The sequence below is a fragment of the Lissotriton vulgaris genome, chromosome 1_1 (assembly GCF_964263255.1).
Source record: "Lissotriton vulgaris chromosome 1_1, aLisVul1.2, whole genome shotgun sequence".
Taxonomy (NCBI): domain Eukaryota; kingdom Metazoa; phylum Chordata; class Amphibia; order Caudata; family Salamandridae; genus Lissotriton; species Lissotriton vulgaris.
Genome location: NC_141685.1, coordinates 247510191 through 247582279, shown reverse-complemented (window position 1 = coordinate 247582279; position 72089 = coordinate 247510191). Strand labels below are relative to the sequence as shown.

At 43.7% G+C, this 72089-nt stretch overlaps 1 long non-coding RNA gene and 4 other non-coding genes across 5 annotated transcripts; 2 read left to right on the top strand and 3 right to left on the bottom strand.

Moving 5' to 3' along the window:
• Window positions 1-19871: 19871 nt before the first annotated feature.
• Window positions 19872-19943, bottom strand: TRNAQ-CUG (transfer RNA glutamine (anticodon CUG)). The gene has a single exon. It is a non-coding gene; the product is annotated as a tRNA-Gln (tRNA).
• A 740-nt stretch (window positions 19944-20683) lies between these two features.
• On the bottom strand, window positions 20684-20755 carry TRNAE-UUC (transfer RNA glutamic acid (anticodon UUC)). The gene has a single exon. It is a non-coding gene; the product is annotated as a tRNA-Glu (tRNA).
• Window positions 20756-29305: 8550 nt separating this feature from the next.
• LOC147746484 (uncharacterized) lies at window positions 29306-45502 on the bottom strand. Its single transcript, XR_015307491.1, has 4 exons — window positions 45178-45502; window positions 43510-43580; window positions 37919-37985; window positions 29306-29674 (listed from the first exon to the last, which is right to left on the bottom strand). It is a non-coding gene; the product is annotated as an uncharacterized LOC147746484 (long non-coding RNA).
• A 23872-nt stretch (window positions 45503-69374) lies between these two features.
• TRNAP-AGG (transfer RNA proline (anticodon AGG)) lies at window positions 69375-69446 on the top strand. The gene has a single exon. It is a non-coding gene; the product is annotated as a tRNA-Pro (tRNA).
• Window positions 69447-70365: 919 nt separating this feature from the next.
• TRNAF-GAA (transfer RNA phenylalanine (anticodon GAA)) lies at window positions 70366-70438 on the top strand. The gene has a single exon. It is a non-coding gene; the product is annotated as a tRNA-Phe (tRNA).
• The last annotated feature ends 1651 nt before the right edge of the window (window positions 70439-72089 follow it).

Sequence of the window (72089 nt, the reverse complement as noted above, 5' to 3'; positions counted from 1 at the left end):
TCACTTGTCTTTCTATGTGGGCATCCATGCCTGGCCACCAATACATCTGCTTGACTCGTGCTTTGGTCTTTACAATGCCCAAATGTCCTTCATGCAGTTGCTTCAACAACTTGGGTATCAGTGTTTCTGGGGGCACAACCCTTTCACCTCTGTACAAGAAAATTCCCGAATCACTTAGAGACAGTTCCTCTCTCATCTCATAGAACCTCCGCACTCCTTCTGTGAGCTTCTTTTTATCCGGCCAGCCCGATGTGAGGTGTCTTTTTACCTCCACCTTTTCCACATCCAGTTCATAGGCGGCCGCCCATTCCTGACAACTAATCGTCATCTCATGGTCCTCCATGCTGGCCACCATCTCCTCCCTGTCCGGGGCCTCCTCCGGCGCATCCTCCATAGCTGCAGCCCGGCTGAGGTAGTCCGCCACCTTGTTTTGCGTTCCCGGAAGATACTCCACGTCATAGGTGTAATCTAGTAGTTTTAAAGTCATTTTTGCGATTCTTGGGGTCGCGGTATCATGGCCCGAAGACGTCAAGACTTTTATAAGTGGCTTGTGATCTGTTTGAAGCTTGAATCTTGTCCCCCAAATAAACTGCCGAAACTTGTTCATGGCCCAAGTGACCGCCAGCATCTCCTTTTCAATGACGCTGTACCTTTGTTCCGTCTGGGATAGCGCTCGTGACGCAAAGCTGATCGTTTCCGTGGATCCGTCTTCCCTTTCCTGTGCCAAGACCGCCCCTAAGCCCTTGTCGCTCGCATCCGTTGTCACAATGGTCTTGCCATTGGGGACGTACCCTTGTAGTGGGACAGCTTGGCTGATGCAATCCTTTATCGTGTCAAATTCAGATTGTGCTTCTGCGTCCCAATCAAACTTTGCCTTGTCTCTGATCAGTTGCCTCATTCTGTATGTTCTGGTGGCAAAGTGTCTCACAAACTTGCTATAATACTCGGCCATTCCGAGGAATGACCGCACTTCCTCCTTAGTACATGGAGCTTTGGCATTCCTGATTGCTTTCACATTCTGTTCCTTCGGTGAGATGCCATGTGTCCCAATTTCGTGCCCTAAGTATGTCACTGAATGAGTTCCAATTCTACATTTGCTCCATTCTGCCGTTAAACCCTTGCCTTGCAGCACTCCTAGGACTCTATGCAGCTTCTTGTCGTGATCTTCCTTGCTGGAGCCCATCACCAGGATGTCGTCTTGGAAGTACTGCACCCCTGAAATGTCCTTGAACAGCCTATGCATCAGCTTCTGAAATACGGCCGCAGCGGATGCCAAACCAAAGGGCATCCTCCGGAATTGGTAGCACCCAAAGGGCGTAATGAAGGATGTGTACTTCCTACTCGACGTATGCAACTCTATTTGGTGGTACGCTGACGTGAGATCTATGGTGGAGAAGTGGGTGACTCCTTTTGTTCTCGCCAGCATCTCCTCGATTCTGGGAAGTGGAAATCTCTCCACAATGAGGTTTTTGTTGAGCTCACGAAGGTCCACACAGAGACGGACTTTACCATTGGGTTTCTTGACCACCACCAAGGGCGATAGCCACTCCGCACTGTCCACCGGCTCTATGATGCCTTGCTCCGCCAGCCTCAGTAGTTCCTGTTGTACTGCTCCGCTTGTAGATATGGGTATGTTCCGGACCTTATGCACTACTGGTACTGCTCCCTCCTTGAGGACCATTTTGTGTACAAACTTGTCCAGTTTGCCAACTGTGCCTTCAAAGACTTTGGGGTATGCCGATCTCCAGTCTTCGTCTTTAGTGAGGGGCCACTCGTCCGTTAATAATATTTGTTCTTTCCCTCCTGGGTTGAGTATGATACCGAGATCCCCGGCGTCTCTCCATCCCAGAACCGATGGGCCCTTCTCCGCCACATACAGGGTGCACACGGCCGACCTCCCTCTGAATTCGAACGCAAGGTCTCGGCACCCCACCAGGGGGATGGCATTCTCGGTATACGAGATGGGTTTGATGTCCGGAGGCATTAGGTCTGGCCCCACCACTGGTGCGAAGTCTTCTTCCCATATGGATCTTTGTACGATGGTCCAGGGAGATCCTGAATCGACAGCCACGTGTACCTTCACTCCCCCTATGAGCATGTCCGTGCGGGGCTTGTCTCTTCGCTTCCCTGCCACCTCCAGCACCTGGTCCTCAATGCACAGCACCCAATCGCCCGCGTCTAGATCTTCCTCTTCACTCAAGTCCGCGGTGGCTGATTCGACGCACTTGACGGTGGACTTTGTCCCTTTCTTCCGACACACCTTTTCAAAATGGCCGGTCAGGCCACAGAACGAGCACCTGGCTCGGAACGCGGGACATCGTTTGTCCTGAGCCGCATGCGCCGTGCTGCCACACCTGTAACATGCAAACTTACTGCCAGGGCTGGGGCGGACCGTTTGTTTTCCCGTCCATCTTGTGTCTTTCCTCTGGTCTCCATACATGCTTTTGGGCTTACTGGACTGTGGTGCCTCATCAATCTTGTTGATCATTTACCTCGGCATGCTTTCCCTTTTTGCTGCGTCGGCGCCTTGTTTAGACATTTCTGCCTTCTTGACCATCGCCACCACTTCCTTGAGGGACGTCTCGTTCAGCGCCCATAGTTTGTCCTGGACGGCTCTGCTGGTGGTATGCATCACGATCTGGTCTTTTATGTATTCATCTTGGAGAACACCATACTGACACGTGATGGCCAGGCGTCGGAGAGCCGCCACATAGTCGTCAATGGATTCACCCGCCTCTTGTTTTCTCTGCTGAAAATTGTAGCGGTCTATGGAGACGCAAACTGCTGGGCGGTAATGGCTGTCCAAGTCGTCCAGTGCATTCTTGAAGACATCTGTCTCCGTTGCACCCCTCTCCTTGGGTACTAGGTTCTTGAACACCCTCACCCCTTCCGGGCCTAAATTGTGGAGCAACAGTCTCTTTCGTCTTGCCGGGGTGTATTCCCCTTCACTCTCATCTTCAAGAGCCTCAATGTAATTCAGAAAGTATTCTTTCCAGTCCTCCCATTTTAACTGCGGCTCTCCCGGTCTGGGCAGGAATGGAACGGGTGCCATCAGGGCTGAAGCTTGATTTGCCATTCTGACTTCACCTCTGGGTTCTCCCTCCTGGGCTCTATGTTGGGCAGGCTCACCGGATGCTCCTGCACTCCATGCCGTGTCGCCTTGGCCCCTGGGACTACCTGGGGTATTGTCCCTCGCACCCTGCGTGGGTTGATCTGTCTGCCCCCCTTCCTCTAGCTTGGGGGTGGTGCCCTTGGTTGCCAGGTTGCTGGCTGTAGGCTCCTTGTTCCTTGGGCAGCACTAACCTGGATTGTAAGGTTGGTGTTCTGGCTGATTCTGTGCTGCTGCGCTGCTGCCACGCCCTTTGCTCTTTCTTATTGCTGTCCTGCCTTGCTGGCTGGTGTGGAGCTGTAGGAGGTTGCTTGCTCCTGTCCTCTATGCCTGGTGGTGTTCGTGGTGCCAGCCTCGTCGCCAATGTAATGTCTGTTCTTTCCCCCACACTCACACACTGAGCCAGAGTAGGTGCAATAATGATTTATTGTACTTATTTCAAAGTATGCAGAGCTAGGGCGCCGAGCGTCTAACTATCTCAAGCTCCGGTCGCCAACTGCCGTTTTCCCCCGTTCGCGCCTTCTCCTTTTGCCTTGCTGCGCATGCGCGCGCCTGCCGCTCCAGTCTATGGCGTGACGCGTCATCGCGTACACGCTCATAGACTAGAGCGCTCACCACACTTTTGATGCATAGAGCCGTGTGTAACCTGCAGGTCAAATGTTAACATCTTTGTAATGTAGCTCAGTGAGTTATGAACCTGCAGCAAGGACCTGCCTGCAAACAAGAAGGCACATATTTAGAACCTTGCTGTTTTTTCCTCAATTTTTCTTATTTTAAGGATGCTAAAAAAGGCTTTTTTGGGTAGTAATAAACACTTATTACTAAGTGTCATTTATATAGTTATTAGTGAGATAAATAATAGACATACATATCCGACTTTCTAACATATGCATGCAGATTTAGTGCATACAACCATGGCAAAGTCAAAAAGCTAACCCCGCCCCTTTTTGCACCGTAGCACCTCCCTAAACTCCGCCCACTGCTCCTTTTGGTGAGTACCTGCACTTATTTTTTTCCATTTAAAGCACTGGGCACAACAGAGTCGGTTTGATTAATGCCAAACTCCTATGACGTAACTGGTGCATGGGGCTGGTGTCTACATTGAAACCATTTACGATCACACGCCATGCACGAGCACACGCCATGCACGAGCACACGACATGCACGAGCTGCGTCAGACGCTTCAATGGCAACAGATTGAGCAACTGGGAATCACAGAGCAAACCTCTGTCTAGAGGCTAATTTTAGGAAAGAAAATGTGGTTGAAGATGAAAATGAACAGGCGTGGAGAAGCGCATATCAATGCCGCTACCCATCGTACACTATCAGGAAGGGGAATTAGCTAAGATGGTAGAGCGCTCGCTTAGCATGCGAGAGGTAGCGGGATCGATGCCCGCATTCTCCAGCGTTATGCCTTTTACTCATTTAATTGCATTTATTGATTTTTCAGAGAGTGTTATGTGATTAAGTGCTCATTTAGTTGCTATTATTAAAATATAAAGCTTCGTGTCATTTTATAAGTTACATTTCCTAAACCAAGCGTCGGTGTTTGGAAAATGGTTCATTTGGTCATGTTAAACGTAGTGTGTAAAGAGGAGAAAAGTTTATGGGGACTGGTATGGGCTTCGCATGGAGTCAAAGCCGGAGGTTGCGGGGCCTGTGCTGTCACCAACTGAGTTATCTTCCAAATAATCAGAAGGTGCCGCAGCGAGGACACTGGACACTGCCAGAGGTTAGAGCTGGACCACTGTGGGCCCTGCAAGCTGATGGATTGCATGAACCCACAGTAAGGGCAGTTCCTGCAGGCCCCTGGCCCCCAGGGACTGCAGCTGCTGCCCACCTCTGTTAAATGATGGGGGACAAGACGTCTCCTCCCGAACCCCCGAGACACCTGCTCCCCTGGTGTGTGTATGGAGGTGAGTGGAGACACCTGCTCCCCTGGTGTGTGCATGGAGGTGAGTGGAGACACCTGCTCCCCTGTTGTGTTTATGGAGGTGAGTGGACACACCTGCTCCCCTGGTGTGTGTATGGAGGAGAGTGGAGACACCTGCTCCTCTGTTGTGTGTATGGAGGTGAGTGGAGACACCTGCTCTCCTGGTGAGTGACCCTTGACCCTTGGGTAGGTCACTTCTCCACCGCCCCAGCTCCGCCTGGCTGATTGCTGTATCCCGCCAGTTCAGGGCGTCTCCCGACTGTGCGCTTCGCCGACCGGGCTCTGTGCCCCGTGTGCGCCCGCCGCCCCCCTTCTCGTTCTCTAACCCCAATCTGACAGCGTGAGTGTGCCTGCCCGGCCCCCCTTTCTTTTTGTACCCTGTATGAACGAGTGACTTTGGCATCACGACCAGTTCTGACGATAACCTCGCAACCACCAAACACCTTCACTTCCAGATCCACACCTACCCCAAGACCACACTCAGAGGCACCCTCATCTACAGACCACCTGGACCCCGCACACAATTCAGCGAAGACATCACTGACTTCATCAGCCCACACGCCCTCCCCTCCGAGGACTACATTCTACTGGGAGACCTCAACTTCCACCTGGAAAAGAACAACGACAGCAACACCAACACCCTTCTGGACAACCTCGCCAATCTCGGCCTCAAACAACTTGTTGACACCCCCACCATCTATGCCCGGCACACGCTCGACCCAATCTTCACCTCCAGCAAGCACATCTCCTTCAACCACACCACAGCTCTCCATTGGACGGACCACAGCTGCGTTCACTTCTACTACAAAAAGACGACGACACACAACCACCCACAACCAATCCCCTGCAGAAACTGGAACAAAATCACCACCGACCAGCTCCTCACATCACTTCACCAAAACCCTCCTGCCAAATCATCGGACCCAAACCTAGCAGCCACCGATCTCACACAATGGATCACCCACAGCGCTGACGAATTTGCACCCTTGAAAAACCGTCAAATCAAGCAAAGCAGCAAAAAAGCCCCCTGGTTCAATGATGACCTTAAGAAATCCAAGAAGATGTGTTGCACCCTCGGGAAAACCTGGCGAATGTCTGACATAATATCGACAGACAAAATATCGACATGCAAAAATATCGGAGCAAAAATATCGACAGCAAAAATATCGGAATCCTATCTTCATTAAGATAAGTACAAAAATATCGAAAAAATAATATCGTAATACAAAAATATCGGAATCAAAAATATCGTTTTTTTAAATGTATTAATAATAATGTAAAAATAACTTTAAAATACATATCATTTTACAAATATTAAATAAAAATATTAAAACAAAATTAAAACTAATACATATAAATTTAAAATAAATAAAACACTTAATAATTGAATGTAATTTTAATTTTTTTCATGTAATTTATTTGATTTAATGTAATATTTTTTTGTTTTTACCCTGTACGCCTGTACCCCAAAAACCCAAAACTGACCCTGAACCCTAAAAATATCCCTGTACCCCAAAAAACCAAAACTTACCCTGAAACCTAAAAATACCCCTTTACCCAAAAACTGAAAACTGACCCTTATCCCTAAAAATACCCCTTTACCCAAAAACTGAAAACTGACCATGAACCCTAAAAATACCCCTTTACCCAAAAACTGAAAACTGACCCTAAACCCTAAAAATACCCCTTTACCCAAAAACTGAAAACTGACCCTGAACCCTAAAAATACCCCTTTACCCATGAACTGAAAACTGACCCAGAACCCTAAAAATACCCCTTTACCCAAAAACTGAAAACTGACCCTAAACCCTAAAAATACCCCTTTACCCAAAAACTGAAAACTGACCCTGAACCCTAAAAATACCCCTTTACCCATGAACTGAAAACTGACCCAGAACCCTAAAAATACCCCTTTACCCAAAACCTGAAAACTGGCCCTGAACCCTAAAAATACCCCTTTACCCATGAACTGAAAACTGACCCTGAACCCTAAAAATACTCCTTTACCCAAAAACTGAAAACTGACCCTGAACCCTAAAAATACTCCTTTACCCAAAATTAATTAATATTATTTAATTACCAATTAATTATTAATTAACAATAACAATAAAGTAAATATATTAGCACATTTGCTGTAATTAATTTAATTTAATAATTAATATTATTTTTCCCAATTAATTAAGAATAACAATAAATTATATATAGAAAAATTTACTATAATTAATGTAAATAATTAATATTAATTAATTAACTAATTATTAGAAATTATTTACCAATTAATTATTAATTAAAATATGTACAAACATATATCAATTAATTAATTATTATTAAATTACTTCCCACCCTATTCCCCTATAAACCCATAACCCGCTGCAGAACATATTTATCAATTAATAAATTAATTAAAAATAATTAAAAATTATTTCTCAATTAATTAATTAATAATTCCTACTAATTAATAATTAATTTAACATAATTAAATTACTTCCCACCCTATTCCCCTATAAACCCACAACCCGCTACAGTAGTAAAAGACAATATTTAATTAAATTACATTAAAAATAAATAATAAAACATAATAAATACAATATAATATACACTAAATTTATTTAAAAATTGATATTAGTAACATCGAAGTTATTAGTTTCGATATTATTGACATCGATATTTACAACTTCGATATTACTGATATCATACTAATATCGATATTAAGACTGTCGATATTACTTACCTTCGATATTTTGTCCCATCGATATTTAAACTTCGATATTTTTGTATATCGATATTTAAAAATCGATATTTTGTCTGTGTACCGGCGAAAATACCCAACTACTGACAACCTAGCTACCTTCAAGGACGCCACCCGCAAACACCACCAACTGATCCGATCCACCAACAAATTAGCAATTAAGGATCGACTCGACAACAACGCCCACAACAACAAGGAACTATTCAACATCGTCAAAGAGTTCACCAACCCCACCGCCGGCACCAACGACATCACTCCCTCCCAAGACCTCCGCGACTCTCTAGCTTCGTTCTTCCACAACAAAATCGCCAACATACATAACAGCTTTGGTGACCTATCCACCCCATCCTCCTCCGAACCAAAAACCCCCTCTAACAACCTTTGCGCCTGGAACCCAATCACCACTGAAGACACCATCTGCTTGATGAACTCCATCCACTCCGGATCGCCGACCGACTCATGCCCCCACCACATTTTCAACAAAGCAGACTCCATTATCGCACCCCACCTCTGAGACATCATCAACTGCTCCCTCAACTCCGCTACCTTCCCGGAAAGCTGGAACAAATGCCAAACTCAACGCCCTCCTGAAGAAACCCACAGCAGACCCCTCTGAACTTAAGAACTACCGCCCCATTTCGCTCCTCCCATTCCCTGCCAAAGTCAATGAGAAAGCCGTCAACAGTCAGCTCGCCGCCTTCCTCAAATCCAACAAATCCCTCGACCCCTCACAGTCCGGCTTCCGAGCCAAACACAGCACCGAGACCGCCCTCATCGCAGCAACTGATGACATTCAAACTCTACTGGACAACGGAGAAACAGCTGCTCTCATCCTACTTGACCTCTCCGCAGCCTTTGACACAGTCTGTCATAGCACCCTCATACCACGCCTTAGCAACGTCCGAATACAAGGAAAAGCATTGGACTGGATCATCTCGTTCCTCGACGGAAGAACCCAGAGAGTCCGCCTCCCCCCTTTCAAATCAGAGGCCACTGAAGTCATCTGCGGGTACCACAAGGATCATCACTCAGTCCCACCCTCTTCAACGTATACATGAGTCCCCTCGCTTCCATTTCGCGCCAACACAACCTCAACATCATCTCCTACGCAGACGACACCCAGCTGATCCTCTCCCTCACCAAAGACCCAAACACCGCCAAAAACAACCTACACAAAGGGATGAAAGAAGTAGCCGAATGGATGAAAAAGAGCCGCCTTGAACTGAACTCAGACAAAACAGAAGTCCTCATCTTAGGATCATCCCCCTCCGCATGGGACGACTCATGGTGGCCACCGGCCCTGGGAAACGCACCCATACCAACGGATCACACACGTAACCTGGGCTTCATCCTGGACTCCTCCCTCTCTATGACCAGACAAGTCAACGCCGTCTCATCATCATCCTTCAACATCCTACGTATACTCAAAAAAATCTTTAGTTGGATCCCCACCGAAACAAGAAAGATGGTCACCCATGCACTGGTCACAAGCCGACTGGACTACGGAAACACCCTTTACGCCGGAACCACAGCCAAAACACAGTAAAACCTCCAACACATCCAAAACGCATCAGCCAGACTCATCCTAGACATCCCCCGCCAAGCTCACATTTCCGGTCACCTGAAAGAATTCCACTGGCTCCCCGTCAACAAGAGAATAACGTTCCGTCTCCTCACCCACGCACACAAAGCCCTCTACGACCTAGTACCCGAATACCTCAACACGCGTGTGTCCTTTTACACCTCTACCCGCCAACTACGATCGTACAATCAAGCTCTCGCCGCAATACCCCGCATCCAAAGATCCACCATGGGGGGAAGATCCTTCTCATACTTAGCGGCCAAGACCTGGAATTCTCTCCCCATCCACCTCCGCCTTACACAGAACCACCTCTCCTTCAGAAAACAACTAAAAACTTGGATGTTCGATAAGTAAAGTACCTCCCCTCCCTCAAGCGCCTTGAGACCCTCTGGGTGAGTAGTGCGCTATACAAATTTTTAACTTGAACTTGAACTTGACTAAGTGACTGCTTCTTTCTTCTCTCTCCCGTCTTTCCCGCCGCTGCCTCCCGTGCGGCCCCACCCCCCTGCTCCCATTGGCTCATACCCTCCCGCCTCCCAGCTGACCCCTCCTCCCCTCTTAAGGCAACCGCTGCCCGGCCGCGTGCAGCGGGCGTGCCGCTGGCGCGCCAAAGGCTAGCCCATCTACGCCCGTCCACGCCTGGACCGCACCCAGCGCCAAGACCCCTGGCCCCCGAAGATGCCAGCCCACACGACGGACTTACGACGCCGGCACCCTCAACGCACTCAAACCCAACAGTAACCCCGCCTGCTACCGAGCCCCCCCGAAACGCACCCACGGACCCTTCACCTGCCAAGCCTGCAAGTTCACCTGCCTCCGGACCTGCACCGCACCCGCCAAGCCAGACACCAGCAACAACCACCTCAAGTGCATCCTGCTCAACACCCGCTCCGTCCACAGACACGCCCTCGAACTCTGGAACCTGCTCGACACAACATCACCAGACGTCGCCTTCCTCACAGAAACATAGATAAACGCCACCTCAGCCCCCGACATCACCATACCCATCCCGGAAGGCTGCAAGATCACCCGGAGGGATCGCGTCAACCAGACCGGAGAAGGCATTGCCATCGTCCACAGGAACACCATCCGCATCACGACCAACTCCGACGACACCTTCACCGCCGCCGAACACCTCCAATTCCAGATACACACCGACCCCAAGACCACCCTCAGAGACACTCTCATCTACAGACCCCTGTAACCACGTACAAAATTCAGCAAAGACATCGCAGACTTCATCAGCCCGCACGCCCTCCCCTCCGCTGAATACATCTTCCTAGGGGACCTCAACTTCCACCTGGAGAACAACAACGACAGCAACACCACCACCCTCCTGGGCAACCTCGCCACCCTCGGACACAAGCAACTTGTGACCACCCCCACCCACTACGCCGGCCACACGCTTGACCCTGTCTTCTCCTCCAGTAAGCACATCTCCTTCAGCCACTCCACCGGACTACACTGGACTGATCACAGCTGCGTCCACTTCAGCTTCAGAAGAACCACGACCCACCACCACCACCCACATCAGGCCCGCCGAAGGAGCTGGAGCAAGATCACCGCCGACCAGCTCACCACATCCCTCAGCCAGAACCCTCCCACCAGCACAACGGACCCCAACGAAGCAGCCAGCATCTTCACACAGTGGCTCACCAACTGCGCAGATGACCTCGCACCACTGAAGACCCGGCAGCAAGAAAGCCTCCTGGTTCACCGACGAACTCAAAAACTCAAGGAGAACTGCCGCACCCTCGAGAAAGCCTGTCGCCACGACCAGACCACAGAAAACATGACTGCCCTCAAGAACGCCACCCGCAAACACCACCAGCTGATCCGCACCACCAAAAGAACAACACTCAAAGAACGACTGGACAACAACACACACAACAGCAAGGAACTCTTCAGCATCGTCTAAGAGTTCTCCAACCCCAGCGCTGGAGACAACAACATCACCCCCTCGCAAGACCTCTGCGACTCACTCGCCTCCTTCTTCCACCGCAAGATCGCCGACATACACAACAGCTTCGGTGCACCTACCACGCACCCAAATACCAAAACAGCGCCCCCCACCACCACCCTCTACGCTTGGACCCCGGTCAGCACCGAAGACACCACCCGCACGATGAACACCATCCACTCCGGATCCCCAACCGACCCCTGCCCAACCACGTCTTCAACAAGGCCGGCTCCATCATCGCACCCCAACTCCGGGACATCATCAATATCTTCTTCAACACCGCCACCTTCCCGGAAAGCTGGAAGCATGCCGAGCTCAGCGCCCTCCTGAAGAAACCGACAGCGGACCCCACCGACCTCAAGAACTTCTGCCCCATTTCCTACCAAAGTCATTGAGAAGACCGTCAACAGACAGCTCGCCGCCTTCCTCAAGATGAACGGATCCCTCGACCCCTCGCAGTCCAGTTTCCGAGCCAACCACAGCACCGAGACCGCCCTGATCGCAGCCACCGATGACATCAGATCCCTGCTCGACAACAGGGAAACAGCGGCCCACATTCTCCTGGACCTCTCTGCAGCGTTCGACACTGTCTGCCACCGGACCCTAGTACAGCGCCTCAGCGACATCGGAATCCAAGAGAAGGCACTGGAGTGGATCATCTCGTTCCTCGCCGGAAGAACCCAGAGAGTCCGTCTCCCCCCGTTCAGATCCAAGGCCGCCGAAGTCATCTGTGACGTACCACAAGGATCATCACTCAGCCCAACCCTCTTCAATGTCTACATGAGCCCTCAGGCAGCCATCGCACGCCAACACAACCTCAACATCATCTCCTCCGCCGACAACACCCAGCTGATCCTCTCCCTCACCAACGACCCCGCCACCGCCAGAGCCAGCCTACACGAAGGGATGAAAGACGTCGCCGAGTGGATGAAGAACAGCCGCCTGAAACTGAACTCAGACAAGACGGAAGTCCTCATCCTGGGATCATCGCCCACCGCCTGGGACGACTCCTGGTGGCCCCCTGCCCTGGGCACCACTCCCAAGCCAACGGACCACGCACATAACCTGGGCTTCATCCTGGACTCCTCCCTCTCGATGACCAGACAAGTCAATGCCATTTCATAATCATGCTTCAACACCCTGCGCATTCTCCGCAAGATCTTCCGATGGATCCCCACCGAAACCAGGAAGACGGTCACCCAGGTACTCGTCACCAGCCGTCTGGACTACGGGAACACCCTCTACACGGGAACCACAGCCAAACTACAGAAAAGACTCCTGCGCATACAGAACGCCTCCGCACGACTCCTCCTGGACATCCCCGGACACAACCACATCTCCGTCCACCTGAGAGACCTGCACTGGCTCCCTGTCAGCAAGAGGATCACGTTCAGACTCCTCACCCACGCACAAAAGGCTCTCCACGACCTGGGCCCCAAGTACCTCAACAACCGCCTGACTTTCTACACGCCCACCCGCCAGCTAAGGTCTACCAGCCTCGCCCTTGCCGCCGTACCACGCATTCGCAGAGCCACTGCCGGAGGAAGATCCTTCTCCTACCTGGCGGCCAAGACATGGAACTTCCTCCCCATCCACCTACGGCTGACCCGGGACCATCTCTCCTTCAGGAAGCAACTCAAGACCTGGCTCTTCGAGCAGTGACGGACACCTCCCCCCCAGAGCCTTGAGACCACTCCCCCCCAGCGCCTTGAGACCCATCCAGGTGAGCAGTGGGCTATACAAATTATGTGATTGATTGATTGATTGATTGTATGGAGGTGAGTCGAGACACATGCTCCCCTGTTGTGTGTATGGATGTGAGTCGAGACACTACTCCCATGTTGTGTTTATGGAGGTGAGTGGAGACACGCGCTACCCTGTTGTGTTTATGGAGGTGAGTGTAGACAAGTGTGCCCCTGTTGTGTTTATGGAGGTGAGTGGAGACATGCGCTACCCTGTTGTGTGTATGGAGGTGAGTGTAGGCCAGTGCGCCCGTGTTGTGTGTATGGAGGTGAGTGGAGACACCTGCTCTCCTGGTGTGTGTATGGAGGTGAGTCGAGACAGGTGCTCCCCTGTTGTGTGTATGGATGTGAGTGGAGACACGTGCTCCCCTGTTGTGTGTATGGTGGTGAGTGTAGACACCTGTGCCCCTGTTGTGTGTATGGAGGTGAGTGGAGACACCTGCTCCCCTGGTGTGTGTATGGAGGTGAGTGGAGACACGTGCGCCCCTGTTGTGTGTATGGAGGTGAGTGGAGACACCTGCTCTCCTGGTGTGTGTATTGAGGTGAGTCGAGACAGGTGCTCCCCTGTTGTGTGTATGGATGTGAGTGGAGACACGTGCTCCCCTGTTGTGTGCATGGAGGTGAGTGTAGACACGTGTGCCCCTGTTGTGTGTATGGAGGTGAGTGGAGACACCTGCTCCCCTGCTGTGTGTATGGAGGTGAGTGGAGACACCTGCTCTCCTGGTGTGTGTATGGAGGTGAGTCGAGACAGGTGCTCCCCTGTTGTGTGTATGGATGTGAGTGGAGACACCTGCTCCCCTGTTGTGTGTATGGAGGTGAGTGGAGACACCTGCTCCCCTGGTGTGTGTATGGAGGTGAGTGGCCCGTGTCCTGTCATGGGGAGAGCAGGCGCTGGGTGCCTTTAACAGGTGCATGGGTCTCAAGTCACGGTGCCTCACCACGACTTCAATCTACAGGTACTGTAAGGGCACAAGTCTTATACAAGCGTTGGCATAGCCAATAGGTCTCGCTTTTGGGACCTTATAAGTATTTAGTTATGCAACACAATATCCTTGGTGACTTATAAGGTCCCAATGGCGAGATCTATTGACTATGCAAATGCTTGTTTTGTTTTTGCTGTTAGTGTAAACTCGGCCCACTGCTATTAGAGCACTTTACGCGACGAACAGATTATATTTCACATTTTTGCCCAACAGTTTTGGTGGAATTGTCATCACCCTTCATAAAGTGCAGAAATAAAACAAAAAGCATTTCTTATTTGTATCCGTTCACGCTTTATTTAAGCCTTTCATTTACACCCTGCCGTCCCGTCTGTGTGTCTCTTTGTAAATTATCCGGTGTGAAGGGCGCTGGAGTCAGATCCACACTGTGCATGTGACTGTTGTGCAGCTACAGGAGAAAGGTGTCCACACAGGCACAGGATTGATAAAACACCTGTGTTGCCCAGCACCGCCTAAAAATAATGTATGGATATCAGCAGAGATCAGGAGAATAAAAAAACAGGAAGGGAGGGGGTATATTAGGGATACAGATGTGTGGTGTTGCGCTCTAGTCTGTGGACGCTACGCGATGACGCGCCACGTCCCAGACGAGAGCGGAACAAGCGCGTATGCGCGGGGGGCGTTATAAGAGAAGAGCGCGAAAGAGAAGCGGCAGTTGGCGACTGGAGCGCATGTAACCTAAACGCTCGGCGCTCTATGTCTTGCAGGCTTCTTGCTGAATTGCAATAAATCTCTTGTGCATACTCCTGGGTTGCGTGCTGTGTAAGGGGACGAAACAACAACATTATATTGGCGACGAGGCTGGGATCCACCCACCGTCTCAACACAGCCATCGCAAACGCTAAGCCCGGAATCATCTCCGTCCGGGGCCGAAGAACCGCCAAAGGAGCAGCCAGGAAGCACAGGCATAGAGCGTGGCAGCAGCGCCCTTGAACTAGCGACAGCCGTTGCAACACCAGCGGGACGCAAGTCAGTGCAACCCAGGGGCAACAAGCCACTAACCCAGCAAGCTGGCAGCTAAAAGCGACAACAATAAGCCAGAGGAGGGGGCGCAAACCACCGATCCTTCACAAGAGGTGGTGGATAATACCCCAGGCAGCCCCAGAAGCCAAGGCGACACTGCAACAAGAGCAGAGTCCTCCAACGCATCCCGCGACCTCAGGGCCCGAACAGAAGCTCCCAGAGGTGAAGCCAAGATGGCGAACCAAGCCTCAGCGTTAATGGCTCCCATTCCATTCCTACCCAGACCAGGGGAACCCCAGATGAAGTGGGAAGATTGGAGGGAGTATTTTGAGAACTACGTAGAAGCGTTGGAAGACGAAAATGGAGAAGCGTACACACCCGCAAGGAGAAGGAGACTCTTGCTCCATAACCTGGGTCCGGAAGGGGTGCGAGTGTTCAAAAACATCGTGCCCAAAGAAAGAGGGGCAACAGAAACGGACGTTTTCAAAAACGCGCTCGACGACCTGAACAACCACTTCCGCCCAGCAGTATGTGTCTCCATAGATCGCTACAATTTCCAGCAGAGGAAGCAAGAACCCGGGGAACCCATAGATGACTACGTGGCTGCTCTACGTCGCCTGGCCATAACATGTGATTACGGAACACGGCAAGACGAGTATATAAAAGACCAGATAGTCATGCACACCTCCAACAGATCGGTACAAGACAAACTGTGGGCACAAAACGAGACGTCACTCAAAGAAGTAATAGCCATGGTGAAGAAGGCGGAAATGTCAAAAAGGTGTGCTGATGCGGCCAAACGTGATAGTGCTCCCAAGCAAATGGTCAACAAAATCGACGAAGCCCCGGCGACCATCAAACAACGGTACACGAACGGGGATCAGAAACGTGAAGCCAAGTGGCCGGGCAAACAACCTGTTCGCACAACTGGAGACAAGAAATTCTCGTGTTACAGGTGCGGCAGCACCGCGCACTCAGCCCAAGATAAACGATGTCCAGCCTTTCGCGCCAGATGCGCGTTCTGCGGCCTAGTCGGCCATTTTGAGAAAGTGTGCCGCAGGAAGGGCAACAAGTCCACCGTCAAGTGCGTCGAACCAGCGACGACGGAATTGAGCGAGGAGGAAGCCCAAGAAGAAGACGAAATGGTACTGTGCATTGAAGGCCAAGTCCTTGATGTAGCGGGAAAACGCAGGGACAAACCCCGCACGGACATGCTCATCGGAGGTGTCAAGGTCCACGTGGCAGTTGATTCGGGATCCCCTTGGACGATAATACAGAGATCCATATGGGAAGAAGACTTCGTGCCCGTGGTGGGGCAGGAACTCTGGCCGCCGGACATCAGAGCTGTTTCATTCACGGAAAATGCCATTCCCCTGGTGGGCTGCAGGAACTTCAAATTCGAGTTCAGAGGGAGATCCGCCACATGTACATTGTACATAGCCGAGAAGGGCCCGTCGGTCCTAGGGTGGAGAGACGCCGGCGATTTGGGTATCGTACTCAACCCAGGGGGTAAAGAGCAGATCCTCCTAACAGACGAATGGCCTATTCCCAAGAGTGACGACTGGAAATCTAACTTCCCTAAAGTCTTCGGAGGAACAGTGGGAAAACTAGACAAGTTTGTCCATAGGATTGTTCTCAAAGAAGGGGCGACACCTGTGATCCATAAGGTCAGAAACATTCCCATGTCCACCAGTGAAGCCGTACAACTAGAACTTCAGAAACTGGAAAAACAAGGGATCATAGAACCGGTGGACAGTGCAGAGTGGTTGTCTCCCCTAGTGGTTGCCAAGAAACCCAACGGAAAGGTCCGTCTCTGCGTGGACCTCCGCGAACTCAACAAATGTCTCGTCATAGAAAAGTTTCCCCTGCCCAGGATGGAGGAGATGCTAACGAAGACCAAAGGAATCAGCCATTTCTCAACCATCGACCTCACGTCGGCATACCACCAGATAGACCTGCATCCCTCGAGTAGAAAATACACCGCCTTCATCACGCCGTTTGGATGCTACCAATTTCGACGAATGCCCTTTGGGCTGGCATCGGCGGCGGCGGTGTTTCAAAAGTTGATGCATCGGTTGTTCAAGGAAATACGAGGAGTACAATATTTCCAAGACGACATACTGGTAATGGGAGTCACCAAGGATGATCATGACACGAAACTGACCCAGGTCCTGGAGATCTTACGTGACAAAGGCCTCACGGCAGAATGGAGCAAGCGCAAGATTGGAAGGAAGTCCGTCACATACCTGGGACATGAAATCGGCACGCATGGCATCTCTCCCAAAGAGCAGAACGTGAGGGCCATCAGAGAAGCCAAAGCCCCGACGACCAAGGAGGAAGTGCGGTCCTTCCTCGGGATGGCCGAGTACTATAGTAAGTTTGTGAGACACTTTGCCACCAAAACACACAGAATGCGTCAACTCATCAGGGACAAGTCAAAATTCCAGTGGGACCACGAAGCACAGAGTGAATTTGAGACAGTGAAGACCTGCATCAGCGAAGCCATTCCCTTGCAAGGATACGTTCCCTCCGGGAAATCGGTACTGACGACAGATGCAAGCGACAAGGGACTAGGAGCTGTGTTAGCACAGGAAAGGGATGACGGGTCCAAAGAAACCATCAGCTTTGCCTCTCGTGCTCTCACCCCGACGGAACAAAGGTACAGCGTCATAGAAAAGGAAATGCTGGCGGCCACCTGGGCTATGGGCAAGTTCCGACAGTTCATATGGGGCACCAGGTTCAAGCTCCAGACAGATCACAAACCGTTGGTCAAAGTCCTAACGTCCTCGGGGCATGATACAGCAACCCCACGCATAGCAAAGATGACACTCAAATTATTGGATTACACGTATGACGTCGAGTATTTGCCAGGCACCCAAAACAAGGTGGCGGACTACCTTAGCAGGGCCTCAGCTATGGAGGACGCCAAGGAAGACAGTCCTGAAGAGGAAGAAATGGTGGCGAGCCTGGAGGATGTTGAAACGGCCATCAGCAGGCAAGAATGGACTGCCGCGTATGCACTAGATGCAGAAAAAACGGAAGTGAAGCGTTACCTTACCGCAGGTTGGCCGGACAAAAAGAGACTCACTGCAGGCATTCGGAGGTTCTACGAAATGAGAGAAGAACTGTCGTTGAGCGACTCAGGAGTCTTCCTGTACAGGGGTGAGAGGGTGGTTCCCCCCGAGGGCTTGATTCCCACACTACTGCAGATGCTGCATGAAGGGCACCTGGGCATAGTGAAGACAAAAGCAAAAGTGAAGCTAATGTATTGGTGGCCGGGCATGGATGCCCAAATAGAAAGACAAGTGAGAGAGTGCGAACAGTGCCAAGGGGCAGACAAGATACTCAAGCCCCTCAGACCGGCGCTAGGAAAATTCGAGAACCCACTCAACCCTTGGGAGAACCTAGCCATAGACATCCTGGGCCCGGTGTTAGACCACCGGGGGGTGAATAAGTTCCTATGTGTGGTCATCGACAAATATTCCAAATGGCCGGAAGTCGACATACAAGAGTCCATGGACACTGAGACAGTGCTGAGGTTCTTGACATCTTTGTTTCTGAGAGAAGGAATACCCAAGTCCATACTAAGCGACAACGGACCGCAGTTTGTGTCTGAAAAATGGTCACGGTTCATGAAAAGGAACGGGATAGAGTCGAGACACACAGCCATCTACCACCCCGCTTGCAACGGCCAGGTCGAGCGGTTTAACCGCGTATTGATGGGCTCCATCCAGGCTGCAATCTCACAAGGAAAGGACTGGGAACGTGAGGTACAGAGCATGCTGTGGGCGTATAGGATCACCCCCACGGTGGTAGGATACAGTCCATTCCAAGTGTTGCGGGCCGACACCCGTTCACAAGAGACAACGTGGTGTGGAGGGAAAAGACCATAACCAGCAAGTGGTCCCCGGCAGTGATACTGCATAACCTAGAGAAGGCCCAAAAGATATATGCCGACCAGTACAACAGACGACGCAACACCAAGGAGACGGTACTGGAAGAAGGAGAATGGGTCCGTGTCAAGCTACCGACCATGCAAAAGAAAGGAGAGAGCAAGTATAGCAGGCCGCTACTGGTCAAAGAAGTGCGAGGAAGGGCTGCCCTCCTAAGCGATGGGAAGGTGTGGTCCCAAGACCGCATGGCGAAAATCAACAAAATTGTGAGGTGGCCCAAGGCGGAGGAAGGAGAAGTGCCTATTGATGAAGGAGAAGAATTACCAACACTGGAGGTGTGTGCGAGCGGAGCACATGGGAATCCAGGAGAATATGAAGTAAAAGACACTCCCACGGCAAACACTGAGCAGGGTCAGGACGCCTCTGCCGCAAGCGGACAGAGAGAGGGAATCGAGGAGGTTGCCGAGATGGGTGGTGAGAGCGGAGCAGGAGGAGACACGATGGTAAGAAACACCCGCTCTGGTAGAAGAGTAAAGCTGCCGGCGAGATATAAAGACTTTGAGATGAAAGGAGCATAGACTTTGGACTGCTTTCAAAATATTCTGTTTAATAATAATAATAAAGAGATATGTGGTGTTGCGCTCTAGTCTGTGGACGCTACGCGATGACGCGCCACGTCCCAGACGAGAGCGGAACAAGCGCGTATGCGCGGGGGGCGTTATAAGAGAAGAGCGCGAAAGAGAAACGGCAGTTGGCGACCGGAGCGCATGTAACCTAAACGCTCGGCGCTCTATGTCTTGCAGGCTTCTTGCTGAATTGCAATAAATCTCTTGTGCATACTCCTGAGTTGCGTGCTGTGTAAGGGGACGAAACGACAACATTATAAGATGCTTCACTGTTTAAGACCTAGAATAATTGGAAGCAAATAACAAAATCCACGGGTCCCACCGAGATTTGAACTCGGATCGCTGGATCCAGAGTCCAGAGTGCTAACCATTACACCATGGAACCGCCTGCTCATTCCTCACGTCACTTTCAAATCATGGAAGGATGCCGTGTCGGTCAGTTGCTGACTTTCTATTGGTCAATAGTGTATGGTTAAACATCCAACTAAAAAAAGTCTATTTCACCATTAAATCCTTAAACAGGACACACACAACCTTTTTTTTACCAAACAGATGGAAAATGACACATTGATGCTTTAAACTGTCCATTGGGGCAGCGCTTTAACTTACTCTTAAAGTTGGTGTAGTGCCGAGAAACGGCGCACACAGGAGCTGCCCCACAGAGGAGAGGAAACAGGAACTTCCTAAATCCTCATCGCCTATAAATCAACACAGCGGGTTATTAATGTCACAACACAGACTCTAAAGCGCCTCTTTCATAGCACGGGCGGAGCAGGAAAGAAACGAGCATTTCACACAGTGAGAGCCCAGGAAACGGGTGCCTTCGTTTTATGCCACGCGCAATTTATATAACCTGTACTCTTTGTTGTGTGATAAAATGCAAACATCGAATAACCCTTCATAGTATCGATCTGTAGCTTTTTCCCTCCAGTTCTTTAATACTACAGCAGCTGTGCAGCAAGGGCTGGGGGGGGGAACAGGAGCCGAGTGGTCGGGGTAAACAGAAAGAGCTTTAGACTGATGGCAGCGAAGAGAAGGACGCGAGAGTTATTAAGACTTCCAGAGACATATGGGTTTGGATGAAATAAAATACTTTTTATAATGTTGCAACAGCAAAAACGGTACTTCCCATACCGGGAGTCGAACCCGGGCCGCCTGGGTGAAAACCAGGAATCCTAACCGCTAGACCATATGGGAGGTGCTTTCACGGTACACAGCTCTGTTTCTGTGAGAGGTGTCTGTCCTGTCAGACTCCCATCTGTATTCTTCAAGTCACACTGCCACCCTTAGGGTCTGACCATTAATGTGGTCACAGACACCCCACTCCTGACAAACCAGAAGGAATGAGGGGTCATGATTTGTGCAACAACCTGCTCATGTCTCATTATTTACAACCCTGGACCTTCTCCAGACACTGAGCCCAGGATCAGAGGACAGCAGCAGCCCCCATACTGCCTCCTACTGCCCCCCACTGGAGCCAGACAAAGCCACGCCCCTCTCCCCAGGACCCCCCTTCACTCCTGTGTCTCTTCACCGGGCTGAGGGCCCCACAGACCCATCTCCAGTTACCGTCCAGCTGCTTCCTTGATCCACCCACTGCCCCCTGCACCTCTCACAGGCCCCAGGCTCCCCCAAGTGGGCTCCTGTTACACCCCCTCACCCTCTACAATCAGCACCGACCCCAGTCCTGACACTGGATTGGTTCACACAGAGGAGGGAGGGCCAGATCAGGTGCACCTGGCTTTTTCCCAGGTATCTTCAAATGCTCAGAGTGACCGCCAGGGGGCAGCACCACCACAGCACTCACAGGCCACAGGGCCCTGGAGCAGCAATGGGACATCAACAGCCTTGACAGGGGCAGACCCCGAATAATCTCGCACAGCATTCTGGGAGAGCGGGGGAGGAGCCTCTGCGGTGTTTATTTATGCATTTTTATATAGCGCGGACTTTACCCAAAGGTGTCCGAGCGCTTCACAATAGGAACAGTGTTTTTACAAAAGTAAACATCTGGGGTCAAAAGCAATAAACACACATTTGTAGGCATTTTCTTCAGTGTTGTCCCTTTCTGACATCATGTCAATTTAAAAGACCCAAATGGAAAAACTTTTTTAAAAATCGGGTAGGATAAGAAACGACTGTAATGGGAGGGCAAGTAAACACTCAGAAGTTCAAATATTTCCGAATGTATTCATGTCAGATGTAAACAAGTTATAAATCAAAATATGTACCTATGTTTACACCGGATGTAAAAGTGTGCACTGATAGGGTCAGGGTGCAGCTTCTTTTCCCTATGTGTTTCTTTCATAAATGTGGGTCCCCAGTAAGCTTTCGGCTGCTCTGCCTTGTTATTCTGAGTCAGGTGTTAAAAGGGGGGCCTGGTCCCTAGTTTGGGGGCCCAGAGTACAGAGGGCACCGCAAGCAAACACCCCTCGTTGATACAACTATGGTCCAGTAACCTCTGATTGCCCTCTGACCCCTCAGACTGGATTCCTGGCAGACCGCTTTCATAGAGCAGGTGGTACTGACGTTGAGACGAGGCTGCCGAGGGGCAAAGGGATGACAACAATGGCTCAGCATTTCAACCCAGTCTCCTCCTATTATCACCTTTGTTACACCCACAACATATAAGATCTCTGATGGGTCAGAGGGGACCTCCCTCTAGTCTCCTTCTGGTGTTAAACAGATCCGATTACAAGGACCAGCCCCTGAACTTTAAGTAAAACCAACCCCTGGAGCCCCCTGGGGTCTGAGTGTGTTTCACAGACAGGGACTCGCTGACGTTGGCGACCCCCAGTGACTGAATTACCTTTATCAACACCAAAGACCAGAAACAAACAAGCATTTACAATGCAATGGTTTTGCCTTTGATAAAGTTAGAGCTATTGGCATTGCTTTTAACATTCTGCACTCTGAAGCTCCACTCTGAAGCTCCACTCTGAAGCTCCACTCTGAAGCTCCACTCTGCTATAGAACATAGAATGAGTGCATTTGTTGTAATTTTGTTAAACTAGATTTGCATAGTAACATTTATGTTGTTTGTAAATAATAATGCAAAGACAAAATAATGTTTCTTTTTTATTTATTTAAATATATTTATTATTGTAAGCAAATTAAACTGTACTGAAAATACGTTTACATTTTGTATGAAACATAATTTACTTATGTTTTTAGTTCAATTTACAGTAAAGTTTTGTGTACTTTTTTTCAACTTATGGAAACATATCTTGTACAAGCCACTTTTAGATGGATGCAGGCAGCTGCTTTGAAACTTCTTTAAACAACATATACAATGATGTGAATGTTTTAGAATGCAATTGCATGTATTGTTGGAAAACATCAATAAGGCACTTGAGGAGGTCACACTGAACCATGCATAAGTACAATATTGCACAGTGACTTTACTAGTTTGAAAAAACCATAACTTCTGAAGAATCCGAAGATTGATGTTAAATGTTGCATGGATGACTGATGGATGTGTGAAAACGTGTGTGTATGTGTAAAGGATGGATGGATGTATGGAAGGATGAAAGTGTGGATGGATGCAGGATGGATTGTTGAAAGTGTGAATGGATGAAATGTTGGACGGAAGGACGGATAAAAGAAAATGTAGGTGGATGGATGTATAAAATGTTGCATGGATGAATGATGTATGGATGTGTGAAAAGGTGGTGTGATGAATGATGGATGAAAGTGTGGGTGAATTGATGGATGTGTGAAAAGGTGGTGTGATGAATGATGGATGAAAGTGTGGGTGAATTGATGGATGTGTGAAAAGGTGGTGTGATGAATGATGGGTGGATGGATGAAAGTGTGGGTGAATTGATGTATAGATGAAATGATGGATGTATGAAGGATGTATGAAGGATGGGTGGAAGAATGAAAGGATGGATAATTAAAGTTGCATGGATGTATGATGCATGTGTGAAAAGCTAGGTGGATAAATAATGTGTGGCTGGAAGGATGTGTTGATGTGTGTATAGATTGTGGAATGAAATTTTAAGATGAATGTAGAAAATGTTGCATGGATGAATGATTGATTGATAGTTGAGAAAGTTGTTGGAAAAATGATGAGTGAATGGATAGAAGGGTGGATGTGTTAATGATGTATGGATGGAAAGCTGAAAGTGGATGGATGTATTGTTAGTAGAATGAAATGGTAGATGAATGTGATGGATGGATGTGTTGAAATTTATGTGGCTGTATGATGGGTGTATGGATTGAAGGGTGGATGAGTAAAGGATGGATGTATGGAAATGTGGAAGTGTGGCTGGATGAAGGATGGATGAATAAAAGTGTGTATGAAAGGATGCATGGCACTGTTAGATGGATGCAGGCAGTTGCTTCGAAACTTCTTTAAACAACATATACAATGAAGTCAAGGTATTAGAAAGTGTTTTCATGTTTTGTTGTAAAACATCAATAAGGCATTTTAGGATGCCACTGAACTATGCATAGGAACTATATTGCATAGTGACTTTACTAGTTTGAACAATTCCATAACTTTCGAATAATTTGAAGATTGATGTATGAAATGTTGCATGGATGAATGATGGATGTGTGAAAAGGTGTGTGGATGTGTAAAGGATGGATGTATGGATGGAAGGATGAAAGTGTGGTTGGATGCAGGATGTAGTGTTGAAAGTGTGAATGGATGAAAGGATGCGTGGAATGATGAAATGTTGGACGGAAGAATGTTGGATGTAATAAAAGGTGGATGTATAAAATGTTGAATGGATGAATTATGTATGGAGGTGTGAAAAGGTGGTGTGATGAATGATGGGTGGATGGATGAAAGTGTGTGTGTATTGATGTATAGATGAAAGATTGAATGGATGAAGCATGTAGGATGGATGGATGGAAAAATGAAAGGATGGATAGTTAAAATGTTGCATGGATGTATGATGTATGAGTGAAAATGTAGGTGGATAAGTATTGTGTGGCTGGATGGATGCGTTGATGTGTGTATAGATTGGGGAATTAATTTTTAAGATAGATGTGAAAAATGTTGCATGGATGAATGATTGATGGATCGGTGAAAATGCTGTTGGACAAATGATGAGTGGATGGATAGAAGTGTGTATGTGTAAAGATGGATGTATGTATGGGAAACTGAAAGTGTGGATGGATGTATTGTTTGTATAATAAATGGTAGATGGATGTATTAATAAAAATGTTGCATGACTGATGGATGTGTGCAAATGTAGGTGGGTGTATGAATTGAAGGGTGGATGTGAAAAGGATGGATGTATGGATAGAAAGATGCAAGTGTGGATGGATGAATAAAAGTGTGGATGAAAGGATGCATGAAAGGATAAAAGGGTGGACGGATGAAGTATGGATGTAAGAAAAGATGGCTGGATGTATGTGTGAAAATGTGCTGTGGTGAATGATGGGTGGATGCGATGAATGATGTGTGGATGGAGAAAGGGTGGGCGTATGGATGTATAGATGATAGCGTGGATGGATGAAGGATGTATGGATAGGAGGATGAAAGGCTAAATGAAAAGTTGCATGGATGGATGTGTGAAAAGGTAAGTGGATGAATGATGGATGATGAAAGGGTGTGTGGATGGATGTATATTTGGGAGACTGAAATGTTAGATGGATGTATGGATGGAGAAAATGTTGCATGTATGAATGATGTATGAAAAGGTGGTGGGATGAATGATGGGTGGATGGATGAAAATGTGGACGTATGAGCATTATCATGGGAGTAGCATTTTTAATGAACGTTGGATATGTTTTTATGTTACCAATTTTCACAATGTATAAGACAGATGAATTTGCTACATAACATCGAATGAGTGCACATGTGGTGTAGCTTCTGTAAAAAAAAATGTACACATTAACATTTTTGCATGTAGCTCAATTTGCTATAGAATAATTACATTTGTTGTAGTCTTTTTCAAGTAAAATTGTCCATTAACATATCTTATGTACTCTGTAAATAATAATGCAAATACAAGATAAAAAGCTTTAAAACGTTTTATTTAAGTAAATATATATTTAGTATTATTGTTTGCAAGCAAATTAAACTTTAATTGAAATACTGTATTTTTAGCCTTTTTACTGAAACATAATTTGAATATCTTCCATTTTTAATTAAAGAGAGTCTGTCAAAGAGATAGTCTATCAAAGAGAGAGAGTCTGTCAAAGAGAGAGAGTCTGTCAAAGAGAGAGAGAGTTTGTCAAAGAGAGAGTCTGTGAAATAGAGAGTCTGTCAAAGAGAGAGAGAGTCTGTCAAAGAGAGAGAGTCTGTCAAAGAGAGAGAGAGTCTGTGAAAGAGGGAGAGTTTGTCAAAGAGGGACAGTTTGTCAAAGAGGGAGAGTCTGTCAAAGAGAGAGAGTATGTCAAAGAGAGAGAGTCTGTCAAAGAGATAGTCTATCAAAGAGAGAGAGTCTGTCAAAGAGAGAGTCTGTCAAAGAGAGAGAGTCTGTCAAAGAGAGAGAGTTTGTCAAAGAGAGAGTCTGTCAAAGAGAGAGAGAGTCTGTCAAAGAGAGAGAGAGTCTGTCAAAGAGAGAGAGAGTCTGTTAAAGAGGGAGAGTTTGTCAAAGAGGGAGAGTCTGTCAAAGAGAGAGAGTCTGTCAAAGAGAGAGAGTCTGTCAAAGAGAGAGAGAGTCTGTCAAAGAGAGAGAGTCTGTCAAAGAGAGACAGTCTGTCAAAGAGAATACAAGATAAAAAGCTTTAAAAAGTTTTATTTAAGTAAATATATATTTAGTATTATTGTTTGCAAGCAAATTAAACTTTAATTAAAATACTGTATTTTTCGCCTTTTTACTGAAACATAATTTGAATATCTCCCATTTTGTACATTTATTTACAGTCAAGTATTGTGTTGTTTTTTACAACTCATGTATCTTTCGTATGTATCCATTTTGTAATATTACATTTACATTTTTGGGCAAGATTGGCATTAGTGCTTCTTGAATGTCGTCAATGTCCGGTGGAATATTGAAGTAGTCCAGTAGAATATTGTTATCTATTTCGACTGATTGTAAATTTTCTGCATTATCAATATGTACATTTAGTGTACTGTGTTCCTGATTCGCAGTTTCGAGCCCATATATAGTCATATTTATTTCTTCTTCTGGTGGTTCTATTTTCTGTGAAGGAAAAAGAATTTAGTTAATTTCATATTTATGAAGTTATTTTATTTCTTTTCTTGTGTTGACCTACGGAAAAATTTCTTGTTATATGCAGTCTTAAATAATGTTAATAAGTAGTGAAGATAGTTTAAGAAAGGATAGATTGTGAGTACGTATAGTGAAAAGGTATAATAGAGGATTATAGACTGTTTTGTAATGTTATAGATACTTTAGTAAAAATACGTTTTAAGAAAGTGGAGAGTATAAGTTAGTTTTATAGTAGTGATTAGTATAATACATAGTATAGCTTAATGCATTTAGATAGAGAGTATTAGAAGCGAGAGTTTGAGTGAATTGTAATTAGTGAATATAGAGTTTGATGGTGTTTTAAAAAGTAGATAGTATAGATTGAGTATTAGAGCAAGTTATTAATATTTTCATAATTTGTACTTACTTGAAATTGTGTATTCCTTGTTGTGTTTAACATTTTATTGTTGTTAAATTCATGCACTGTCAAGTGCGTCATCTTAATGTAGGATCCAATTTCAATGGGAAAGTCTGTGGCATCTCTCCAAAGAGTTATTTTTACTGAGTCCGTTGTATCTTTCACAGTTATTGATTTAAGTTTTGTATCTTGTCCGGCAATAACAATTGTTTTTATTTCTTCTTCCTGTAAGACAAAATTGGTAATAGAAATTAAAGAGAGTCTGTCAAAGAGATAGTCTATCAAAGAGAGAGATAGTCTGTCAAAGAGACAGTCTGTCAAAGAGAGAGAGAGTCTGTCAAAGAGAGAGTCTCTTAAATAGAGAGTCTGTCAAATAGAGAGTCTGTCAAAGAGGGAGAGTCTGTCAAAGAGGGAGAGTCTGTCAAAGAGGGAGAGTCTGTCAAAGAGAGAGAGAGTCTGTCAAAGAGAGAGAGTCTGTCAAAGAGAGACAGTCTGTCAAAGAGAGACAGTCTGTCAAAGAGAGACAGTCTGTCAAAGAGAGACAGTCTGTTGAAGAAAGTCTGTGAAAGAGAGAGAGTCTGTCAAAGAGAGAGTCAAAGAGAGATAGTCAAAGAGAGAGAGTCAGTCAAAGATAGAGAGAGTCTGTCAAAGAGAGAGAGAGTCTGTCAAAGACAGAGAGAGTCTGTCAAAGACAGAGAGAGTCTGTCAAAGACAGAGAGTCTGTCAAAGACAGAGAGAGTCTGTCAAAGACAGAGAGAGTCTGTCAAAGAGAGAGAGAGTCTGTTAAAGAGAGAGCGAGTCTGTTAAAGAGAGAGAGAGTCTGTCAAAGAGAGAGCGAGTCTGTCAAAGAGAGAGAGAGTCTGTCAAAGAGAGAGAGAGTCTGTCAAAGAGAGAGAGAGTGTCAAAGAGAGAGAGAGTCTGTCAAAGAGAGAGAGAGTCTGTTAAAGAGAGAATCTTTCAAAGAGCGAGAGAGTCTGTCAAAGAGAGAGAGTTTGTCAAAGAGAGATAGTGAGTCAAAGAGAGAGTCAAAGAGAGATAGTCAAAGAGAGTCTGTCAAAGAAAGAGAGAGTCTGTCAAAGAAAGAGAGAGTGTCAAAGAGAGAGATAGTCTGTCAAAGAGAGAGAGAGTCTGTCAAAGAGAGAAAGTCTGTCAAAGAGAGAGAGAGTCTGTCAAAGAGAGGGAGTCAAAGAGAGTTAAAGAGAGTCAAAGAGAGAGAGTCTGTCAAAGAGAGAGAGTCTGCTCAAAGAGAGAGAGAGTCTGTCAAAGAGAGAGAGAGGGAGTCAAAGAGAGAGAGAGTCTTTTAAAGATAGAGAGAGGGAGTCAAAGAGAGAGTCAAAGAGAGAGTCAAAGAGAGAGTCAAAGAGAGAGTCAAAGAGAGAGTCAAAGAGAGAGTCAAAGAGAGAGTCAAAAAGAGAGTCAAAGAGAGAGTCAAAGAGAGAGTCTTTCAAAGAGAGAGAGAGTCTGTCAAAGAGAGAGAGTCTGTCAAAGAGAGAGAGTGAGTCAAAGAGAGAGTCAAAGAGAGATAGTCAAAGAGAGTCTGTCAAAGAAAGAGAGTGTCAAAGAGATAGATAGTTTGTCAAAGAGAGAGATAGTCTGTCAAAGAGAGAAAGTCTGTCAAAGAGAGAGAGAGTCTGTCAAAGAGAGGGAGTCAAAGAGAGTTAAAGAGAGTCAAAGAGAGAGAGTTTGTCAAAGAGATAGAGTCTGCTCAAAGAGAGAGAGAGTCTGTCAAAGAGAGAGAGAGTCTGTCAAAGAGAGAGAGAGTCTGTCAAAGAGAGAGAGAGGGAGTCAAAGAGAGAGTCAGAGAGAGTCAAAGAGAGAGTTAAAGAGAGAGTCAAAGAGAGAGAGTCTGTCAAAGAGAGAGAGAGTTTGTCAAAGAGAGAGAGAGTCTGTTAAAGAGAGAGAGAGTCTGTCAAAGAGAGAGAGAGGGAGTCAAAGAGAGAGTCAAAGAGAGAGTCAAAGAGAGAGAGTCTGTCAAAGAGAGGGAGAGTCTGTCAAAGAGAGAGAGAGTCTGTCAAAGAGCGAGAGAGTCTGTCAAAGAGGGAGAGTTTGTCAAAGAGTGAGAGTTTGTCAAAGGTGTAAGTATTGTGTGCAAGAGTTTTTGGTACATAGTGTGCGTGTAAAAGGGTGAGTTTTTTTTTTATAAGCTTACCTCAGCAATAGTCCCAGAAATGCTCATAATGAGCGTAGTGAAGCTGCTTTTACTGTTTTTATTGGTGATATTGGTGGAGCAGGGGGTTGTAGGATATATTGTGCCTCCTGTATTATTTCTTGAGGTATAGATAAGGGCATCATGCGTGATAGTTTCGTTTGTTTCGTGATGATAATCACATTGTTTTTGGCTAAGAAATTGCGAATCATAATAGCATTTCCTTCTTTAGTTTGCTGGTAAAATGGCTCATTGTAGCACGTTGCTTTAATGCAACTACTTTCATCAGCTAGAGCTAGATGATACATGACTTTGTGCTCTTGTTTAGCATTTGTATAGTTTGTTTTTGTCGAACATTTTATTACGTTGGCTCGGATTGTTTTTTGGTAAGGTTTGTTGTCTTCATGTTTCATTTTTTTGAGGTCTTCTATGGAAATCATCTGAAATGAGAGAAAATGTTAGTACACATTCTGAGCATAAATTTTTCCCCTTTTGCTATTACCTGTAATAAAATAGCATGTTAATGAAGTGGTTGCATTTTAAACTGCCACCCATAATGCTTTGTGATCACTATAATATGATTCTAATGTACCGTAGTGCATGATGTTGTCATTAGTATAGATGTGATCTAGTGTAGAATTGTAGTCTGTTGTGTATTGTTGTATTTTTTGCTGGCATTGAAATTGCTGCAGCATATATTCTAATAGCAAAGTTCTGTTTGGTGACATTTGTGTTAAATCTATATTGAAGTCTCCCATGATGACATATTTTGAATTTGGATACAAGTAAAGTATGCTACTTAAAGCTTGTAATAATGTCTGCAAAAGTACATGTGGTGGTTTGTACAGTATAATAAATAAGTATTCTGAATCATTAAGATGCTGAGTGAAAATTAAAAAGTCAATTTCGTGTTGTGTTTGATATATTGGCGATAAAAGCATGTTTTTTTTGTAGTAAATGGCAATACCATGCTTAGTGTGCTGGTTGTGAAATTTATCAAATAATACTAGGTGATATTGTTCTATTAAGAACGTATTCTTATCTGCTTTTCTAGTTGTGTTGATTTCAGTAAGGCATATAATATCACTGTTCATGATATTTTTGTCTGATTTCATAGCAGTGTAATTTCTTTGCAAGGACCGTATGTTATGGACAATTATATTACACTGTTGTCTATAGCTATGTAATTGTGGTACTGATATTTGTAATAGCATGTGTGTTCTTAAACGTGTCATTTCTTCATGCACTTTTGGATGTACAGCTATTTTGTCTTGCTGAAAGTTTCTAATGTATATGTTGTCTAAAGATTTAGCTCTGCTTAAAGCTACGTAATGTAGATGATGTACTTTACTGTTGTTAAAGTGAATGTAAATGGGCTCAATTGTTTCTCCTTGTGTTCTATGTATAGTTCTTGCAGATGATTGTCTCAATGGGAATTGTTTGCGTATAATAGTTATAAATTTCTGTGTATATTGGAAATGCCGTGTAATAGCATGAATGGGTGTCCAATGAGGCAAAATATTACTGTGATATATGTGTTTGTTTTCTTGTCTTGTTAATTTGCCTACTGTTTCTTTATCAAAATTAATCCAAATTACATTTGGGCTGTTATTGATAGTTTCCACAAATTCTACTATACCTGTTGCACCATTTGTTAAACCATCATTGACATTTATATTGTTAGTTAAATCATATCTTAATTGCAATGCAATATGTAATATTGATGGCAGGCTCATTGTTTTAGTAGAATCTGTGGGCAAGTTTTTGAGTATTTTTTTTTTTACTGCTTCACTTAAGTCTGCTGCAACTGTATCTATTGCTGTAGCTGTGTAAACTGGGTAATGGGTTATATGTTCTAATAAAACTGCATTATTTATGCTATTGACTTCATTGTTAGTTCCCATAATGTAAGGGATCGTTTTGCTAATGTTTTCAGGTGGCTCTATTTCTCGTGTTTTTATCTGTATAATATCCTCATTTGTTTGTTTCCCTTCTCTTAATCTGTTTAGTAGTTGAGCAAATGGCAAGTCATTTTGTTGTCTCATTATTTTAGTCAACTCAAATAACTTGAAATGTGTCTGCCATAAATTAGTACTTACTGGCCTATATGAATGTTTTGGGTTGTCAAATATGTATGGGTCAAAAACTGGCTTCAATTGGTAAAAGTCTCCAATTGCTAAAATAGATATACCGCCAAAAGGGAGATCAGACATTTTTATCTCTTGCAATCTATTATGTATAAAGTTGAATACATTAGCCCCTACCATTGATATTTCATCAATTATTAGCAATTTAAGATGCATTAGCTGACCTTGTAGTGTGCTTCTATTCTCATGAGTTAGCTGTCTATGAGTTAGTGTTTGTGAAATAGGTATTTTAAAAGTACTATGTAGTGTTTGTCCTTGAATGTTATGTGCTGCTTTGCCAGTTGGAGCTGTAAGCAATACATATATGTTATCTGGGTTTTCTCCTGCTTTTGTATTGTAATAACGTACTAATGTTTGGTAAAGTGCTGTTATAAGGAAACTTTTGCCTACTCCTGCACCACCTGTACAAAATGTGTAGCATGGTGTTTCTTTTGTTTTAACCCAATGCAAATGATGATATATAAAGTTAAGTTGTTCTTCTGTTAGATTTTGCATTATACTATCATATTGTTCTTTTGGCATTATGTTATTGCTTATTGATTCTTCTCTACTTGTACTTCTAATCCCTAAATCAAATGATAGGTCATACAATGGGTTTTCATTATTCTGCACTTCATGGCATATGGTGTTATCTTCTTCTGTATCTATTGGTGGTAGCAATGTATCTAATATACTAGTTTCATTGCTATTAGTTGTTAGTTGTTTATTATGTTTATTATATTTATTATGGTTTGAATCAACTGCATTTTTAAGTTCTAGATAGCGTTCATAATAAGTTCCCTTGTTATTAATTATATTATGTTCATTTCGCCATGGGTAAAAAAGCATGAGCAATTCTCTATAGTAATTTTCTGAGTCATTTTTGATGTTAAATCTGCAATAGCGAATTACTCTTGCTTTTTTTCTTTTTATGCAGTTTGTTTCGTCTACTAAATTTATCTCAAGTTCTTCGTCATCTGAGCTATGAAAGTTATTTTCAATAAGGAAATTGTCATGGCCTGTTTCTTCTTTTCCTTTACATTTTTTCTTTTGATTATACATAGATGCATAGTCAGCTAATGTACATGTTTCTAATTTTACAGGGCGTTTACTATACCTGACTATAATATTATCATATTGTATTTTACAAGACTCATCTGGTAAAGAATTGATAGTTTCGATGTCTTTTAATAAGTATGTACGCTTTTCATTAGGACTTGTATTGATAAATACAAAAGATCTTGAACTTTTCCGTAAAGGAATTTGTAGTATTAGATATGCTGCTTCTTGTGCACTTATTTCTGTACAGTTTAAGAATTTGTTCCCTATATGCTTAAGTTGTTCTTTAATACTTGGATTGGCATGTACTTCTTTAGCAGCTTGGGCAATTAGTTTGCTCATTCCTCGCTGTGATTTACTAATGTATGAAACAATATACACAGCACATGCATATGCATCTAAGATGTATTGTATATCTATGTTTGCTTGCCATGCTTTCAAAATAGTTGGATTGTAGTTATTTATAAAGCATTCAGCTGGTGTCCTTTTCAAGAAAATAGTATTTTTTTGTATAATAGATTGTATACATAAAGTATATTGTTTTAGATCTATGTTCATTGAATGTAAAAACTGTTCAAAAGTATAATTTGAAAATTCTTGGCTATTTATAGTTAGATGTATTAGTTCAATTTGCTGTAAGAGCTCGTTATTTGTTTTGTCTAGCTCTATTGGTTCTAGTATAAAAGTTTCAGGCATTGGATATCTGGGATAATGATATTTGCATGTTCTTTTATGTTTGATACGGCAGTTTTTGGTATGGCCGTGTCTTTGTAGAGGTAGTAAAGACTCTATATCTGGTTCTTCTGTTTTTGCACATGTAACATACTTATTTATGAAAGTAGTGACTTCATCTCTATCAGAAGTTTCATATAGTGGAGCATTTTCTATCCATATTATAGCATGTATATGTGGTGATCCCCGTTGTTGGAATTCCACTCTATAAAAGTAATCAATAATTTTGCCAATTGGATTACTTTCATGCAATAAAACAGAATTAAATAATTTCCGAACTTGGAAGTCAAAATGTCTTGCACATGTAATGGGATTCTGCTGTATTAATTTGCATTTTGTTTCCCATGACATATTGTTAAATTCTTCTTTTGTGCATTCTGGTCTCTTTTCTGTACGTAATAATATGTTAATTAAGTGATACCATTTCGTTTCTGCAGCAGATAAAGTTAAAAAAAATGTTGGTAATCCTAATTGTCTAATCATAGCAAAGAGGTCTTTTTTGCATTGCTCCCAATATGGTGGTGAACTACGGATAGTTTTAAGTATTTTGTATCCTTCATTATACTGCAAAATTGTATCTAATTTATTCTTTATGTCTTTGGCAGTTATAATGTTTCCATTATTAAAGTATTTCCTAAGAGATATAAATATTTTGCTCTGTAATTGTTTAATGTGTAATGTTTTTAATTTAAAGAAAAGATTAGTAACACACTTTGCTACTCTTAGATCATTACTTCTTACTTCTGATTGACAGATTGTGCTGTAATGTATTGGGACATGCCTTTCTTCATTAGTCGGCCTTCGTTTCCCGCAAAATATAGTTGGGAATGCCAAATATTCAGAATCTTTGTCTTCATACAGGCCTCTTGGTGTGTTATATTCTGCAGGTGCTAAACTTAAAATATTATTTGTTTCTGTAGTAATAGTTTCATTATCTAACATAGTATCTAAATTTCCTGCTGGAATGTTGTCTGAGGAATCTGACGTATTACTTGTATCTGAAGTCTCATCACAAGAATGTATATCTTGTGTTGTATAATCCCAATCTTTATTAATAGTGATTCCATATTCTTGAAACAAAGTGCTTGTAGTGGCTAAATATAAAGCTGCACGTTTAACTTTGTTTGGTCTAACATTTTCATAATGGGTATAAGATTTATAACTTAATTTCCTTTTTAATTTTATTGGAATTGTCATGTTATCATTAATTTGCCTTGGTAAAACAGTTACTGTTGTCATAACGTCTGCAGGGACATTTACTACTGCACCTGATAGAGATTTTTGGAATCCACGTGGTAATGTTCTAATTTGTAAAAAAGGTATTCTTGGCGATACTAATCTTTCTTCTAAGTTATGCAACTGTAAGACTGCTGGGATATCAGGAAATGTCATCCCATTATATACTGAACATGGAGGTATTTTGTCTTTAGATATATATGTGTAACATGTTCTGCATATCTCATTTGTTCTGTATTTGCTAATATTACATTCTATGAATTTAGCTCTCTTACTAATACTGTGTGTATTTTGAAGACTTTGCTTATGCCATAGTTGATTGCAAATAGTGCAAGTGTACTCGGGTCCATATCGTATTTCTTCCTGAAATATCCTAATTATCTCATTTGTTGTTTGACCTGCTATATGTCTATGATTACGTTCATTCTCTTTGTTTTGTGTCCGTTTTCTTTTTCTATTACTGTTTATTTCTAGAATTTCTATATTGGTTGGTTGAATTAGTGATTCAACATTAGCTGTTAATGTGTTTATTATCTCAGTATTGATAAGAGCTATGTGTGAAGCTAAATAACTGTCTTCTGTTACATGCAGTCTATTGTCCTGACTATTGCTGTCTTGTGTGTTTATTATTGTATTTTCTACTTGTAAGCTATTCGAAGGAATTTCCCCTAATGCATTTATAGATATATGTGTCGTATGAACATATATGCTTTTTCTAGACTTTACATTTCCTTGTTTATGATTCCGTTGTGTTTGGTGTAATCCTTTTTTGCTAATTGTTGTTATGTTCACTGTAGTTAAATCTAAAGTAATACTCTCAGAATTAGTAATTTGTTCTCTATTGCCTAACTTTAGGATGTATTCTATAATAAGATTAATAGAGTCAATGTTGATAGCAATACATGTTCCATTAGGATGTTGTATTGCATTTTCATTTTGGCTATGTGAATCAAATAGAGAGTATGTATGTAGAGTTTTGAAGACTGAAATTATATATCTACCTATAGAGATCAATATACCAGTTTGTGAATTAATTGTAGAAGTTAGTGCAGATATAAATTTACTATGTAAAGTTTGTGCTGATTTTGTTAGTTCTTCGCTAAAACATTTTTTGAGCTTTGTAGAATAGATTATGTCATTGCTAACTATGTAATTTGGTAACTTTAGAGCCTGCATACAATCTTGTTCACCGACAGAGTACATTTCAGTGTACAAAGCATCTCCAAGATTCATAATACAGTGCAAGTCTACACTATCCCAAATATATGCTGGTTTACAGTAGTTCTTTAGAATAGCAAATATACTATTTTGAAGACAATGTGTATAGTGACTAGTTTTATCACTATGTGTATTTTTTTCCTGTGGATGTGTGTTATGTAAAAAGGGAATTTCTTGTGGTGTTTGTGTTAAAATATGTGAATCTATATTGGTATTATTTGTGCTACTTTCCTTGTTCTGCAATGTGCTATTGTGTATATTATCATGAAGTAAACTGTCATTACTTCCAGTAATAAGTTTATATGTATTATAGTAATCACTTGAATATGTGTTTGTATGTACATTACTTGTGTTTATTGTTTGTTGTACATTTATGTGTGTGTTATTAATTACATTAGTAGAATATGTGTTGGTATTTAAATTACTTGCTGGTATTGTTTGTTGTACATTTATGTGTGTGCTATTAATATGTTGTCTTTCTGTGTTGCTCTTAAGTGTTTTCTTAAGTATACTTGCATATGTGTCAGTAGGAGTAGTCTCTTCTGGTGTATTAGTACATTGTGTTGTGATGATCTGCTTGCTGTTCTTTTTAGATTGATTAGGCCCTGTTGTAGTGAGAATTGCACAGGAATACGTACTAGTACTAGGAGTATTATCTAAAAATGCTAATGGCTGTTCCTTATTCCAAAAAGTATTTTTCTTAGATTGACATCTCTGAATGATTTTTTTGGCATTTTCTATACGCATTTCAAATGCTTGTGTGAAAAAATTTTCACTACCTTTAGTAGAATACACATAAAAAATTTTCGGTGCTACTGCATTCTTATTTTTTTCATGACGCACCATTGCTTTTTGAAGTGATTCTTTTGTAATCGTACTTATTTGTATTGGAGTTAATTCATACGGCACACAATTCAGGTTTGGTTTCTTAAGATAGTGTGCCAGATTAGTGATGTACTCTAGAAGTTTTTCAAATGTGAACTGTATAGTAATACATGTTCCATTTGGATGAGGCATTCCAGTCTTATCACGACTATGTGAGTCAAATACAAAGTACGAATCATTTTTCTTAAAAATGGAAATAACATAAATTTCCATGCAAAGTATAACACCGGAGTTGGAATCAAGTGCAGGTTTTAATATTTTGTTGAGATTTGGAAACGAAGGGTCACATTGTTGTAATATGTCTCCATAATAAGGTTCTTTAAGTTTAAGAGAATAGATAGTAGTATTGTGTTCAATAAAATTTGGTAACTCATCTGGATGCCTAAGTTGTTCGCTATTAAGTAAATGCATATCTATATATAAAGCATCACCTAATTTCATAATGTAATGCAAGTCTTCTTTAGTCCATGTATGTGCATCTTTGTAATAGTTGTGTATAATTGCAAAAGTACTATTTGGCAAGCATTGATAACCTCTAGAATTGCATGTAAATTTGTCATGACCTTGATGATAATCTGCTGCTAGTATTTGCATCTTAGCTAATCTAATTTATGAAATAATTTGATATCGCTACAGTATTGCTAGATTTTTTTGTTATACGCGAGTCTATTTTCGTTCTCTTATTTAATCTCTATATATATATATATATATATATATATATATATATATATATCTATTGCTAATTTATATTTTCTTTTGTAGTTAACTATAATGCAAGGCAATTAATTGAACACTATTTTTTTGCATTGTATTTTAGGTAGCAGATTTAGATGTATTTTGTTTACAATTTTAGTGATGTACTAGCTATAAGTTATACTATTAGCATATATATATATATATATATATATTTGGATATATATATATGTATATATATATAGTTATTTTACTGTTAAATATATTCCAAGTTACAGGTTGATAGCTTATTTAAAAAACATACTTCTAATTGTATATATTTCCAAACAATTAGCAATTGTCTTTATAAAAGAAATAATTTTCAATGTTAAGTATATAAATATATATATAATTTTTTTAATAACTAATTATATATCTGATTTTGTCTAGTTTTTTTTCTCTAAATCCACTCTATTGTTGTTTTGGACTTGTTTTATAGTTGGAGCTGGTAGCAAAAGAAAAAGCAATTACTTTTACTTTTTTGTTAACTCTTTTTTTTTCTTAAGATTAATGTTACCTATGGAAATCTTCTATATGATCTTTTCGAATTCTAAGTATATACTATATATATATATATATATATTTATATATATATATATATATATATATATGGGTGTGTGTTGATATGTGTCTTGCTTTTTCCCTTGCTATTTCTATACTTACAAGTCAATAAAGAAGCAAAATAGATACTTTTACCGTGATGATGTTTTCACTGATGTTGTGTCAAACAATTACGTCTGATGTTATTCAATCAATTGGCAATCTAAGGAAGAATGAAACAAGCATTAATATTGAGTTGACATATTAATATAATAAAAGCGGCTCGATACTCAAGACTATGTGTAGAAGTTGTATGTGTAGTATGTGTGTGGACTGAGTGAAGCATATTAGTAGTCGTAAATCGAGTATTAGAAGTGTATGTAGTATAGAGTAACTAGTAATGTATAGTAGTAAGGAGGATAAAGTGAGCAAGATAGAGAGAGATGGAGGGCAGGAAGAAGAGATGTTAATAAAGAGGGGTGGTTAGGCAAATTGAGAGTAGTGGAAAGATGAAGAGAAAGATAATGAAAAGAGAGAAGTCTGATAAGGAAGAGAGGATATAGAGGTGTAGAATGTAAGCTACAAAAAAATAGAAATGTAAATTACATGAAGTGATTTTTATGAGAAGTTGTAAAGAGTGTATTAGATGCATTGTTTGTAATTTTAAGCAAGTACAAAGGAATAGGAGAGGTAGTGAGATTAAGGAACACTTAATCCCTTGTTAAATCTAAATAAACAATAGAAGAGACGTTAAATACATCTGAATTTGCCACAGAGACTGAGTGATGCAACTGGGGAATTGCACACTCACTTTAGGTGGAAAAGAAAGCCCTCACACACCGACCTAGTCAGTGTCATGCTTCATCATTGGGCCCCACCAAAGAGGCCGAATGCCTCTTTGGTGTGCTACGACGCCAGAAGACTGCGGAGCAGGTTTTGTGAAAAAGGCATGTTGTGAGTTTTATAATTAAAACTGCCTAATGTGTAAGTAAAAATCTATAATTCTTGATGCTTAGTACACAAATGAAAGAGTTATGTGTCTGAATTTAATGCCCAAGGTAATGGATTTGTTAATTTAAAATACTAATTAGTCAGTCAACATGTTTCATGTTTTACAGTTGTTTACATTTCCTTAGGCATTTATAATGACAGAATTATACCCCGGCGGTATGGACTCTCTAATCGCCCACCCTGACCTGGGGGCGTGAAAGTGAAAATATCAAAAAAATGATTTAGTGCATAAAAAAAAAGGGGAAGAGCAATTGCTCATTCCAAAAGTGTTTGTGCACCTGTAAAAGAAATAACAGACAAACATAAAACTTTCACACAATTAGTTGTAAATATAAGTCATTGCGTTTGTCCAGTGTGTTCTATAGTTGTTGCATAGTGTTCCTAAATAAACACTATAGTTAACATCATTTATATAGCCTTATAGGGATGCTCACACTAACTTAGTGAAGTGGAAAAATGTGTGTAAAGCACACAAAGTAGCTAGAAAGTGTTGATGAAGAGAGGAGACACATAAGAGATCAAGAGGGCTAGAAAGCAAGAAGAGAAGTAAGTGCAGAATGGAGTGAGAAGATAGCAAGTAAAAAAAGTGCAAGATAGAAAGTGAAGACAAGATGGAGACGTAGATAGAGAGTGAAGACAGGAAGGAGAGAGGACATGAGAGAGAGAAAAAGGGAGGGAAGAGGGTGCAGGAGAGAGGGATGGTAGAGAGAAAAGAAAGCATAAAGGAGATAGAGAGAAGAATGATAGATAGGGAGGAAGAGGAACACGGAGAGTATTAGAAAGAGAAAAAAAAGAAAAAGGAGAGTGCAGGACAGAGAAGCATGATAGATAGAAAAGGAGCTAGAAGAAAGAAAAGAGCAGATGTAATAGGGGGCAGGAAGAAGGAAGAGAGCATAACGGAGAGATATATAGAGAAGAATGAATAAAGAAGTAATTAAAAAAAGGAAGAGAGAGTGCTAAGAAAGAACGGAGTATGCAGAGAGGAGGTGAAAAGAAGTTAGAGAAAGATAAGTAAGAAAGAGGAAGAGAGTGCCGGAGATAGAAGTATGATAGATAAGAAAGTAGAGAGGATGCAAGATAAATGGAGATCATGAGAGAGAACGTAAAATGGGCAAAAGACTGCAGAATGGAGGCAGAGGTCCAAAAATATAAGGAGTGCAAGATGGAAAGGCAGAACAACATAGGGAAGGATATAGAGAGCAAAAGGAAGAGCAAGAAAGAGAGAAAGCAGGAGTTAAAGGGAGGGTGTCCATGAGGGAGAGTGATGGCAAAGGGAAAATAGCAGAAGGGAGATAAAAAAAGAATGATGATAGAGAGTGAGGAAGAAGGAAGGAGAGAGAGCAGATGGAATAGGGGTCAAGAGTAAGAAGAAAGAGAGCAAAAAGGAGAGAGAAAAGAGAAGAGAGTGCAGAATGGAGTCAGAGGGCAAGAAAGAGAAGGAGTGCAAGATGGAAATGTAGCACAATATGGGGAAGGAGATAGAAAGTTAAAGTAAGAGAGAGGGCAAAAGGGAGAGCAAGGGAGAGAGAGAAAAAGCATGATGTAAAGAGAAGGATGGAAGAAAGAAGGTGAGAGGGTAGATGAAGAAAAGCACAAGAGTGTGAATATAAGATGGAGTGGCCAAAATAAAGAGAAATAAAGAAGGAATACAAGATAGCGACATAAGGAGCAGAGAAAGAAAGGAGAGAGATGGAAAGGGTATGCAAGAAGAAGAGAGGGGCAAAAGGTAAGAGCAACAGGGAGAGAGATAAAGATCGAAGGAATAGGAAGAGAGGGCAGGAGAGATAAGCATGATAGAAAAGGATGGAGAGAGCAAGCAGAAAGGAGAAAGGACGCAGGGCGCAAAGGGAGCAGCTTTTTTGCGCAGGCCAAAACCTAATGAGAACTGTAGTGTGAGTTTGGGTCGGCCCTCGTCATTCATTGTCTGGCTCCATAAATTGAGCCTAGCCATTGGACGAGGGGCCTGTCCGTCAATTTAAAGCAGACTCAGGGGCGTTCAAGATTCTTTGGCTTTTGCCGACAAAACGACGCCGGGAACGCCCCCGATTCTAGCCCGGCATTGCCGGGACCTGCCTTTGATGACGTATCAGGTTTCTTTGTCTGTGGCGGAACAAATTGCAGGTAAGCGATGATGTCTTTTGTAATATAAATGACTGTATTTTTTGAATGCCCCATCCGAAATGTTTAATCACATATTTTTTTTTGTTCTCTGCAGGTATTTTGCGACGGCCCGGTGGGGGGAACAATTTCCGGGCGGGATCCTTGGCTCGCTGTCTGTCTCCGTCTCCATGGTACAAGGGATTTCTTGCAGGTAAGAGATGGTATCTTTTAAGGACAGAGATGGAGAGTGAAGGCAGGAAGGAGATAATACGCAGGAGTAAGAAGAAAGGCAGAAGGTAAAGGAAGAGTAAGAAGTAGGGCATGAGCAAGGAGGGAGGGAGAGAGAGCAGATGGAAGAGGGTGCAGGAGAGAGGTATGGTAGAGAGAAAAGAAAGCATAAAAGAGATAGAGAGAAGAATGAAAGATAGGGAGGAAGAGGAACACGGAGAGTATTAGAAAAGAAGGAGAGTGCAGGACAGAGAAGCATGATAGATAGAAAAGGAGCAAGAAGAAAGGAGAGAGCAGATGGAATAGGGGGCAGGAAGAAGAAGGAAGAGAGCAGAAAGGAGAGATATATAGAGAAGAAAGAATAAAGAAGTAATTTAAAAAAAGAAGAGAGAGTGCAAAAAAAGAACGGAGTACGCAGAGAGGAGGTAAAAAGAAGATAGAGAAAGAGGAAGAGGGTGCAGGAGATAGAAGTATGATCGATAAGGAAGTAAAGAGGACGCAAGATAATGGAGATCATGAGAGAGAACGTAGAAAGGGGAAAAGACTGCAGAATGGAGGCATAGGGCAAAAAATAGAAGGAGTGCAAGATGGAAAGCCAGAACAAGATAGGGAAGGAGATAGAAAGTGAAAGTCACAGAGTGCAAAAGGAAGAGCAAGGAAAAGAGAAAGCAGGAGTTAAAGGGAGGTGCATGAGCAAGAAAGAATTAAGAAGGGAGCAGTTGGAAGAGGGGGCAAGAGGGAGAGTGATGGCAAAGGGAAAATAGCAGAAGGGAGATACAAAAATAATCATGATAGAGAGGGAGGAAGAAGGAAGGAGAGAGAGGAGATGGAATAGGGTGCAGGAGAGAGAAAAAAGAGCAAAAAGGAGAGAGAAGAGAGTGCAGAATGGAGTCAGAGGACAAGAAAGAGAAGGAGTGCAAGATGGAAATGGAGAACAACATAGGGAAGGAGATAGAAAGTGAAAGTAAAAGAGAGGGCAAAAGGGAGAGCAAAGGAGAGAGAAAATGCATGAGGTAAAGAGAGGGTGGGAAGGAGGGCATGAGCAAGAAATAAGTAAGAATGGAGCAGTTGGAAGAGGGTGCAAGAGGGATATTGATGACAAAGAGAAAAGAGCAGAAAGGAGGGAGATAAAAAGAGAAGCATAATCGAGTGGGAGCTAGAAGGAAAGAGAGAGCAGTTGAAATAGGGGGTAGTAGGGAGAAGGAGAGAGCAGAAAGGAGAGATATATATAGGAGAGCAATAAAGAGAGCAGGAGGGAACAGATTGTGATGGAAGAAAGAAGGTGAGTATAGATGAAAAAAAGCACAAGATTGTGAATGTAAGATGGAGTGGGCAAAATAAAGAGAAATAAAGAAGGAATACAAGATAGCAACATAAGGAGGAGAGAAAGAAAGGAGAGAGATGGAAAGAGTATGCAAGAAGAAGAGAGGGGCAAAAGGTAAGAGCATGCGGGAGAGAGATAAAGATAGGAATAGGAAAAGAGATGGCAGGAGAGATAAGCATGATAGAAAAGGGAGAGAGGAAGCAGAAAGGAGAAAGGACGCAGGAAATAGAGAGATAAAGAATGAATTCAAGAGACAGCTACATTTAGGAAGTAGAGAAAGAAAGGAGAGAGATGGAAAGGGTATGCAAGAAGAAGAGGGGCAAAAGGTAAGAGAGCAAGAGGGAGAGAGATAAAGATAGAAGGAATAGGAAAAGAGAGGGAAGGAGAGATAAGCATAATAGATAAGTAGGGAGAGAGCAAGCATAAGTAGAGAGAGCAAGCTGAGACGCAAGCTAGAAAGAGCATCAGAGAGAAGGTAAGGAGGAGTAAAAGTGAGAGCAGAATAGAGTGAGTAAAAGAAAGTGCATGATAGAAAGAAAGAGAAGAGGGGAATACAGGAGAGAGTGTAGAAGAGAAAGGATGCAAAAGAGGGAGAGGAAAAAAAAGAAGGAAAGTAGGAGAAAGTGAGGAAAGAATAGAGCAGGAGTAAATAAAATAGAAAGACTGCTGGCAAAATTATGAAGGAGATGCAGAGTAAATGCAAGAGAGAGGAAAGGCAAGAATGCAAAATTGAAAGGGAAGGCAAGAGGAGATGTATATATGTTGCATGTGCTGTCTCAGTATCTAATCATTTGCTCATCTCCAAACTAAATCAAATGTTGTTTATAAGGCAAACTTTTGTGTATATCCAGCAAAGAATGCCCAGTACAGACAGAAAGAACAAAGTCTTAGTTATAAGTTTTCCTTTACCTTTGACCTCTCTCCTGATTCCGACCTCACCAGTGCTGCTTTCATGTCCAAACTAAATTAAATGTTGTTTGAGGCAAACTTTTGTGTATAACTATCTAGCAAAGAATGCCCAGTACAGACAGGAAGTACTACCCAAAAATGTCTAAAGTAAAATAAGTTTTAAGTATGAACGTACCGTGTTGAATGAACGAATTTGAAAGATGTGTCCTCGATGGGGCAGTTGCACCAAATGGCAAATTTTTTGTCCTGTAAAAGTAAAATATACTGTTAGCAAAAGTTTGAAAAGAGTGAGTACATTTGTGTGAAGTATATTAGAAGTTGTAAATAGAGAATTAGAAGCACTATGGATTATAGAGTAACTAGTATAGTAGTAAAGACTATAAAGTAGCAAGGTGGAAAGAGATAGAGGTCAGGAAGAAGAGAGAGATGGATAGAAAGAGGGGAGAATAGGCAAAAAGAAAAGGAGTGAAAATAAAAAAGGAGAAGGATGATGAACAGTGCAAGTTAAAAAGAAGCTTGATATGGAGAGAACACAAAGAAGTGAAAAGACGACAAAGATAAAGACAAAAATAAAGAAGTAAGAGAGTGCAAGAAATCGAAGTATGATAGTTAAAGAGTGAAGCATAATAGAGAGGGAGCAAGAAGGAAGGAGAGAGCAGCTGGTAATTGAAAAAAGGAAGAGAGTGCAAGAGAGAATGGGAGGAACTTGTTTTTTACAAAAGAATGTGAAAAAGGGTATATAAAGAAGAAAAGCACAAGAGTGTGAAAGTAAGATGGGTAGAGTGTGCAAAATTGAGAGAAATAAAGAAGGAATACAAAAGAGCGAGATATAAGGAGGAGAGAAAGAAGGAGTGGTGGAAAGTGTCTGGAAGAAGAGAGGGGCAAAAGGTTAAGATATTAAGAGAGTGAGAAAAATAAAGATAGAAGGAATAGGAAAAGAGAAGGTAAAAGAGATAAGCATAATAGATAAGTCGGGAGATAGCAAGCAGAAGGGGAAGGACGCAAAAAATAGAGAGCAGGAGAGAGAAGAAAAAGATGGGTAAAAGTGAGAGCTGAATAGAGAGGGAGTAAAAGAAAGTGTGCATGATAGAAGGAAAGAAGATTAAAACAGGAGAGAGAAGGTATAAGAGAGGGCATGAAAAAAGAGAGAGAAGAGAAGAAGAAAGAAAGTAGGTGTAATAGTGAGGGAAGAATAGAGCAGGAGTAAATAAAAGAGAAAGACTGATGGCAAAATGGGAAAGGAGATGCAGAGTAAATGCAAAAGAGATAAAGGCAAAAATGCAAAATTGAAATGGAAGTCAAGAGAGTGAAATGTATGTATGTTGCATGTGCTAGCTTAGTATGTAAGCATTTGCTGCCGGGACCTGTAAAGAAGGTGGGGATGAATATATAGGGTGAGGGCAGAAGAGTGAGGATGCAGGAGAGAGAAGGAGAGCAAAAGAAAGAGAAAGTCGGAGAAAAGGAGAGAAGAATAATGCGAGAGTGAAAGAAAGGACATTGAATGTAAAATTGTGAAGGAGATGCAGAGTAAATGCAGAAGAGAGACATAAGGAAAGGCAAGAAAGAAATTGAAAGGGAAGGCAGGAAATAAAGAGATCTATGTATATTGCGTGTGGTAAATGAGTCAAAGCATTCCCTACAGGGACCTGTAAAAAAAGGGTTTGTTATAAGTTTTCCTTCTCTGTTGACTACAACTTTACCAGTGGCGCTCTTGTACAAAAGCATAAGATGTGCTTTATGAGCGAAATTTTGTGTATAAGTATACAGCAAAGAATGCTCAGTACAAACAGCAATTATTAAAAAAAGAAATGTATTAAGTAAAATAAATAAAGTATTAACATACCGTGTTTATATAACGAATTTCAAATTGTGTAGTCGATGGGTCAGTTGCAACAAACGTGTACTTTTTTACCCTACAAAACAAAAATAGCATTAGCAAAATATTATGAGTGCAGGCAAAAAAAGCAGTGATTTTCTCATTCAAACTGTGCAAATTGAATCTTAGCTAAAGCTTTGCGTATTAGCGATTAATGCGTTCTAATGTAATAGTATGGCAATTATTTGCGTCACGTTACTGGTTTGTATGTGCCTTTAAAAATATCGAAATCCGCGCATGCACGTAGTGAAAATAAAAGAAGGAATGTTGTCAGTGTTTTATTTAATTTCTCGCATCGTGCAAAGCAGTTTGTGAACTAAAGTTGTAACTGAACATATATATATATATATATATATATATATATATATATATATATATATATATATATATGTGTGTGTGAAAGATTAGTCTTACCTAAATCACTGAAATGGATTAACAAAAAACATGGTGAAATTGACCAAATGATACAATACAATTGAATTGTAAAGTGATACGTATTCTTACTGCAAATTAGTTTCACAGAAAGGCATACTTACATGCGCAAACATTTTCATCCTAAATGCACAGTTTGAAAACATTTATATCGTAAATGTACCTATTGGCGATGTATGAAAAAGAACTCAAAGGCATTAAACAAAAACATGGGTAAATTGGACAAATGTATATGCAAGACAATTTAAATGTAAAGCGATACGTATTATTACTGATTTGTTTGCGCGTATAAAAACTGAAAAATGTGCTCGTAATACCGCTGCTCAAAAGAACAGATTACTTTCACAGAAAGGCCTGAACTTACATGCGCAAACATTTTCATCCTAAATGCAGTTTGCCCGTGTATAACTTTGCACTGAAAGTCGTCGTGTCTCACCTTATCCTAACTGTTCTTTATGCTCTCAGTAAATGTAACGGGCCTTCATGCTCTGACTAAATCTAGTGTTGCGACAAACACATGCTTGTGCTCATCTAACTCTCAGCCCTACGATTTGAGCATATTAAATAAAAAAGGGGACAAATTACTTTCACAGAAAGGGCTAAACTTACAAGCGCAAACATTTTCCTCCTTTATGCAGTTTGCCGATGTATAACTTTGCACTGAAAGTCGTCGTGTCTCACCTTATCCTAACTGTTCTTTATGCTCTCAGTAAATGTAACGGGCCTTCATGCAATGACTACATTTAGTGTTGCGACAAACACATGCTTGTGCTCATCTAACTCTCAGCCCTACGATTTGAGCATATGAAATAAAATCTGGCATCGCACAAACAAGGCATCCAAAATGTACATAATGACGAATTGCATCAGCCCTACGATTTGAGCATATTAAATACAAAAGGGGACAAATTACTTTCACAGAAAGGGCTAAACTTACATGCGCAAACATTTTCCTCCTTTATGCAGTTTGCCGATGTATAACTTTGCAGTGAAAGTCGTCGTGTCTCACCTTATCCTAACTGTTCTTTATGCTCTCAGTAAATGTAACGAGCCTTCATGCAATGACTAAATTTAGTGTTTCGACAAACACATGCTTGTGCTCATCTAACTCTCAGCCTTACGATTTGAGCATATGAAATAAAATCTGGCATCGCACAAACAAGGCATCCAAAATGTACATAATGACGAATTGCATTAAACAGCAAGGCCTTACAAAGTAAGCATGTGTTCGAATTTTCAAAGGCCATGAATAAAGTAGACATGCACAAACATTTAAATCGTAAATCTACCTACCTTTTTCTCCTAAATGCAGTTTTCCGATGTATAACTTTGCACTGAAACTCGTCGGTCTCACCTTATCCTAACTGTTCTTAATGCTCTCAGTATAAAATCGGGGACAAATGACTTTCACAGAAAGGCCGAAACTTACATGCGCAAACATTTTCCTCCTAAATGCAGTTTGCCGATGTATAACTTTGCACTGAAAGTCGTCGTGTCTCACCTTATCCTAACTGTTCTTTATGCTCTCAGTAAATGTAACGGGCCTTCATGCTCTAACTAAATCTAGTGTTGCGACAAACACATGCTTGTACTCATCTAACTGTCAGCCCTACGATTTGAGCATATTAACTAAAAAAGGGGACAAATTACTTTCACAGAAAGGGCTAAACCTACATGCGCAAACATTTTCCTCCTAAATGCAGTTTGCCGATGTATAACTTAGCCCTGAAAGTCGTCGTGTCTCACCTTATCCTAACTGTTCTTTATGCTCTCAGTAAATGTAACGGGCCTTCATGCTCTGACTAAATCGAGTGTTGCGACAAACACATGCTTGTGTTCAGTTAACTCTCAGCTCTACGATTTGAGCATATGAAATAAAATCTGGCATCGCACAAACAAGGCATCCAAAATGTACATAATGGCGAATTAGAATAAACAGAGGTCCTTACAATGTAAGCATTTGTTTGAATTTGAAAACTTGATGAATAAAGGAGACATGCGACAACATTTATATCGTAAATGTACCTATTGGCGATGTACCAAAAAGAACTCAAACGCATTAAACAAAAACATGGTGAAATTGGACAAACGTATAGGCAACACAATGTAATTCTAAAGTGATTCATATTATTACTGCTTTGTTTGCACGTGTAAAACTGAAAATTGTGGTCGTAATACCGCTGCTCAAAAGGACAAATTAATTTGACAGACAGGAAGGAACTTACAGTTTATATCGAAAGGCTCCAGTCCGCTGTCTCGAAGTATACCTCCTGAGATCGGTCGAGAAATCGAGAGGCTCCAGTCCACTGTCACGAAGTATACCTTCTGAGCTCGCTCGAAGAAATGTTTCTTTCCGTGGCTGTAGTCCTTTACATACTGTGGAAGACAAAAAAAACGCAGTTAGTTCATTAAATAACAAAAGACTTGCAAAGTTTGTTGTTAAGAACATGTAGGTGAGATGTTCTTTAGGATGTTGCTGTCTCGACATATGTAAATTGCCGATAGGAGGCTGTCTGGCCGAATGAAAAGGTCGTGGATGCTGTGACTCGTTAGAGTACTTAGTGGCTATGTGCGACTTTTGCCGATCTTGAATATCAAAGCTTAGTGGTAGACGAGTTGGCGCCACGCTGCCTGCAAATGCAAAAAAGAAGTGCTGGTGAATATCATTTTGTTAAAGTAGAAAATCACGATAGCTCTTTGCAATAATTCCCTACACAGAAAGCACACGATATAAAATAACTATTAAAGTAAGCATAATAGAATTACGACACCACGCCGCCGACAGATTCCTGCAAATAAAGGAAAAGAAATGAAGTTAGAAATTACTTTTGAAACGTAAAAAAAGCACTCCGGGTATTCGAAAGTGACAGTAATTGTTTAGTTACAAAACACATTGCTTACCTGCAAGTCGTCACGCCACGGATGAGACCCGACACGGAAATACTAGAGAGAACAGGCCAAAAAAGAAACATCAGAAGAACATAAACCAAATAGCCCGAACACCTGTTACGTTAAATCTACAACACGTGTAAAAAAAAACAAATTCCATTTGAATCTATCTACACCGAGTCGCACTAAGACATGACCACAGCGCTTACCTTAAAGTCGTTCGTCCACGGGGAAGGAAACACGACACGTCACGGCAGGCTACACGGAAACACTAGAGAGAACAGCCCAAAAAAGAAACATTAAATGAATATAAACAAAAAAGGCTGAACACCTGTAAAAGAAATACTAATTACATTACAATTTAAATCGCGTACCTGAAATCCCTTGGACCAAGGAGACGGAGACAGACAGCCAAAGATCCCATGACAAAATGGCGACCGGAAATCGTTCCCACGCCGCCACCGTTCAATTCCTGCAAAGAAAGGAAGATACATAAAGTCAAAAATACCTTTTCCATGTTAAAAAACTCCCGGGCATTGAAAAGGGACAGTCATTTGTTACAAAACACAACATGGCTTACCTGCAAGTCGTCACGCCACGAATGAAACCCTACACAAAAACACAAAAGAGAACAGTCCCAAAAAAGAAATACATTACAATATAAACAAAACAAGCTGAACACATAAAAGAAATTACAATGAAATAAAAAAGTAAATTACACAACACACCATCGCTTACGTGCAAGTCGTCACGCCATGGAGGAGACCCGACACGGAAACATTCGAGAGAACAGGCGCAAAATATATAAAAGCAATAGGCACAACACTTGTAAACAAAAAAAGTATTACATGAAAATGTAAATTGCGTACCCGACACGAAAACACAATATTACAAAACACACCATCGCTTACCTGCAAGTCGTCACGCCACGAAGGAAACCCGACACAGAAACATTAGAGAGAACAGGCCCCAAAAATAAATATACATTACAATATAAACCAAAAAGACAGAATACATATAAAACAAATTACAATTACATACAAATTTAAATCGCGTACCTGAAATCCATCGTCCCACGAAGCCAGACACCGAGCGCAAAATGGCGACCGGAAACCGCGACCACGCCCAGATCCCGGGACCACGCAGCGACGGCGAAAAAAACCTGCAACGAAAGTGAGATAAATTAATTCTAAAAAAAGCTTTACAAAGTTACAAAAAGTCACAGTCATTAAAAAGAGACAGTCATTTATTAATTACAACACACACCATCGCTTACCTGCAAGTCGACAGGCCACGAAGGAGACCCGACACAGAAACATTAGAGAGAACAGTCCCCAAAAATAAATATACATTACAATATAAACCAAAAAGACAGAATACATATAAAACAAATTACAATTACATACAAATTTAAATCGCGTACCTGAAATCCATCGTCCAACGAAGCCAGACACCGAGCGCAAAATGGCGACCGGAAACCGCGACCACGCCCAGATCCCGGGACCACGCAGCGACGGCGAAAAAAAACTGCAAAAGAAGTGAGATAAATTAATTTTAAAAAAAGCTTTACAAAGTTACAAAAAGTCACAGTCATTAAAAAGAGACAGTCATTTATTAATTACAACACACACCATCGCTTACCTGCAAGTCGTCACGCCACGAAGGAGACCCGACACAGAAACATTAGAGAGAACAGGCCCCAAAAATAAATATACATTACAATATAAACCAAAAAGACAGAATACATATAAAACAAATTACAATTACATACAAATTTAAATCGCGTACCTGAAATCCATCGTCCCACGAAGCCAGACACCGAGCGCAAAATGGCGACCGGAAACCGCGACCACGCCCAGATCCCGGGACCACGCAGCGACGGCGAAAAAAACCTGCAAAAGAAGTGAGATAAATTAATTCTAAAAAAAGCTTTACAAAGTTACAAAAAGTCACAGTCATTAAAAAGAGACAGTCATTTATTAATTACAACACACACCATCGCTTACCTGCAAGTCGTCACGCCACGAAGGAGACCCGACACAGAAACATTAGAGAGAACAGGCCCCAAAAATAAATATACATTACAATATAAACCAAAAAGACAGAATACATATAAAACAAATTACAATTACATACAAATTTAAATCGCGTACCTGAAATCCATCGTCCCACGAAGCCAGACACCGAGCGCAAAATGGCGACCAGAAACCGCGACCACGCCCAGATCCCGGGACCACGCAGCGACGCAAAAAAAAACCTGCAAAAGAAGTGAGATAAATTAATTCTAAAAAAAGCTTTACAAAGTTACAAAAAGTCACAGTCATTAAAAAGAGACAGTCATTTATTAATTACAACACACACCATCGCTTACCTGCAAGTCGTCACGCCACGAAGGAGACCCGACACAGAAACATTAGAGAGAACAGGCCCCAAAAATAAATATACATTACAATATAAACCAAAAAGACAGAATACATATAAAACAAATTACAATTACATACAAATTTAAATCGCGTACCTGAAATCCATCGTCCCACGAAGCCAGACACCGAGCGCAAAATGGCGACCGGAAACCGCGACCACGCCCAGATCCCGGGACCACGCAGCGACGCAAAAAAAAACCTGCAAAAGAAGTGAGATAAATTAATTCTAAAAAAAGCTTTACAAAGTTACAAAAAGTCACAGTCATTAAAAAGAGACAGTCATTTATTAATTACAACACACACCATCGCTTACCTGCAAGTCGTCACGCCACGAAGGAGACCCGACACAGAAACATTAGAGAGAACAGGCCCCAAAAATAAATATACATTACAATATAAACCAAAAAGACAGAATACATATAAAACAAATTACAATAACATACAAATTTAAATCGCGTACCTGAAATCCATCGTCCCACGAAGCCAGACACCGAGCGCAAAATGGCGACCGGAAACCGCGACCACGCCCAGATCCCGGGACCACGCAGCGACGCAAAAAAAAACCTGCAAAAGAAGTGAGATAAATTAATTCTAAAAAAAGCTTTACAAAGTTACAAAAAGTCACAGTCATTAAAAAGAGACAGTCATTTATTAATTACAACACACACCATCGCTTACCTGCAAGTCGTCACGCCACGAAGGAGACCCGACACAGAAACATTAGAGAGAACAGTCCCCAAAAATAAATACATTACAATATAAACAAAAAAGACAGAATACATATAAAACAAATTACAATTACATACAAATTTAAATCGCGTACCTGAAATCCATCGTCCCACGAAGCCAGACACCGAGCGCAAAATGGCGACCGGAAACCGCGACCACGCCCAGATCCCGGGACCACGCAGCGACGTTAAAAAATACCTGCAAAAAAAGTTAGATAAATTAATTCGAAAAAACGCTTTTCAAAGTTACAAAAACTCACAGTCATTGAAAAGAGACAGTCATTTATAAATTATAAAACACACCATCACTTACCTGCAAGTCGTCACGTCACGAAGGAGACCCGACACGGAAACATTCGAGAGAACAGGCGCAAAATATAAATACATTACAATAAAAAGAGAATAGGCTGAACACATAAAAGAAATTACATCGACATAAAAATGTAAATTAAAAAACACACCATCGCTTACCTGCAAGTCGTCACGTCACGAAGGAGACCCGACACGGAAACATTCGAGAGAACAGGCCCCAAAAATAAATACATTACAATATAAACCAAAAAGACAGAATACATATAAAAAAAATTACAATTACATACAAATTTAAATCGCGTACCTGAAATCCATCGTCCCACGAAGCCAGACACCGAGCGCAAAATGGCGACCGGAAACCGCGACCACGCCCAGATCCCGGGACCACGCAGCGACGCAAAAAAAAACCTGCAAAAGAAGTGAGATAAATTAATTCTAAAAAAAGCTTTACAAAGTTACAAAAAGTCACAGTCATTAAAAAGAGTCAGTCATTTATTAATTACAACACACACCATCGCTTACCTGCAAGTCGTCACGCCACGAAGGAGACCCGACACAGAAACATTAGAGAGAACAGGCCCCAAAAATAAATATACATTACAATATAAACCAAAAAGACAGAATACATATAAAACAAATTACAATTACATACAAATTTAAATCGCGTACCTGAAATCCATCGTCCCACGAAGCCAGACACCGAGCGCAAAATGGCGACCGGAAACCGCGACCACGCCCAGATCCCGGGACCACGCAGCGACGTTAAAAAATACCTGCAAAAAAAGTTAGATAAATTAATTCGAAAAAACGCTTTTCAAAGTTACAAAAACTCACAGTCATTGAAAAGAGACAGTCATTTATAAATTATAAAACACACCATCGCTTACCTGCAAGTCGTCACGTCACGAAGGAGACCCGACACGGAAACATTCGAGAGAACAGGCGCAAAATATAAATACATTACAATAAAAAGAGAATAGGCTGAACACATAAAAGAAATTACATCGACATAAAAATGTAAATCACACCATCGCTTACCTGCAAGTCGTCACGTCACGAAGGAGACCCGACACGGAAACATTCGAGAGAACAGGCCCCAAAAATAAATACATTACAATATAAACCAAAAAGACAGAATACATATAAAAAAAATTACAATTACATACAAATTTAAATCGCGTACCTGAAATCCATCGTCCCACGAAGCCAGACACCGAGCGCAAAATGGCGACCGGAAACCGCGACCACGCCCAGATCCCGGGACCACGCAGCGACGGCGAAAAAAACCTGCAACGAAAGTGAGATAAATTAATTTCTAAAATAAGTATGACATAAAAATCTAAATTGGGTACCCGACACGAAAACACTATTAGAAAACACACCATCGCTTACCTGCAAGAAATCCCTTGGAGCACGAAGACGGAGACAGACAGCGAGCCAAGGATCCCGACCGGAAATTGTTCCCCCCACCGGGCCGTCGCAAAATACCTGCAGAGAACTAAAAAAAATACGTGATTAAACATTTCGGATGGGGCATTCAAAAAATACAGTCATTTATATTACAAGAGACACCATCGCTTACCTGCAATTTGTTCCGCCACAGACATAGAAACCAGACACGTCACCAAAGGCAAGTCCCGGCAACCTGAAGAGAAAAAACAAAAAAAAAAATACGTGATTAAACATTTCGGATGGGGCATTCAAAAAATACAGTCATTTATATTACAAAAGAAAACATCGCTTACCTGCAAGAAATCCCTTGGAGCACGGAGACGGAGACAGACAGCGAGCCAAGGATCCCGACCGGAAATTGTTCCCCCCACCGGGCCGTCGCAAAATACCTGCAGAGAACAACAAAAAATACGTAATTAAACCCATCGCTTACCTGCAAGAAATCCCTTGGAGCACGAAGACGGAGACAGACAGCGAGCCAAGGATCCCGACCGGAAATTGTTCCCCCCACCGGGCCGTCGCAAAATACCTGCAGAGAACAAAAAAAAATACGTGATTAAACATTTCGGATGGGGCATTCAAAAAATACAGTCATTTATATTACAAAAGACACCATCGCTTACCTGCAATTTGTTCCGCCACAGACATAGAAACCCGACACGTCACCAAAGGCAAGTCCCGGCAACCTGAAGAGAAAAAACAAAAAAAAAAATACGTGATTAAACATTTCGGATGGGGCATTCAAAAAATACAGTCATTTATATTACAAAAGAAAACATCGCTTACCTGCAAGAAATCCCTTGGAGCACGGAGACGGAGACAGACAGCGAGCCAAGGATCACGACCGGAAATTGTTCCCCCCACCGGGCCGTCGCAAAATAGATGCAAAGAACACGCTTACCTGCAATTTGGACGGAGACAAACAGCGAGCCAAGGATCCCGACCGGAAATTGTTCCCCCCACCGGGCCGTCGCAAAGTACCTGCAGAGAACAAAAAAAAATACGTGATTAAACATTTCGGATGGGGCATTCAAAAAATACAGTCATTTATATTACAAAAGACATCATCGCTTACCTGCAATTTGTTCCGCCACAGCAAAGAAACCCGACACGTCAGCAAAGGCAGGTCCCGGCAACCTGCAGAGAAAAACAAAAAATAATACGTCATTAAACATTTCGCCTGGGGCATTCAAAAGAGACAGTCATTCAGATTACAAAAGACACCATCGCTTACCTGCAATTTGTTCCGCCACAGACAAAGAAACCCGACACTTCAGCAAACGCAGGTCCCGGCAATGCCGGACCAGACTCGGGGGCGTTCCCGGCGTCGCGTGACGTGGCAAAAGCCAAAGAATGTCAGGAACGCCCCCGTGTCTGGTCCGGCATTGACGGACAGGCCCCTCGTCCAATGGCAAGGCTCCGTTTACGGAGCCAGCCAATCAACGACGAGGGCCGACCCAAAGCACCCTACAGTTCTCAACAGGATTTCGCCTGCGCGAAAAAGCTGCGCAGAGCGCAGCTTTCGCTAGGCAAAACCTAAAAATGTAGCATCGGATGAAGCTTGACATGATATTTTTTAATAAGATAACGTTGAGCTCTCTCCTCCGGAGGGGGGGGGGAGAGGGATGGTGTCTCCCGCCCCCCTCCCTGTGTGCAGCCCCCGCTGCAATGCCCCCTCATCAGACAGAGCCAGGGGCCCCTGGGCTGAAGAGCCAGTCCGGGGCCCCGTCTGAAGCAGCCCTGGGAGCTGGTTGTGGTGACTCTGGCATCAGGGGACGCTGCTGAGAGCGTCTGCTAGGAGGCGAGAGGGTTGCTGTGAGGTGTGAGGGAGGAGTGTGTTTGTGTGTGTATGGGGGGGAGAGTGTGTGTGTTTGTTGAGCCCGTGGCCCCTGTGTTGGTGTCAAGGAGTTGATAAATGGCACGAACCGGTAGCATATCGGGGAGAGGCGGCTCGAAGGCCACATGAGGAGCGGCCCAGCAGGACGTGATTCATCGGTTCCTCGTTAGTATAGTGGTCAGTATCCCCACCTGTCACGCGGGAGACCGGCAATTCCCCGACGGGGAGGAACATTTTAATTTTTTTAAATACTTCCCTTACATTGTAATAATATGAGGATTGAATATTTTAAATCCAATTTCTAATATGATACTGAGACTATAGAGCACTGAGACTTTTTATCTATTGCCACACCTCCTACAAGATAAAACATTCAGAAGTATTTTACCTTTTGGACAGCATTTCAGCCTTATCGTTTTAAGCCACTGACTGCTCTCTTGAAGAAGTAATTGAAGCTTATTAGTTATATAAACATATATTAAATACAAATCAAAGAATTACATGGCAAAGGCATTTTAACCAGCGCATGTTCACGCTAAATTAATGTATTGAGGGATCGGGCTCTGAATGGGGACTTGTTTTATACGAAGGTGAAACTTTTCATCGTTTTAAGTGAAATGGTTTAGATTGAACTTAGAACTGTGAAAGCAAAAGAACCACTGACCCCGACGGCCACGCCCCACCAGAAACCTTATTTTCCCAGGTCAAGGCATGAGCACTAAACCCAGGTCGGGTGTTTACACTGCATTCTGGGACTTAATGGGACTGTAGGTCCCAGCATTTTAAGTAAAACCCTATTTACCACCCTGATTGTTACTATGATTTGTATTTTTTTTACCTACTTTAATTTAATCACTAAGGCAGCAATGCCATCTCGCTGAACAGACAATGTGTCTTATTACATGTGTTAAACAATCGAGGCGTGCTCCCTGGTGGTCTAGTAGTTAGGGGTTGGCGCTCTCACCGCTGACTGGGGAAGATTTAATTTGTTCTTTTTATTGTATTGAAACCCATTTTTTAATACCTTAAATTATAAGTGTTTCATTACCTCTACGTCCCTCGTCCTCGACCCAGTCATTACACATGAGGTATATTCCACTTGACAGGAAACAAAGCAGTGTACCCTTTATGGCTTCACCCACCCTCCTGCCAGGGGCTATAATACCATAGCCAGCACAAAGCACTTCTTGTTTTGTTTCCTGTCGATGGACGTGACGGAGACGCTGAGGTAGTTGCCAGGCTCTTGCCTCCTTCTTGATGTCTCCTGGCTTCACCCTTAGCTGGGCTCTTGGGGGTGGCTTGAGACCGTTGTGGGAGCGCCTGGATTTGGGACATGACTGGTGACCTCCTGGACTCAGTGAGTTGCTACCCAGTGCCTGTCTTACTGGGCTTGGTCAGGCCTCAGTCGTCTTCTCCTTTCTTTTCCTCTGGTGGTGGGCTGTATGTGGCTGTGCTCCTTCTCAACGTTGGGACGTGTGACCTGAGGCGTCCGTCTGGATCTTGCCGGCCGTACCACCCTGAAAGCTCCTGGTCTCGTCTGCTCTCAGGCATTGAGCATGGTAAAGCCTGGTTGGTTTGTGGATGGGAGCCCGCCTCCGGATCCGAGTGCTGTCGACTTCTTCTGTATCTGCCGACACCTTCCGCAGTCATTAATTGGCTCCATAGGGGGCTGTCATATTGCTCGTGAGCTCGCGGGGCCATTGATCTTTGGATTGCTGCCCCCTAGGTGGTTGAGTTACGGCCTCCCCGTGTGAGTGGAGCTTATTCCGACGGTTCGTCTGGGTTCGCCTCTATGATGATGCGGCGGGCTTTCCTTGATTCCTACAACTGCAGCGTGGTGTCCTGTAGCCACGTCTTCTGCGTTTCAGATATAATTTGCAGAGGCTGACAGCATTTTATTTTTCTCCCCGTCACTGCGCACCTTGAAGCTTGTTTAAGACAGTTTTTACTTGTTATAAATGTTTATTTTTTTATTTAAGACTAGCTGTTTTTGGTGTCTTCTGTCATTTACCTTTGCTTCAGTATGGGGGAACATCATTAGAAGCGCAAGCATATTTATCCTGTTTCTTCTCCCACTTCCTTTGTAAGGGATGTTGGTGTCTTGGTTGTTCCGGAGCTTTTCTCTCTCCTCTCCTGTTGTTCGTTCTTCGGTGCCTCCCTGGGATCTTTCTCTGGTCCTGCCTGCTCTGCAGTCCTCTCCTTTTGAACCTTTTATTGTCTGTCGATCTAAAATTCTTGTCTTTTAAGGTGGCTTTTCTGGTGGCCATCACCGCGGCTCGGAGGTTGGGTGAACTTTCTGCTTAGCATTGTTCTCCTCCTTTTTTGAGGTTTGTGGACAATGCTGGGATTTTACATTTGGATACTGGTTTTCTGCCAAAGTACATTCTACATTTCATGCTTCACAGGAGTTGGTCCTGTGAGAGGATTTAGCACTAATTGTCTCTGACAATGGTGTACAGTTGGTGTGATTAACTTTTTGCCCAAGTGGAAGTGACCGGCAAGTTAGGTTTTAAACTTAATGGCTCTAACCATATCTGCGAGAATTTACCCTGAACTGTATCCAGGGAAGAAAATGCAGCTACATACTCAACTATTTCTTTTATTAAATGTTCACCAGGGCCTGCGCACAGTTTATTAAACTGCCATGTTGTTCTGACAAGTGCACCTACTTGCCAGACCTTACCCTCCCCTTTCTATGCACATCAGACACCCCTATGGTAGGTCTAGGGTACTCCCTGGGCAGGGTGCAGTATGTGTGAAAGGCAAGACATGTACTAAGGTGTGTACCATGTCCTGACAGTGAAATAATCTCCATTTCGTTTTTCATGCTCTATGAATAATAATATGCTCTATGAATTCCAATCGAAGCCCATGTTAGATGTGAACATATCTAACATGGGCTTCGATTGGAATTCATAGAGCATATTATCAAGGCCATTATCGCCTCTATATCAGCAGTTTTCTGCCGATAAAAGCAGAGATACTGTATCGCCTGTCCTTGATAATATGTCCCCCAGTCCCTCACTAATCAAAGGAAGAAGGTGTCACTGGCAGGGAGGCACCCAGAACTGGTTTGAACATGGGTCAGTGCCCCCTGAAACACAAAAAGACTTCAAAGCCATTGCGGGGAATAACTATGAGAGCTGAAGCCCCTGAACGTTAGAGAATGGCTTGATTAAGATTGAACAAGACTGGAGCTACTTCGTGATCAAGAGGAACCTTTGCCAAGGAAGAAACAACTGAAGAGACTGAAGGAAAGGACCGACCCTTGCTGGGTATTCTGGGGCTGGCTTGAAGTTTGCTGTTTTAACCAAGGAAAGGCTAAAGGGACTTTGCTGTGTCCCCCTGCTTGAAAGGACTTTGCTGTGCTGTGTCCTGCAGTACCTTATTCCCAAGGGCCCGAGTTGAGCTGGCTCCCTGTTGCAGAAAATCAAGAACACTAAAGTTTCCAGGAGAGTCTCAGCGGCGATGTGTGTGCATGCTTGTTGCAACCTGAGACCCTCGTAAAGTGTGCCCTGTGATTGGGGCACCTGGAGTCCAAACAAGAATCAGTGATGCGGTGTGCATGTGCTTTTTTACAGCCTGAACCCCTTTGTGAGGATTGTCCCGTTATCGTATTCACCGGAATCCAAGTGAGTCGCATCGACACTGTGTGCATGTGCGTTGTGCACCGTGAGTCTTTCGTGAGGATTTGCCTTGTTATCGTGTGCACCGGAATCCAAGTGAGTCTCATCAACGTTGTGTCTGTGTGCTTTGTGCACTGTGAGACCTTCGTGAAGATTTGCCCTGTTATCATGTGTATTGAAATCCAAGTGAATCTCATCGACCCTGTGTACAGGTGCTTGGTGTACCGTGAGACCTTTGTGAGGATTTGCCTTGTTAGCGTGCACCCGGAGTTTAAGTGAGTGTCAGCGATGCTGCGCACATGCGATTTGTGTTATTTTATGTTAAATACACTTATATCGCGCTAAGGTACTTCGTAGAGTGTCCCGGCGCTTGCAATGGTAAAGGCCAAGAGGACCAAAAATGACTAGAACAAGAATGTTTTAAGATGTTTTTTAAACATCACAAGATCCTGAATGCACTGAAGCGCCCAGGGAATGGCATTCCAGGCAGCACTAGCTTTCCTAACAAGCGAGAAACCTCCCAGCCTACGGCACTTAAATCTGGGGGTCTGCATCAGGAGTTGCGAGGAAGATCTCAGCTGTCTAGCCGGGGAATAGAAAGCAAATCTATCCTGAAGATACCTAGGCCCATTACCATACAGGGCCCTATGGGAAATTGACAGCACTTTGAATTGAATTCGAGCCTCCACAGGAAGCCAGTTCAGGGAGCGCAAATGCGTATGCACACTGTACCTTTTTGATAGGCCCAGCAGGAGTCTGGTGTCAGCATTTTGAACAACCTGCAGGTTACGTAGCAAGTATCCCAGGATGCCCGCATACAGTGCATTCGTGTAATCCAGGCACAATAAATTTAAAGCATGCACCACTGTTCCTTAGATGGACCTGGAAGAAAGGGAAGGAATTTTCTCAGGGCTTTCACAGTGCCAAAGCAGGTCCTGACGAGCATGTTAATTTGTGCCACAAAATTCAGATTTTCCAAGAACCAGATCACTAAATTTTTAGCACAATTGTTCTCTGCACTCGCACCGAGCAAAAAGGAGGCCTATCGCAAGGCTAGGAACATCTATCATTCGGCCTGTATGAAAGCCAAAGCCTGCTATGTTGCAGATACCATCAATGCGGCCACCAATAGAGCTTGTACGCTTTTTGATACTGTGAAGGAATTGGCCGGGGAAAAATCTATGGCAGCGGCCTGTCCTCTTAATACTCAAAAATGCCAAGATTTAGCCTCTTTTTTGTTGATAAGATTGAAATTATTATCTCCAATATCAATAAAAACAATACAGTTATGGACGGTCAGGAAGACACTACTCTAGCTAATACAGGAGGACATTGTTTAGAATCTTGGCCCCTCATCACCTTGGACACTCTGAAACCACTACTGAAATCTATCAAATCAGGCTCCCCACGTGACCCAATTCCAATGAGTGTCATAAATCAGATGGATGATTATTCTTTATCAATCATCACGGAGACACTCAATGCATCCATTCAACTTGCTACAGTCCCAGCGGCATGGAAACATGCCATGGTGAGTCCATTGTTAAAAAAGCCCACTGCCGACCCGGAGGTCTTGGCCAATTATCGCCCGATTTCCCTGCTTCCCGCTTTCTCTAAAATCCTCGAGAAACACATTCATGGTGCTCTCACAACATTCACAGAAAACAACTGTTTACTCCACTCCTCTCAGTCCGGATTTAGGGCAGGGTACTCCACAGAAACTGCCCTTCTTGGAGTAACAGAGAAGATCAGGGAACTCTTAGACGATGGCCAAACTGTTGCACTCATCTTGCTGGACTTAAGTGCGGCCTTCGATACCATTTCTCACTCCAGACTGCTAGCCAGGCTGGGGGGAAATTGTATCGGTGGCGCAGCGCTGGAATGGATAAGGCCATATCTGTCCCATCGCACCTTCCAGATTTCTTCCTCCCAGGCCTGTTCTGACACATTTAACTCCCCCCATGGTGTGCCACAGGGCTCAATTTTGAGTCCGCTGTTTTTTAATCTTTATCTCCGTCCACTTGCCGATCTAGCAGAGAGGTCCGGTCTTGCCTTAATGACCTACGCAGATGATTCACAGATTATTTTTTCACTTTCAAAGTCTGACCCTCTAGCTCCAACTGCGCTCAATCAAGGTCTTTAGGAAATCTTCAGTTGGATGCCAAACAACCAGCTGAAGCTTAATGGGGAGAAAACGGAGATCCTCCTACTAGGAAAGAATAAGGACCTCTGGAGTGCCCTCCACTGGCCACCGTCTTTGGGCACTCTTCCTACACCAGCTACCCAGGTCAGAAACCTTGGGGTCTCCATTGACAACTCACTATCCATGAAGCAGCAGGCCAATAAAGTGGCGGGCATTTGTTTTACCATCCTTAAATGGTTGCGTAAAATCTTATGGATGCTGCCTCCTGCCACCCAGAAGACCGTAGTCAATGCTCTTATTACATCTCGGCTTGACTACGGTAACATCCTCTACCTGGGCTCAAACCAAGCAGTGTTAAGACGACTCCAACTCGTCCAAAATTCCGCTGCTAGGTTGCTGTGCAAAATCCCCAGAACAGCAAGGATCTCAAAGCACCTCAGGGACCTGCATTGGCTCAGGGTGGAGAACCGAGTTAGGTTCAAAGCCCTGAGCTACATGTTTAAAATTAAAGCCGGCACTGCTCCCAAATATTTACAAGATCTTGCCAGTCCCTACCTTCCTAAACGCAGCCTGCGATCTTTAACTGCAGCAAACTTTGCAGTGCCCAGGTTCAAATTGGCTAGAATTGGAGGAAGATCCTTTTCTTATTTAGGGCCTACCCTTTGGAATTCTCTTCCCCCCCATATCCGCAAGGAAGAACATTTCTCCAGCTTCAGGAAAAGCATTAAGACCTGGCTTTTTGACAAATAACTGTCAGTTTGTCCTCCACTCTTCAAAGGTGCAGCTCAGTATCACAGTCTCGGCGCCGGGAATCTGTGCGCCTTACAAATGTAAAAAAATAAAAATAAATAAATAAATAAGCCCGGAGGCCACAGCTTAGCTCTGATGTTGGGCAGAAAAGTTCCATACAACAGAACCTCGGACTTCCCTTCATTGCACTTCAGCTGGGCCTGGGACAGCCAATGGAAGACAGAGGCAAGGCAATGTTGTGCCGCCTGGACCAAATCACCCTGCCTTCCCCAAAAGAATAACAGCTGGGTATCATCGGCGTAAGCCATCAACTTAGCCCCCAATGATTCCACCAGAAAAAACAGCGGGGTAACATAGATGTTGAATAACAGGGGACTAAGGGATGAATCCTGCCGGACACCAGTAACCAGCTTCTGACGCTCAGAGGCACAGGGAGGGGCCAGACCAGCTGCGTGCGGGCTTCCAGGAAGGACCTAATCCAACCCCAGACAAAACCAGAGACGCCGATCTACGAGAGGCGATTTATAAGCAGAGCATGCAGCACTGTGTCAAATGCCGCCGAGAGGTTAAGCATAACTAATGCAGCCCTCCTGCCGGCATCCAAACACTCTCTTATAGCCTCTGCCACTTCTACCAAAGTAGATTCCGTACTGTAGGCTGTCCTGAAGCCAGATTATGCTGGATGCAGCAGCCCAAATGCCTCAACATAGTTGGTAAGCTGGTTGGTGACTACTTTCTCGCATACCTTGGCTAAACTGGGCAACAGCAAGATAGGCCTATAATTCCCGGGTATTGCAGGATCCAGCACCGGCTTCTTGAGAAGAGGGAGAATCAGGGCCTGCTTCCATGACATAGGGAATGTTGCCTCACTGAGGGACATATTAATAATTCAGTGAACTTCCGGATTAATAATGTCAACGGCTGCAGCAAGGAGTCTGGCTGCACAAGGGTCCTTAGGGAATCCAGACTTCAAAGCTTTGATGATTTTTAAGGAGAGCCTAAGACCTTCGTGTGGAGTGTCCGGTGATCGTGCACCTGAAGCTCAAGGAAGTCTCAGCGACGCTGTGTGCATGTGCCCTGTGGCAGCCTGAGATCTCTGTAATCGTAGCAGCCTGGACTGGCAGCCCCGGAGGAACTGAGCCGCCGGCCCGATCCCGCAGTTCCTAATTCACAAGGATTGCATTGGATGTCCAGCCGCTGGACGAGAAGAGTAGAGTGAGTTTGCGCCCCCCAGGTAACGTGTGTCGACTCTGGGGACGGGGTGCGGGTTCGGAGGGAGACTCTCTCGGTCTCTCTCTCATTCCGGCAGCGCAAGCCTCTGCTTCGGCTCGTATCGCAGCCCGTATTGCCAAGGGAATGGCAGTACAGGACTCGGAGTGCGGAGCTGTACTTTTTGATTTCACCTTACCTGTGTTGGGGCGACTGTTGAGAGGCTGACAGTAAGTCAGAAGGAGTGGCGGTGAGACCACCTAAGGCACAGAGATCTGTGCCTGAGTGTATTACGCCTTATTCCATTTGTGCATAACCGAGTACCTGACTGTCATATTACACATTGCATCATTTATGCATAACGGAGTACCTGATTGGTGTATGATGCATGGCATTATTTATGCATAACAAACTGCCAGATTTTTGCATTACGCATTGCATTCTTTTTACATTGGAGTGTCTGATTGTTGCTTTACGCATTACATTATTTTTACATTGCAAAAGTGCCCGATTCTAGTATTACGAACTGTATAACATGATATTAGGATTACAGGAGAATGTTTAGAAATGCTCATTAATACTGCCAGATCTTACAAGGGCTAGCTGGCCTAACAACCGGCCAGGAGAGATAGTACACATATTCATATGTTGGATTTATATTGTGTGGTCTTATTGTATATTTTTTTATTTAAAATGTATCCTTATTTTTATAAAACTCGTGTGGAGTCTATTTGTGGTGTCATCATTGGGTTGCTGTGAGCGTGGTTGCAAATACTTTACACATTTGCCTTGAAGATAAGCCTGGCTGCTCGTGCCAAGCTACCAAGGGGGTGAGCGGGGCAATCTCAGAAGGGGACCTGCTTTTACCTGGCGTGGAACCGCGGGTCCCTATTTAGCCTAAGGTACCTACCTCAGCCAACCAGGGATCCGGGGTCTAACAACAGCTGGTAAACTTTAAAACAAATCACCTTGGAAGTAGTTTTTTTATTTTTACAAGCGCATCTATATTTCTTTCCAGAATTCTCTGTTTATTGTCAGTCTGACTCACATGTGTATGGAGTTTGCACATCGGTGATGTGCACACCTTGTACTCCTTTAAGTGAATTGAGCTGTGTCTTTTCCAACACAGCTGGTAGTAGATTTTCTCATAAGGCAATTCCTACGTGCAGACAGGCATTTTATTGGGTAGTGATTTCTGGGGCAGAAACTCAACCACGCACGGCCACCCAATGGATCAAGTTCTCACACCACCTTCCTTTTTGCTATCACCCGGTACTCCTCCTATTAATTGTCAGCAGTGGTAGAAGACATTTGATGCTTATCTTGAGGCGATAGATGGGGACACGTTCCTTTCTAAGAAGAAGAAAGCCTTACTTGGGTACAAGTTGAATTCTGAAGGGAGAAGTATTTTGAAGACTTTGCCCCCGGAGCTAATGAGCACTCATGTAAGTGGGGGTGATAATGGCGATTCCTTACGACTATGCTTCAGTTATCAAAACACTAGACAAAAGGTTCAACCCAAAGAAAAGTACAGTACTGGAGCATCACACATTTTTGCGACGCGCACAGATTCCCGGCAAATCCATCAATGATTTCGTAGCCACACTCAGAACCCTAGCTGTCACCTGCAATTATAGAGAATTCAGGAATGAGATAATCCGTGATCAGTTAATTGAATGTACCGGCAATAGAAAGATTCAGGAAAAACTCTTATCTTCTGAAGATCCAGACTTGGAAACTGCTCACACTGTAGCCAGAACCATTGAGCATTCTCAGTTTTGTATGAAAGAGATGAGTGGAACAGTGCCATCTAATGATGTTAAGATGGTTATCGCAAAATACAACAGCAAACTTGTGAAGGGAACCAATGCAAGCGCACCTCGCATCTCTACACCTGCACCTGGTTTATCCAAACCCAAGTTTGAGAAGCCTGATCTCTCTTGTTTCCGTGTGGGTGCAAATCTCACCTGGGGAATTCTAAGATTTGTTTTGCTGTAACCCAAACTTGTTTCAAGTGCAGCAAGAAAGGGCAATTTAGAATTCAAAGGAGATTTTGCTGGGGGAACAGTATACATTGTGAAAGATGGTGCAAATGTATTGGGATGGGAGTAGCAGGGTGAGCTCAGGATCATTCAGGGTCCCAATCATCCTGATAAGGTTTTATCGAAACATGAAGCCGGACAATTCTACTGTAGTTTTTCCCCTGCCACCCATGTGCATGCAGTCTCCGTGGGACGGTTATCCGATGATGACTGGATCCAAAGGTATCCTGAAATTTTTTGTGGTGAGCTGGGAAAACTGAAGGGTTTTCAGCACTGCATTGTTCTTAAGGAAGGAGACAATGCTATTGCACACAAGGTGCACAAGGTACCGTTGAGTTTACGTGGTAAACTCAAGCGCAGAACTTGAGTGATTGTGCACCATTGTGTAATTGAGCCCATTCAGGCGTCCGTATGGCTGGCTCCCATTGTTTTGGCGTGCAAGGAGGACAAATCGCTCAGAATGTGTGTGGACTTGCGCGACCTTAATGCTTGCATATGGGTGGACCACCAACCACTGCCCAACATCAACGAGATGCTGACAACCTTAAAGGGTGCCAAGTACTTTTCTCACTCTATATCTCTCCCGTTTACCATCAGGTGGAATTGTTTAAGGATCCTAGACAACTCACATCCTTTTTGACACCCAAAGGTGTGTTTCTTTATATACGCATGTTGTTTGGAGAGGCGTCGATGTCTGCAGGGTTCCAGCGCCTTATGGGGAATCTATTTAAGGGCACTGCAGGAGTCGTGTTTTTCTATGACGACATCCTTATTCATGGCAAAACTGTGTTAGAGCACGATACCAGAGTCAAGCAAGTGTTGGAGATTTTCAGGTTGAGTGGGTTAATGCTGAGGAAATACAAGTGCAAATTGTTTCGAGAAGATGTAGACTATCTGGGACACCACATTTCAGGCAGGTGGGGTGAACCCAAGGAAAGCATTTAGGTGCCATCCAAAATGCACATGTACCACAAAATAAAGGCCAAGCTTCGTTCATTTCTTGGGCTGGTTTAATATTGCACAACATTTGTGGCCAACTTCTCTGACAGAACTGTGTGTTTGTGTGAGCTCCTGAATAAGAATGTTAGCTGTGTGTGGACTGACCAGTGTGGTCGTGATTTTAAGCTCATTAAAGAGGCAATGGTACAAGCACACCCTCTCAAGTTATTTAATATCAATGATCGTTGCATTGTTACCACAGATGCCAGTAATGTGGGGTTAGGGGCTGTTCTAATGCAGAAGAGATGTGATAATAGGGAGGAGACCATTGCCTATGCCTCTAGAGCACTTTGGGGGACAGAAAACACTTACTCCATGATCACAAAGGAGGCCCTATCCTTGTGGTGGGGTGTACAGTATTTCCAATTTTTTTTTGTGGGGGAACGAATTTGTTCTGCGTATCGACCACAAACCACTGGTGGATCTTTTTACCACCAAGGGTGGTGGCAGGGCACCTCCATGTATAGCCAAGTGACAATACAGACTGAATGAGTTTAACTATTGCCTGGAGTATGTGCAGGATGTCAAGAATCACGTGGCCGATTGTCTGTCCAGGTTACCCCTCATGGAGGTTGCTGTTGACACTGTGGGTGAGGACCTGGAACTGGTGTGTGCTGTCGGTGCGGTAGCTGACACTGTTGAAAGTGCTCTCTGAACTCAATTTGGAGTTGGCTGCATCCGAGGATGTTGAGATCACTAAGGTGATGGATTATGTAGTTCACGCTGGCCCAACAACATGAATTTGGCTCCTGAGCTGATTCCCTTCAAAAGAGTATGCGATGAATTGTCCCTTGTGAATGGAATTTTGGGGAGGGGTTGGGGTTATTGGTTGTGCCTGTGACCATGTGCAAGAAAGCTTTGGTTCTGGCCCACAAAGGTCACCCCTGGATACGTTCCATTAAGCGCAGGGTTAGAGAGGACTTCTGGTGGCTGGGTGTAGATAGGTCCATCGAACATTGTGTTCGTGAGTGTGGTGCTTGTGTTTTGAGTGATAAGACCCAGGTAACCTACCCTTCTCCTGTTAATCCCATTGCAGTAAAAAACTCACCTTGGTGCAAGCTGGCTTTTGATGTGGCTGGTCCTTATGGTGTGATGGGGAATTCACTGAAGTGTGCTTTGGTGCTGCTTGATTATATGTCTAAATGGCCTGAGGTGAGGTTTGTGAATACAGTCAATTCTGCAGCCATCATCAACTTCTTTAAGTATTTTATTTTTGGGAGGGGTTCCCCGAAGAGTTAGTGACTGACAACGGCACACATTTGGTGTCTGTGGAGTCGCAGGAAGTGCTAAGGGAGCATGGCATCAAGCATATTCTCACTTCCCATCATCACCACCGCATAAATGTTCTTGTTGAGCCCTTTAACCGCGTTATAAAGGATCATCTAAAATTGGCCTTGATCAATAGCTTGCACTGGAAGGTGGCGATCACTGACATGTTGTGGGCGATGAGAACCACTCCCCACACAAGTACTGGCATGTCTCCTTTCACCTTGCTAAGGGGTAGGGTAGCGGGTTCCAAGCTGAATAAAGACTGGATGTCAGGAAAAGATGTTGATCCGCTGAAGGTGGGCAGGGTGACTGATGTCAGAGCTGGTGCTCAATCCAAGTATGCGTCTGAATGTGTCAGGGGACTGTGTGAGGGTGAAGAAACCTGTCCTGGTTTGCAAAGGATCCTCTGAGTTTTCTGCTCCTGTTAGAGTGAGGGAGGTGAGAGACCATGTGGTGGTAAGATCTGGAACAAATGTGCTGTCTCTGTGGTACTGGAGTCGAAAGCTGAGTATGTAAGAGGAAAATGTGGGGTCCATACCCCTTGCACGGATGTGCCTGCTGTGGGGGGGGGGGGGGGGGGAGGGGTCCGAGTGTACTCGTTCCTGACAGGGGAGTTGTTCCCGGGACTGCTCCCCTAGAACAAGGGCTGCTCCCGCCAGATTCCAGGACTATGTCAGGTGTTGAATTTCGCACTACATGTTTTGTCAACCTTGTCAACTTTGCAATTGATGTTGGCTGCTTGTTTTGTCTTTTGCCACTTTTGTTAGATATATCTTTGTTACTTTGTTGTTTGCCATGTGAAGGAAGAGGGGGGTGTTGGGATCTTATGCAGTCCCTGCATTCTTATCTATGCGTTCCCTGCGTGATGTGGTTTTGGCATTCGCTGCTGGGGAGCTGGAAGACTGGATGGAAATAAAGGAGACTAGAAAACGTACCTGCACGTCGTCTTCTTTACAGGTCTCTATCGGGCTCTGTTTTTTGCCCTGGCACAGGCAGCCTGTTTTTTCCCGACTGCAGTGACAGCAGGCACATGATGTGCGCTGCTCACACTGCTCACTTCTCACTAGTGGAGAAGTTACGGCATGACGTTATGCCAGGTGAGCATTGTAGGGGAAGGGAAATCCTTTAAAGAGAGTAATTTTCTATCTGGATTCCCCTTATCTTCTTGAAAGTCAGGAGCAGCAACATTGTTGTGGTGTCACAGGGTTTAAGTGGAAGCTTTTTCAATATTATATACAAGCCCTAGTTGCTGCTGATTTATCTTATGCAACTAAATACCATCGACAAAACCAGTAGTCCTGACGCGTAGTAGGCATGGTGTTCCTTGTTATATTATATTTCTGGATGCAATGACAGAAACAGCAAAATACAAGTCGGGCGGCAGTGGCACACGTTGCTAAGCACAGATTTTTAGCTTAACCTCATCGCTGCGGCGGCAATTTTCGGTCTACGCGGCTTTTTTCAAAAAGCCTCGTTAGATGACGAGCTCAGCTCGTTATCCGCACACGCCCCCCGTGGCTGATGACGAGCTGAGCTCGTCATCAGCATCGAAGGGGTTAAGCGTTTTTAATCCATGACCTTAGTTACATTGGCGTCGCCCCATTGAGAGACGCCCCGTTTTTTTTATCCCACTTAAAGCCCTGACTGACGCAATGTGTGATCCTCTCCTCCAATAATCTGTGAAGAGCTGTGTGTGATGGGTGTTTCCTTTCTCTTTGTAGTTTTGAATAAAAGGAAGCAGGTATTTGCTAACAGCAGATTATTTGAACCAGGAGACTCTGACATGGAGGTCCTTCTGTCCTCAGGGAGTCCCGGGCTGGTTTAAGGTGGGTACAGGCTACAATACCTATGAAACAGATGGAATTGCACTGAGTATGAACAACACATATGTCTAAAAGAGCATATATCTGCTCTTCTGTAATGTTTCTCATTATGTTTCATTTCTGTTCCTAATGTGAAGCGCTCTGACGCCCTCGGGTAAAGTCCGCGCTATATAAAAATGCATAAATAAATAAAAATAAATAAATAAACGTTGCAACCGTCGGTGACAGCTGGCTCGTTGGTCTAGGGGTATGATTCTCGCTTAGGGTGCGAGAGGTCCCGGGTTCAAATCCCGGACGAGCCCTCTTTTTCTTTTATAAAGTCACATTTCAATCAATGGATACTTTGAAAAGTGGTGAATAACAAAACAAGTGCTTTTGAAACATCCGTGGCTGGTTTTGCATTTGATTCCAGAACCTGCCACACTCAAAGCACGAATGGGAGCCCTGGACCACCGAGCCAGCTGCGGAAACAGCTGGAGGAGGGGGCGGGCGGTGGCAGCGACCCCGCCACATCAGCAGCCGGGAGGGATATTTTGCATGTTACAGGGGATGCAAAACTTTCATGGACGCTACTGTCTGTGGAACAGCAGGGTGAGCCGTGGCCGTGCACACGAGTGTGAGACACTGGGAAGTGTGAGACACAAGCAGCGGGGCTGCGACCCCAACCAGCTACAGGGGGCGGGGCTCTGAGAAGGGCCTTAGTTGTATTTGTAATGATCGGTTGTTTCTGTACAGAGTGAAGTTAGAAGGACGGTCACTGCCATCGTCCGTTCTGATTGGTGCAGCCTGAGAAGCGGGAATTCTGGGGCTCTTTAAATGTCCCGTGTATTTTCTTTGGCTCAATAATTCGGATGGGCGCGTTTAAAGCGCCTTGGATCTGATTAGCGCATTCTGTGGCACTGTCACCTGGTGGGGGGGGGGGGTCTTTGGTGGCAGAGGTGTATTTCAAAGGCTTATTCTCTGGCACAGTCTTTGTGATGTGTATTTTAGGGGTACAATAACGACCCCAAGCACCCTTCGTAGTGATATCCTGTAGCTGTGGTTGTGATGGGCATATTCTGGGCACAAGGACCCTGCGCTGTATATTCTGTGCCAGGCTCGGGGCACTGGAAAGAAAGAGGCGCAGGCGCTCAGCAGTCTGAGGGGGGGGGGGGCAGGGGTACATGAGTCCCGTGAACCCGAATACTCTTAAATCCCATATCGTGACAACAAAGACAAGCCGCCGAAATAGCTCAGTTGGGAGAGCGTTAGACTGAAGATCTAAAGGTCCCTGGTTCGATCCCGGGTTTCGGCATATGCCTTTTTTTTATTTATTTATTTATCAAACAATAGCACATTACAATGCATACAGGGCCCTTCACCTACAACCCTTCTCGGGCCGGCGGTAGGCCAGGTCTTCTTACCAATGAGACAGTAGTGTTTACAACGAGGGCACCCAGAAGAAGCTCCCAGCTTGGGATTGTCCAGTGTACAGGCCGGTCGGTGAAGGTCCCAACATGGAATGACAGTAGTATTGCATCGTGCACTATGCATAGTCAGACATATCTGTAAAATTTTATGTTTTCTCCCAACTAACAACCCAACCCCGAACCCCATCCCCTCGTAACCGGTCCCTAGTCTGCATGTTCCCTGTGGTGTAAGGTGCAATCTGTTGGAGTGGTGTGTGGTGTGGTGGTGTGCATTTCCTGCTGAGTGCCCAGGTGTGTGTATGATCCCGTAAGGCTGGGAATGGCTGAACGTCTACCTAGCACTGCAGGGCTGTCTAGCAAGCGGTACTGCCGCTGGAATCAGGGGGGATCTATGTTCGCCGCACCCTCCTGGCCCTCATCCCCTCCCGAGGCCAAGTCGTCATCGTCCATCCTGGAGTAGAGATAGGTGCGATAGAGCTCCCAGAAGTTTTTGGGGCGGCTACGGGGAGGGAGCAATTCTCTATAAGTCTCCGCCTGCGTGTTACAGTACAGCATGTCGTTAGTCCACCGCTTTAGAGTCGGGAGCAGTCCCTTCATCCAACAGGAGGCCACGACCCGTTTGGCAAGTAGCATGCCCATGCTGACCAGTTTACGCACCGGCGCCGGCACGTTCCTCGCATAGCCCAGCAGAGCGAGTGCCGGGTTAGCGTCCAGTTCCTGTCCCGTGATTTTGCTTATTTCCGTAAATATAGTCGTCCAGAATTTACTGATTCCCGGACATAGCCAGGCCACGTGCATGAAGTCCGCTACTGGGGCGCGGCATCTCTCGCAACGGGGTGAGTCGCGAAGCCCATAGCGATGCAATCTTTCAGGTGTATAATATACTCGTTGCAGGAATTTAAAGTGAAGAAGGCGGTGTCTCCCATTCAGCGAGATCCGCCTGGTGGCCGCGCAGCAGTACGTCCACATTCCATCGTCAATGTGCATGTTTAAATCGGTCTGCCAGGCCAGTCGCGCCCTCGTGTACTGCAATGCCGTGTGGGCGTGTCCCATATTGTAAAGCTTAGAAGTAAGCTTCTTCGGGGACTCTGTGTGAATGACATACTCTAGCTCTGGTATCGCAGGTGGTTCCTCCATATCGGGGCCTAGAAAGTCCAGAAGGGCGCTGCGCACCCTGTGATACTGGAAGCGATGGAGCAGGGAGGGGCGGTCAAGCCCCCGCACCAGCTGGTCCCACGTCTTAACTTTGCCATGTTGGAAAAGGTCCCCCAGCGTGTGCGCCCCTAGATCAGCTAGGGCTTTGTGTACACCAGGTTCCGCCAAAGTAGGAAGCCAAAGGGCCCAATGTATCGGCATATTAGGGGCGTACAGTAGTATCTTATCTTGCCTCTGCATTATGGAGTTCCAAGCGTGGTTAGTGGACCGGATGGAATCCAGTATGCCTACTCTGCGGTCGCCAGGGCTACAGATAGTCGCCGGGAGTGGAGTAGGGGCCGCGAAAAGGCGCTCCAGAATCACATGCGGGATATCAGGGTC